This window comes from Apteryx mantelli, chromosome 10 (genome assembly GCF_036417845.1).
Source record: "Apteryx mantelli isolate bAptMan1 chromosome 10, bAptMan1.hap1, whole genome shotgun sequence".
Taxonomy (NCBI): Eukaryota; Metazoa; Chordata; class Aves; order Apterygiformes; family Apterygidae; genus Apteryx; species Apteryx mantelli.
The window spans coordinates 20,355,119-20,406,275 of NC_089987.1; the positions used below are offsets into that span (position 1 = coordinate 20,355,119).

The 51,157-nt window shown below is 42.0% G+C and overlaps 2 protein-coding genes across 2 annotated transcripts; both read left to right on the forward strand.

Annotated features, from left to right (window-relative positions):
• The first annotated feature begins 15,250 nt into the window (after positions 1 to 15,250).
• On the forward strand, positions 15,251 to 50,929 carry LPCAT2 (lysophosphatidylcholine acyltransferase 2). Its single transcript, XM_067302910.1, has 14 exons — positions 15,251 to 15,364; positions 22,233 to 22,372; positions 23,476 to 23,693; positions 25,039 to 25,151; positions 27,808 to 27,868; positions 28,781 to 28,839; positions 30,146 to 30,180; positions 32,767 to 32,821; positions 37,910 to 37,992; positions 38,555 to 38,680; positions 39,809 to 39,962; positions 47,006 to 47,104; positions 48,881 to 49,022; positions 49,295 to 50,929. The coding sequence occupies exons 1-14, from the start codon at positions 15,251 to 15,253 to the stop codon at positions 49,540 to 49,542; spliced, it is 1,647 nt and encodes a 548-aa protein (XP_067159011.1). The 3' UTR covers positions 49,543 to 50,929.
• Positions 41,469 to 42,647, forward strand: CAPNS2 (calpain small subunit 2). The gene has a single exon (XM_013941056.2). The coding sequence runs from the start codon at positions 41,516 to 41,518 to the stop codon at positions 42,260 to 42,262; it is 747 nt and encodes a 248-aa protein (XP_013796510.2). The 5' UTR covers positions 41,469 to 41,515; the 3' UTR covers positions 42,263 to 42,647.
• Positions 50,930 to 51,157: the final 228 nt, after the last annotated feature.

The following is a 51,157-nucleotide window of genomic DNA, read 5'->3' on the forward strand; positions in this document are numbered from 1 at the left end:
TAACTTCACTTTTTCAGCTTTGCAGGAAAAATGAACCCTCCTCCCCCAGATTATTAACTGACAGAAATTCATAAGTAACTTCTTCAAACAGGGACCCTGCAAGTGTGCACACAAGGATCCCTTCTCTTACAAGGGGAAGCGTTTCTCTGACACCTTCCAAACCATGATGTTCCTCCTCCCCTTTTCCTGCCCTCTGAGATCTACCAGTTGATCTGTGCTCTCAGACCCCAGAGGCAGTTGTGTTTGGTGTATTACCCCTATAGCTTTGGGGGGGGGGGGGTGTTAGCACAGCACACTGCTCTGTTTATGACCCTACATTACCTGTTACTCAAGTTAAATTAGAATGAATTAAATACAACCATTGATACGTAAAAGGGAAAAAAGCTCTTCCACCATACAGCACCTCTGCAGGCAACGACATGTCTGAGGTCTGGACCTACAAACCTTCAGTGAGGCACAAACTCAAGGAAATGATTCCTCATTAGAGGAAGTAGTAAATGAAGCTCTTGCTTTCATCAACTTGCAATATTGCATATGATTGACTGGCAGTGGAATAAGTAACTTCAAAACAGAGGGACTGTCAAATATTCCATATTAATCCCTGTTCATTTTATTTATCAGTTACATCATCTGTCCATAGCAAAGCCTACTTTAACTTCTCCTGGGCTCCTGATGTGATGAATCAGAAGGAACTACAAAACAACATGGCTCACATACAAATTGATGTACACTTTTTTTCTTATTATTTTGGAAGTCAGTAGCATTTTCTTTCCAAAGTCTTCTACACTGGATTTACTCTAAAAAGTTGTTTTCATTAAGTGCACTATAGCTAAGTAACAAAAACAGACAAGCAACTTCCTGAAGAGCTGAGCACAAATACAGTTACAGGGTTTTCTCAGTCTAAATATTTTCAATCAAAGCAGCTCTGTATGCAATTAAAAATAAAATCAAAATAAATCTAAATATTTTAACATCAGGCAATAACCGTTCTAAAAAAAAAACAAAACAAAACAAAAAAACCCCCATGTTCTTAAGAGTCAACTGGACAGCAACAGGAAACCGCACAGAAAAACTCACTGGAATTCTGACAATGGGATTGTGTTTCCCAAAAAGCATATTTTTTGTAATTAAAACCTATTAGTCTTGCATCTCTATATGAGGTAGTAGTTCAAGAGCTTTAAGTAGTAACAACAACACTTTCTACTTCAAGGCACATTATAAACATGAACTAATTAATCCAAGGGGCACTTCTGAGAACTGAGGAGTTTGTGGAGATGAAGAGCTGGAGGCACAGAGCAAAATGCCTGTTGCTGCCAGAGCAACGGGCCCGGGATCCAGAACGCCATGTTCCCTGAAGGACTGAAGAGGAACCACCGGGATCGGTGTTCATCCCTCCCCATCGACGGCTCGCGTGGCAGAGAACAGGCAGGTCGGCCTGGGGAGAAGGCATGACCGCACTCCTCGCAATTATGGAGATTCCTAGGTGTGGTGCAATTCGAGGCAGCTGGTGGCAAACTACCATAAATCAGAAGAGCCCTAAAGCCGGTGGCTCTCAGACCCAGCAGCACCAGAGAGCCTAACCAGGGCCAGGCCCTGCCTTTGCAGAATATGAACAGGCACAGCAGAATATCGCCTCCTTCTCAGAAGGACAAGGTCAGTGCACCCAACCCTCACAGTTACTGACAGAAGTTATAGTTATTTACTGGACTTCTCTCCAGATCATGCGATAGGAACATCAGCCTCTGCAGCTATACGCTCTGGCTTATTCCACAAGGCATTTCATTCCCAAATGGGTAAGACGGACAATCCACTGTGCCACTGCATGGCCTAAAATTGCAATTAGCCTTTTCTCTATTTCAATAAGATTTCCACCTTTGCTGTACCATGGATCTGCTCAGGGGCATTTTATCAGTCCTCTGCATCACAGGACATCAGCAGTCCTTCACATGGCTTTTTCTCTTTAATGAAACACAACAAACTAGAATACTGTTGCATGACCATGCATGAACAAGAATAAACACGTGCAGCTCTTGAGATTATCCCAGATCACATAAACTCAAGTTTCCCATATATAAAAAAGTTAAAATTCTTGGCCTTTCATCTCAAAGTTCCTTCAACACAGTTATTTTCCCCCCCTCAGAAGCATTTAAACTCAGCTACAAACTTTGTGATAAACAACACTACGACAGAGGAGTCTCCTTTTCCCCCAGGAAAACCTCTTCATTTTAGGCTATCCAAGCATATTTAGAGCTCTTTACACCCTCACAAATTCTTCTTGTTATACTACATCCTTTTTACCTTTTATCCTTTGCTCTCTTCCCTAAACAAAAATCCACTCACTCAGTTCCTAAATTGGCCCTCCACAGGTGTAAACGAAACATGCTGAAATGGCTCCCAAGGAAAACCAGGTATATTTGCAAACATTTGTAAAACCGTTGCAGATGTATTTTCAAAGTTCCAAAGTTGCAAGTCTGATTTCTTGGGAAACTAAAAATAATGACTGAGAGAGTAACTGAGGGAGATTTCAGACAAGGACAACGCTGGCTTGCATTTAGCAAAGGAAATCCTTTGACACCCAAGATAGCCAGTACCGAAACGCAACTGGCAGCAAAGCATTAACACCTCTGGTATCCAACTTTAATGCATTAATGGTTGCACTAACCCTTGCCAACCCCCGAGAAGCGTTCTAAGTGATACTTCAGGGTAAAGTAAGTGGATAAAAATGCTATCAAGGAAAAGGTGAATAGAAAGCATTCTTATGGAAAAACTTAAATGCTTTCTACTAAGGTGCGATAAGCACTCAGAAATAAATCTTGTGACATTCCGTGGCTGCTAAAAGTGTCGCTATAAAATCTGAAGCAAGACATAAACCAAAGAAGGCAAAATGAGCTTATTAGTGCCCTTTTGAAGGTTTTGGCTTCCTCCTTTCTCTCTTATTTTCAAAACTTGAGGGTATGTAAAAACATTGGGAAGATCAGTTCTCCGTGGCATTTTTGCTCTCCTGCCATTAATGGCAATCCAACAAGCACAGACAGCAGTTGCGGAGATTTTATTCCATCTCTCCTGGCCTAAACTGTGTTTTAGTCTGCTTGTAGGATTTACTACTGTGGCAAGAATACGTTTTTAAAGAAAAGACAAACACTGCTATTTACATAGAAAACACATTTCCCTGCCTACTGAAACACAAACTCTTAAGAAAAGTGTTTATTGAAATTTAAGTATAATAAAGCAGCGGTTCAGTAGATCTCAGATATTGATGGCAGCACATTTTCCTTGAGAGGCTCTTTGTTTTGCTTTATCATTCTTGACATTTCATATAGCATGTTATGAGCTTTTGCAGAGGAACACCACTTTTACCAGAGCAGCACAAAGTGCTGGGGAAGGGAAGGTTCACACTAAAGATTATTAAAAGATCTTCCTTTCCAAAATAAGAGATGAATCCAAAGGCATAAAATCATCTGGAAGCACAAATCCTTCATAAAAACATCAGAAATGAATGAGGCATACTCTGAATTTTAATAAGAAAGTCACCTGTGCACCTGTCTGTTAGTTCTACTTATTATATGTGCCTTGAACGGTCAGCTGAAACATTGCAGCATGATTTAACAAGACAGTACATGTAGTTTAGAAAATTTTCCAGATTTCTGCCTGTCATTTATATGTCTAAAAACTCTGGCTGGCATAGTTGGAACATGGCTTCCCAAAACCAATTCCAAGGAGTTCTAAGCCCCCATGCCAAAATTAAAGTCAGATTTTATTTTAAAAATATATATTAATATTCTCTTTTGTAGCAACACTGAGATTAACTCTACCATTACTTGCAAATCCAGATAACAGCAGCTTCTGGAAATGATTTGTTGCTCTGCCTCTCTAGCCCATTTGGTGACTGCTTTGATATACAAATTGTTAGCAGATCTATATTCTGACATTCTTCAGAGCAAGAGCCGTCCTTCTTGCTTGACTCAATAATTGTCAAAGACATCTCCCAAACATGAATGCACATTAAACTACACTTATCCTGGGGTATATCTCATCAAGTGCCCCCCCACTGGTTCCTCCCTATCTGCCTTCACTTTCCCATTTCCACAGCAGTGGTGCTCTCCACCCATTTGTAACTTCTGTCACAAATCATACAATCCATTTCTAGCTACCTTCCTGTACCTTCGGTTCACTTTCTGCCCAGATCCCTAGGCTATTCAAGTGTTCTTCACTCTGGATGCTTTGTCTGCAGACAACAGTGAAACCAACGGTTTCCTTAAAATTGTCATTTAATAAATCACTAAGTAAATTTATTGACATATACTGCACCAATTGGCTACTTGGGTAGGGACTGGCACTGCACAATTTAGCCTTTCAAAAATCCCAGACTCCTGGTTTTGGAAGCTTTGGTATTTACCTAATGCTTCCTGACCAAATCGCCCGATCCTCCTCCTGCTGAAATCGGTGACAGATTTGCCACTGGCCTCAATAAGAACAAGGTCCCAACACCACTGACCCAAGGCTTTATTATTTCCAATCATTTCAGTACAAATCACAGGAATTAAGAAATGTGTCTTCACCTCAAAATTAAATCCTTTGGGTGTGCAGCAGCAGATAAAACCACTTTGCACTGAGATAGCACTTTCTATCTCAGTGCATTTTACAATTGATTGTGCCTTTCAATCCCTCCTCTAAGATAACCGCGTGCTACTGCGGACCAGAGAAACAGCAGAGAGAGTTGCTCCCATTTGCCCAGCGCAGCAAGGTGGATACCAGCAGCCTGCCCCGGCCCCTCTGCTGCTGGGGTTAAATACACTCGCAAGCCTCGCTAACTCACCACCCTTTTGCTTAATGACAACTGAGCTATGGCTCCATAATTCTTCATTAACTTTCGCATTTGTGATCTGATTCTACTGGAGAAAAAGAGGCACAGGTTACTGCTTTACTATTCAAGGCCCAATACCAGTCTGTTGCACCTGCCTCTCAGGGTCCAAAACACTGTCCAAGCCAGCTGGGCAGAGCCGAGGCAGTACTTATAACCCTAAAGCACATTTCCAGGCTCAAAACTGCTTTGAAATAAGGAGTTCCAACTCTTGGGCAAAGCACCCATAATTGGTACCTGAAATTTCCTTGTCACCTGCATGCTCCTCCTCAGAGCTTCCCTTGCCTTTTTTGCGTGCCACCTACTTTGGCTACAATTGGCAGAAAAGCAGAATATTTATTCTTAATGCCTAAATAGCAACAACTCCTTGAAAACCACCAAGCTCTATCAAGCCTTTTCCCTAGTCTTCACTCCTTTTTTCTTGCAAGGCATCCAGCATCTTATGAGAGCAAGGCAGCTATATGCAACGCTGCGGAATAGACTGTTGTTGGTCATGTCCAGACTTCTATCAACACACAGGATAAAATGGAGTTCACAGTTTGACACAAACTGCACTGTGTCCTAGGGCTTCCATCTGGTTTTGTTTAGTCAGGGACACTGCTGAATCTTCATCTTTCTACTGCTAAAACAAGTTTGTTATGACTTTCTCATCATACCCACTGTAAGGAGTCTATGGACTTCAACAAAATTCACTGAAGCTGGAGGAGTTCTTCCTACAGTTGCTAGGTAGAAAATGCTTATTGCATGTCTTGCCCCCTTAATTACAGTTACAATATTTTACTTTCCTCAGATACCTCCAGCTGAGTCACAGTTAGTAAGCTGGTGGGAAACAGTTCACTCGCTCTTGCTTTTTCTTTCTCAGCTCCTCTTGATTTCTTGCAAACATATAAAGACTTGGGCCATCAGCATACTTGCTCTCCTACTGTTGCAGGATACTTACAGCTTTAAATACTAAGACAAAACATGACTCTAGAGTAACTTTCTGACATATGGATGGAGTTCTGGAGGGCACATAGTTTGTGGTAAGATGGGTTTGTTCTCCTTAACTGGATACGCATGAGTTATACATTAAAGTGAGGCACATCATATTTACAATTGAATTTGCCCTATTAAGACTTTCATACCCTTGGACGCATAGCAGAACTGTGGCTGCATCTGCCAAAGAAGTTACGAGATGTTAATGAAGCACACAGGACTCCACTGCTGTCTGGAGGAAAGCTGATGGTAAACCAACATACAGAGTCACATGTGTTTGTTCTATAATTTTGGTCTTAACTAAAATAGCCAAAATGCCTGACTGTGCTGAGAGAACCTCTCTGAAGGGACTTGGGTTTGAAGCAAAGCTCCTAGCCTAGCAACTGCTGGCTGTGGCAAGACAGTCATCAAAACCCTTGGGCTCTGGAGCTGAGAAAACACAGCAAAGCAGCCAGAGGCCTTGCCTGGCGATTAGGAAAGGAATGGGAGAGACTCCCATTTCCCGGACACAGAGGGAGTGAGACGAGGGTTTCCCCTGCCCCCTCTCAAGCGCGGTTCGCCTGCCGTGCAGCCCCTCTCCTGCTTGCCAGAAGAAGCGCAGCAGAAGTGGCGCTAAGCTCCAGGGCAGCTCAGCCCCGGCAGGAACCAGCAGCGAGGAGGGCGACGGAGGTGAATCACGAAGGTCGGTACAGGGGCGGCACGGTAACAGCGGAAGAAATAAGGCGAGGGTGGCCCCGCTTTCTAACAGCTCCCGGCTACCACGGCCCCGGGGTAACGAGAGCCCGGGCAAGGGGCCAGGCAAGGCTCGGAAGCTCTGCAACCAAAGACCGCCAGAAGTTGTTGAAAGACAATGTAAAGGTGTTTTTGTCTCAGCCATGCGAGACAGCCCTAGGACTCCATTCAGACTGTAGAAAGAGCCTCAGGAGTCATGGATTTTTCTTACTATTTCAAAGATAAATTGGAAGTCACATCATTTGCGGCACTTCAACTCAGCTGGACACAGTACTAATGCCTTGAGCAAATGCCTCAGTGCTTTGCTAGAGACTTTGGACATTTATTTATTTTTCATACTGAGACAGTGAAAATATTCTTCAGAGGCCATACTATGCCATAAATTATTAAGAATTTGTTCTAATACTGACAGCTTAAAAATTGCACGGGCTGGGTCCTTGGAACATAAGAGCTGGAAGGAGTCCAGCTCCTTCAAACTCAGGAGCTGGAATGAACTCATGTAACAGCGATAGAGACACAAAAGAATTCAGTATAGTGACCCAGCTGTTCTTTTGCTTTCCCCTACTCCTTAAAGATATTCTACATAAAACCACTGAAAGTATTCTTGCTATAAGAACAATGCAAAACAGAAATCACTGCAGAGAGAGAATGGATGTGAAAGTGAATAAATCTAAATATTTAAAAGGATGATACATAGCTAAAAATGACAAAATTGTCTATACTAACAGGGAAATCACAGCACCAATGACAGCTGCCCATATTATTATTATCAACACAAAATGGCTTAAAGTTGTGGTGTGTGTATTTAGATGAAATAACATTGCAGTTAAGAGAGGAGGTGCAACAGAAGAGTCACTGTAATTGAAGCAAAGGATTAAAGTTAAGAAATGGAAAATTCTGATGACTACAAAAATAGTTTCATTATGAGATAAAAATAAACATAAACAACAACTTTTAGGGTGTGGGAAACTCTCCTGAAGAGTATGCTGGAAATCACATTATTTGAGCCACTTGAAATTCATCTGAATGGAATACTAGCAAATGTATACCACAAAGAAAACACTTGCAATAGTGGAGGGAATATTATAAATATCTTTAGTATGAAACGAGCAAAGCCTAGCCTAAACTTCCCATAAAACAAAAGAAAAAGTCACAATATGTTACACAGTTATATCAGTTAACTGACAGCAAGCTGCTTTTTATGACATTTTACAGTAACATGCTAATCACTAATACAGAGGCTGAATAAAGATGACTAGGGATTTATCGCCCTCTTGCGAATACAAAAAATGCTGCAACCTTCCAGAAAATGAACATAAGCACTTGTTGCTACTAAAGAATCTTGTAAATTGTGGTAAAAATGTACCTGTATGGTTAATAAACATAAATTCCGATTAGTAAAGGTAGAACCACTGTTTTCTATAAGCAGCTGTAAGAACTTTATCTGAAAGAAGTCAGTGGCAACATTAAAATAATTCAAATTCAAATCAGAGGTGGAAGAAGAACTGGACCAGACAAGATACCTTTTCCATTTAAGCAGGAAGACAGCAAACTAAATTCCCCAAATTACTGCCTACAGCAACAATCTCAAACGGCACAGACTAGCTCCAAGATGTGCTAACCCTCCCTGAATGCAGCTACAGGGCATTCTGCAATTTGAAAAGGAGCAAGAGGATCTGACTTTGGAGGTGAAGATACCTATTTTTTTGTCATGCAGGAGAACAGTGGCCTTTTAGCTGCATCAAATAACGCCAGGTCTGCATCCAGCCTTGTTCGCAGCCCCCAGGGGAGCCCCCCCGGTCAGGACGAGGTGTCTCTCAGCCCAGCGCTCCACGGCAGCTCCTGCAGAAGACAAGCTAAGGCAACGCTGGGAAGCCACCAGCCCTCTCCCGAGCGATTCTGAAGGACCTTCCTCCTGTGGCACTTCTTCCTTCCCTGCTGCTTTGCTTCTCCCGTGCCCTCCACTGCCCCCTCCTTTCCCAATAGACCACTGAAACCACTGTCGAAGCCATAAAATGGGCCGACATTGCCACAGCCCCTCATCCCACAAAACTCCAAAGAGGGGAGAGAGCAAGGGCCAGCTCTAGGTGCCGGACAGCCAGAGTCCCGTTTCACACCTTGCCCTAAGGCTCTGGCCAGCTGCGTCACCCCTCCCTCTGCTTTGCCCTTCCTCCCGCACCCTCTGCTACCATTTCTTACTGCCACCCTTGTCCCCTCCTAAAATAAAGTGGCCACTACACCCTACCAGCTTCCTCTTAGGCTCAGTCTGGGCCCGTAACTCTAATCTCTTCCAGGCGGGCACAGCACAGTCCCCTCCTGGGTGCACCCACAGCACATGCACCCAGGGGCACCTTCCAGCCCCTGCGCTAATGCAAAGTGATTTTATTCTTCCATCAACACATCTAATAACAAGACGGCTTTCTTCTGTAGTTCTTCAACAAAGAAACCTTACCAAAACTCTCCCATGAGATTATTACCAAGGCAAAATATCAATAAGCCAAGTGCCATTTGATCATGAATAACAGAGGACTCATTATGAGCAGCAAGAATTACAATGCTGTTTTACAGGAATCCAAGAGCTTCTGCTGGCTATGTTGCCTCCCCTACTTTATAATAAACAAAGCATAAATCCTATCCAAATGAAGGCATCACCAAGTCCTACTAGCACAATATAATAACCACTTCCACAAAAAGCAGTGTATTAATACCACTTAGCATAATAAATATTTAAAATGATACTGCAGTAAACAATACAAATTCACCTATGTGCCTTTCCTGTTCTTAGTAGTGACACTTAATAAACGCAGCTTTATAGCTACTATATTTAAATGCAATTAGTTCCATACATTAATAAGAAATAATACATATTCATTTCTGCTCATTAACAGTCAGTATATAACTCTTAGCTAATGAACATTCAATTATGTTCCATGAATACATTGTGGGATAAATTCTCTTTTTGTTGCTCATATCAGTTCACTTCAATTCAGTTGCTTCTAATTAAAATTCTTTTGCTTCATGTAGACAAAACTGGGTTTTTTGGAGTCCCTGGAGACTTCGGTAAGAGTTCTGTTTTATCTTTATGTACAGTCAGCTCCCTAATTAATGCTTTAAATAGGGTAAACTTTACTGAGACTCCAGGGTCCAGTTCAAAGGAAAAAAAAAACAGTTAATTTTATATCTCATTCTCACACAATTCACTGGAGTCTCTCTTTTTCTTGTAAATCTACTTTTTTCTTTTGTTTTCAAGCAAATTCAATAATCAGGGAAGATATCAGTTTGCGAGCACTGGGAGTTGGAGATCCTCCATCATCAATTTGAAGCTTTTCTTACCCAGAGAAATAGAAGAGAAATTCTTGTCAAGTTGTCCAGTCCTGCAGACACTTCAGGTGAGGAACTTTAGATGAGTAGTCTCCAGAGAGACAGCCCCAGTGGATTCCCAGAGTTAATATTACCTTTATTTTCAGTCAGCATCAGCAAGACCAAATGCTAATATATTTTTTCTAACTTGTTAACAGAGCTAGCTCAGCAATCTTTTCCCTGTCTAGGCCCCAAACTCTAACACAAGTCCTACTTACTTCAGTGGGAGCAAAAACATGCAAGTTAAGCATTTATTTACTTAAGTGCCTGCCTTTGAGGAGGTCGTTATCAGGCATGACTCGCAAACTTAATCACTAGATTCTTGCCTCTGCTTTTACCTGCCTTCTGTCAGCTCAGCAGAGCAAAGAGAAAGGAATTCAGTAGAAGCAGCTTCAGGGACCTCTCCCAGCATGACGTTTCCCTCTTTGGTGTACCACGCAAGGCATATTCTCAGACTATTTTACCTATGCCAGAGATTGGGCTGAACTCTCAAATTTCAACAGAGTGGGGACAACAACTTCCCCCTAATAACAATAGCTAGAAACAACACTCAAATGTAGTGAATCCTTTGCAAAATGTCCAGGCAAACATTGTGTGAAGCCTACATGCATCAACACAGAGGATATAAGACTGGCATAGAAAGTAAACGTATTGGGAACAAGGGAAACGGGCAGAGAAAGGAATTTTTGCAAGAGGAAATATCTAGGAACACCCAGGAGAAAGCTTACCTTTAGATGTGTTTTGGTTTTATTTAACACAAAAGGAAAATGCCAAGATACATGTATCTCTGCAACAGATTCAAAGGAAAAGAGAAGAAGAAAGTGTGTGTGGCTGTGTATACATGCATGCACGTGCATGCATATGCATTCATACGTGTGCGCCTGCTTGGATGGACACATGTATGCCTGTCAGCACATCCTCAGGCCTGCAGTTCCCTGAGCACTGTGAAAGGAACAGGCCAGAACTGCTCTTCTCTTGTTTTAAGTTGCATTAAAACATTAAATTCTACTGAGACATGCAGATCTAGACTGCCAGCAAACTCAAACTGATTGATAGAGCCCTAATGACTTAGAGCATGCATTATCCAGCCCATTGAACATTCCAATGAACGGCACTTTTTACTCAGTGCTAAATAGATACTAGTTCTAGATATTGTTAAGTAAAGTTTCTTTCAGTTACCTTCTGCAATCAGATCTCTTTTTTTCCTCAAGGTCTGCCATTTAATTTGTCCTTTTTGAGTACCTATCTTGGAACAATACAGGGTGATTCCAATTCCTCTTCCTTAGTATTTTATTCACAGTCGCAACTAATATTGTCTGCACAACAGACTGTGTTTACCCCTCTGGACTATAATCAGGCAAACAAGTATGTTCACACTGCTTAGCACTAAACTAGAATCTCCTTGGAGCCTCACACAATGCCCTTCTGATCCTGGGATATAATTACCAAAAATGTTTGAGGCTTTTTAGTTCAGAATATGTGTGGCAGCCTGCCACAACGGTATATACGTAGCTTGATCCTGAGGTTGTATATTGCGAGGCCAAGGCATGAAGACCTGTGAGGGTACATGGCTTACCAGAATAGCACTGGAAGACTGTCCCAGGCGGAGAGAGTCTAACTCGAGGTGACTTGCATTACAGCATTTGGCTGTACTGCTCCCTGGAGAGAACATGCCATCAGCTGCACCCAGATTTCCTCTTGGAAGGAATTAGTTGGCTTTGGTCCAGGAGGGAAGTGGAGAGTGAACTGCCATTAGGGGACCATGGCCTGGAAAGCAAGAAAGGGCAAGTTGAATTGACAGTGGAAACACAGTGAGAATCTATTTCTGTTCTCATAACCATTTGGCACAAGTAGCTCACATTTAATGTCACAGAAATTAAGAGGAAAATGAGAACCAGTACACTTAATCACGGTGGCCCTTTGCATAAGGAAGTTTTGCAGGCAGTCCTTGAGGAAGGGCTGAGCCTTCCTCTCAAGCAGTTAACAGCTGCTGCCCTAAATTTCCCGTGCAGCAGAGCAGCCTTTCTTACACCACTGTGGCCGCAAGATGGGGCATTTTTGTCAAATGCAAGCAGGGAGCAATTCAAATATGAAGTGAATTTTCAATTTCTATATCAAAATGCCTTTGTGAGTGTGTTTTACAAAGCTAGGCCAGTAGAGATAATCAGGAGAATTAATCAGGGAAATGATAAAAAGGGCAACTTCTTTTAGTTTAGGGTTCAGACTAGGAATTTCTGAAAGATTTAAAAAATGTTTGCAAGGATTTCATATTCTGTGATATGTAATTTTGTCTATCTCACGCTTCAGACAACCCATAAATACTGAAATTACTTTAGCCTTATTTAACATCATTACGATAGAAAGATATGTTGGAGTACACTCTAAAGATGCCAGAAAGAGAGAATAAACTGTCCCAAAAGCAGCTATGAGGGAACAATCTTAATCCAATTCAAACTATATATATATATAATTTACACTACAAACTATAAATCTCCATCGACTTTAGAAAAGCTGTGTCAGTTTATCTGAGACAAGAATCCCTGTCTTATGCTATGGAAACGTTTACTGGGCTGTCAGGTACCACTAATACGATTCACCTTGATTGAATACAGACATTACAGCTTCTCTGGGGCCACTATTGTAATGGCAACAGATTTCTGGGCAGAATCAAGACAATATTGGGTAAAGATCTTCAGAGGGAAAGTACATCTTCCTAGAGGCCTGCAGAATTAAGGCTACTCCTTCGATCTAAAAAAGTAATTAGTAGCAAGGTACTGCTACTGCTCTCACAGTGCCCATCCCTAGCACCATAGGCACCTTTTGGTGAAGGAAAATTATCATGATTAAAGACATCAATTTCACAACGGCTTGGTGGAGCTTTATGTTAGTGGACCATTAATCAAGGTTTATTTTACCATAGACTCACAGGCTAAAAAGTAATTATTATCCAAAAGAGACACTGCTATCAATTCAGACTAATGAATTACATGTGGTTGCATGTAAAACCTTTCTTCCTTTTGACCTTCTCACATATTCTGAGCATTAAAACATTTTTATTACACTGTATGTGTATCTTGGTGCCTGCAAAGTTAAGCCTTTTTGATGATATTATGGTTAAATAGCATCAGCCTCAAGAGAGCAAAGTATTTATAATCAATATCATTGTTTTTTCCACAAAGGTACACATCACCAAAACCAGATTTTTCTACATAGTAAAAGCATCGTGTCTGTAAAACCAGATGTTTTAGTATCTCCCAGTTCTAGAAGTAAAATCAGTATCGCCATTTGATAAGGATAAATGCAGTGTATTATTCTGAGGACTATGGACTGTAAACAACAAATACTTGTCCAGAAATGGATCTAGGCATTATAATGAATCATAGTGTGAGTCACAGTGTCAGGCTGGTGAGAAAAAAAACAGACACTATATAGGGATAGACAAATATTATGTGTTGGACACAAATTAATGCTCCCTGCCCACTAAATAACACTGGTCGGTTCTCCTCAGGAGTAGTATTTCCAGTTGGGGTACTCCAAGAAAGGCGTGGACCCATTAGGGAAAGGCCAGAGGAAAGCATTAAGAATGATCAGATAGCTAGAATCTATGACTTGGGAGGAAAAAAAAAAGGGTTGTTTAGTCTAGCGAAGACTTAAAAGAATCACAAAAACACCATTCAAGCGTGCAAAAAGCAGCTGCAAAGAGAGAAGTAAACAGTTTTCTCCTCCACAGAGAATGGACTTAAATTGCAATGAGAAAGATTCTAGTTAGGTATTCGAAAAAAATTGTCTCATGATACTACCAGCAAAATGCTGGAACAGATCAGCTAGGGAAGTTTCAGGCTTTTTAGCAGAGCTCGAATTATCATCTGTCAAGAGTGATGGATGTAGAATTGATCCTTCTTCTCTCGAGTTCCCCTCTAGCCTTACTTTCTGTGAAAATTATGCTGAACTGGTTCATACACAGCTCTTTGTTCTTCTCTGATGACAGTACTAGACTAGCAGCCACTGGGTGACCCTGAAAACCAGCCAAGGGAGACCCTGCACTTATCCAGCTTCCATTTTAAGCAGGCGTCAGCGTGCCCAAATCTATTGCTATGGTCACTCCTTAAGCACTTGCAATTGCAAAACACAAATAATAATTTAATAATAATTAATATACATAAATCCTGGTGATATCTTTGTGGAAGCAGCTATATCAAACCGGGAACTGAACCATGAGACTTACATGACTATTTTTGTTAAGGAACACAAACAGTACAGCAAAGAACAGAGTAAGGTTATACTAAAGGAAGGACTAAAACCTCCCCTTGAAGGACAGACACGAGAAAGGAAGGAGTGCCACCGCCAAAGTGTCTGAACCGGTGTTGTTCAAGAGGCCAGGAGGCAGAGACGGCACAACAGGGCTCTGACCTCCACTGTTGTAACAGAGCGGCGTGAAAATCTAAAAGGACATTTTCTAAAGGCGATCAGGCTGAAACTTCCTTGAGGTTGAAAACAGAAGCAGCCGCAGTTGAGTCTGAAGGCGCTTGACTGACGGGAAGGAGCTGGGCAACGGGGAATATTACAGCACTCCCCAATGGAAATGAACTCCCTGCATTTGCTCTGCGGCCGGCCCCAGCCCTCCCCGCAGGTGCAGTTTGTGGTGCACCAGTACAGAGCAAAAACGTGAGCAGACTTCCATGGATCTCTAGAGCGCACCTCCTCAAGGCCTGAACGTCTGGCCTGCGCCTTCCGTTCCCTAGCAAGGGCTGCTTTCGCAAGCCGCGGTGTTTGCCCTCTTCATCCACCGCGCAGCAGACCGCCGTGACGCCGAGCGCTGCCAGCGCTTGCGAGCAGCCAGTGCTGGTCACCCACCTGGGAGGCTGCACAGCGGCGGGGCCTCACGGCCGGGGCCGTAGCCGTTACGGGACGCGGACCCTGGAAGCGTTACACTTTTGCGGCGGGTCAGCCGGCGCTGCCGCTGCCGCTGCGGGGGGGGAGGGGGAGCTGGGGAAGCCCCTGGAGCTGCCCCCGTGCAGGGCCTGCCCCGGCCCGCCCGGGCTCGCCCGCGCGCCTCGACCCCCCGCGGCAGCGCGCGGGGCGGGGGCGCCGCTGCCCGAAGCCCCTCGCCTCGGGGGGGGGGAGGGGGGGCGGGGCGAGGCGAGGCTCAGGGCCACAACGGGCCCGCTCGCCCTCCACCTGCCGCCCTGAGGGCACCTGCGGCGGGGTGGGGCGGGGCGGGGCAGGGCAGGGCAGGGCAGGCCGGACCCCCCCCCCCCGGGCCCCCCCCGCGGCTCATGCGCACTGGCGGCGGCAGGTGGCGCGGCGGCAGGTGGCGGGAGCATGGCGCAGCGGGTGCGGGTGCTGCCGCTGCCCAGGCAGCAGTCCTTCTACCCGCCCACCGTCCGCAACCCCTTCGTCCACCCGCGGCGCCTCAGCGCCGGGGACAAGCTGCGGGTAAGAAGGCGGCGGGGCGGCGGCGCGGGGGCGGCGGGGGCACCCGGCCAGCGGGGCAGCGCCCTGGCGCTGCGCGGGAGGAAGCTGTGCGCTCCTCAACGGTGCCCGCGGGGCTTGCTCGCTTCTTATAATCCTTCTCTGTCACCTGGTCTGCGCCAGCATTAGTGTTTCCCCTCAAATCAAAGGGTTATCAGCGGTATGCTCTCAAGCCGAATGCTCATTTAGAAATACCGCTTTCCGGGGGCTGGATGTGGCTGTGTAAATAAATGCTGTTTAAAGCTGCCGCGGGGTGCTTTGAAATGGCTCTGCTTCGTGCCGCGCGCCTGCTCGGCGGGAGCGCTGCGCTCTGAGCCCAGGCCCGTAGGGAGATCCAGCTGCAGCACCAGAGTTTACATTCATGTTTAAAGTAATAAAAACACACTGGAAGGCTTTACAGCAAGTACACCTATAGCTCTGTCTTTTCCAGGAAAAGGAATCTGGTAAGACTGTTTCCTTCCCAAGTACTGCCTAGTTTAGCGATAGAGAAGTGAGAACAGGTTATTTATATGGTCAAAGCAAAGATGCAAAAGCTGTTTGGTATAAAAAGTCACGATGTTTTGAAGTGGAGTTCTTCCAGCCCTCTCCTGGCAGAGTCTGCAAAGGGCACGCCTGCAATTCGTGCACGCAGGCCTGGCCACCTCGCGCCTCAGCTTTTATCTCAAGTTTTGCAACAAGCCTTTTAACAAGGGTTGCGCTGTTGTTTCAAATAGCGTGTTATTTCTGGAGAAAACAGAATTCCTGCCCGCTATTTTAATCTCAAGAATGCAATGCCAGCCGCTGTGTCAGAGGCCTCGGCTCGAGAGGAGGATGATAACGTCCCTCTGATACAATAAGCTAAAAATAGAAAATAACTTTTTTTTCTCCTTTTTACAACAATCCTATTTAAGACAGTTAACTCACTTTAGGCTGATTTTAAGTCTCTTTTCTTGGGGGGCAGGCTGTTTACTTTTTGGGAGGGGGTTTTACTCTCTTGGTCCCAAACTGCAGTGTGGACAACAGAAGGGGTATCAGCGGTTCCGCTGTCGGGTGTCCCGGAGTCGGGCGAGTTAGCGCGCTGTGGAGACGAAGGCAGGGCCAGCGCAGCGCTGGAACGCACAAGGCTGCGTGGGTACCTGCACCAGCGAGAAAGCAAACATCGTATCCCTGGGCTTTGGTTTTTTGTTTTTTTTAATTTCTCTGTAAAAACTGAGCTGATGAACCAAATATGAACTGAGATCACAAGGACAATACGCATTTCAGTATGTGGACTAACTTGCAGCTTTTTCTGCTGATCTTTTTAAATATCTGAGGCTGATGTGCAACTAAATATTTTCTGTTTTATATAGTGCTTCCTCAAGTTACAAACAGTGCTTGCCCTGGAGGTAGCTGGGTAGAGGAAATATGAGGGATGTGGAAAACAATTTTAGATTGTCCTTTCCCTTATGTTTTACTAGCAGCCTTAAACACCCCTCAGGTACATCGGATTCAGTATCTGTAGGCACAAGCCCCAAGGTAAAGGGTACCAGTTTCTTAGTGTGATTCCAGAAACGGGCAGCTTTCTGGGCTGGTGGCTTTTTGTAGAGGATGCACAAACTGCTTTTAGAAGCTTGCAGCTTTAACCTTCAATCTCCACTTTATCTATGAGGAATACATCCTAATTTTTTTTCTTCAGGAGAAAGGGATAAAAAACAGATGGTATGTTTTAAAGCAATATGCACTCCATACATAACTCCACAATGCACCTGGAAAGAAAAGCACCCAGCTGGGATAGGGCCCAGCGCCACTGAGCTTTGAAGCACATTGCGATAGAGCTATGTGCAGAAAGACACAACCTTTTTGTAGGGTGTCTCACTGTTGCTCCTTTCTATTCTTTTTCCCCTATAGCTGTGAAGACTGTAGGACGCTTCCGACTGTCTCCTTTATCCTATAAATGCCTGCTCCTCTTCTGCCCTGCAGTGTGTACCAGGCTAGTTGGGAATTGGAGCCTTACCAGAGTGTTACTTTAAACCTGAACGAAGGGAAATGTCCCTTCTCTTTCCATTTAAATCAAGTGTAGTAGGTCTTCATTCTTGCTTGTTTTGTTACAGTCCCCCAAGCTAGATTACTCCTTTAACAAACATTGATAAAAACAGGTACTTTCAAAACGCTCTCTGGAGGTCAAAGCTGGATTTTCATAGGCTGGTGAACTCCTTGAATGTAAAGACTGCAATCCTCTACCGAATGGAGCGGGAAAATGAAACAGGTTAGCTGTTTGCATTTGACTGAGCTTCAACTATAAAAACAGGTTGTAGCCAGACTAAAAAGCGAAGTAGATTTTACAAGTTTTTGCAAATCCCTAAGTTGCTAATAGTTTACCAGCCAGTGGGATTTTCTTTGGTGCATGCAAAACACGGATCAACTGTCCTATGCTAAACATCTGCATGCACAAAACAAGATTTTAAAAGAGTTATTAAAATCTTTCAGGTTTCCATCCGCTGACTTAAATGGATGGCAATTTGTTATTGGGATATTTTTGTTTTAGATCTGTTCATCCTGATTGCCGACTTGTCTTCCTAAGGTCAGAATTGCATTGCAATGCACAAATAGTATTTAAATCATTATTAGTAATGATTCAGATTTATTCAGAAAAGGTGCTTTGTGGATTTATGTAATGGTCAAGTATGTAGTGGAAAAAAACAGCATGTTAAAAGCAGGAATATTCTTAACATTGAAGTAAAGAGGCAGATTGGCAGCCGGGAGCGAGGGCGTACCGCAGACGCACCTGGAAGGCTCTGCCGTGCTATGCGTGTGCTGCTTTGGACAGCAGCACATCTGCTCACGGTGTTTCAGGTGTCGGGGCGTTCTGCTGCGGTTGGGCTGCGTCCAGGCTCCCAGCCTGTTCTTGTGCCGCTTCCTCGATAACCTGCCAGCAACTGAAGTTGATCAAAAATGCAAACCGGACGCTGTGGCTTTCTGATAAACCTGCTTTCCTCCTTCCCTGGCTCCTGGCATCCCTGGCACTGTAACCCCATGTGTCACTCGAGGGGCAGTCTGCAGCGGAACTGGGACCTACACTGCAAGAACTGCTAGCTGCAGCAGTGACAGGTTATGCACTCAGTGCAGACACCTTAAATAAAAAGTATACAGGTGACTCCAAACTTGGGGAAGGGTTCTTCAGATGACTCAAAATAATTCTCTCTGTAATTACTGTATACAGAAACTGGAATGGGTCTGATCCTATTTAGTAGCTCCTAAACTTTAAACTTGTATTTTTTTCTCCTGCATTTTTTCTTTCCTAACCTACCTTGACCTTTCTCTTGTCTGTCCTTTTCTTACCCTGCTCTGCAGCTGATGGAGCAGAAATCAGCTCTGCTTCATTACACAGTGACCCAGAAAGCCAATAGCCTGCATCAGCACATCAGTACCACCTGTGCATCTGCCTAAAATAGATTAATGAATTTATCAAAGTTTTGAGGGAGGGGTTGTTTTGTTTTTGCTATTGCACCCTTTATTTTCATTGTAGGTCAGTGCATATATATTCCCTCCCTTTTTTCATAAAGAAAAAAGGTAGTTTAAACCAAAACATACTGACTTATGCTGATGTTGCCTATTCTGCATTATTGAATTGAGATGAAGTGTTGAGCTGTGGCTGTAGATCACCTACAAGAGGACACATATGGAGGAAAGAATATTCATTGGGTTTTGGGAGACAAGCAAGACATCTTGGCTGGTTGAAGTTGTTACCTGACTTTTTCACATTCTCCATGATAGGCACCAAAAGAGGGTGAGAACAATAAATCCTCAAGGCTGAATCTCTCAGACCCAGCTACTGAATCCCCTTCTGTGATCCAGAGCAGCCCCTTTCCTGTTGTCCATGAAGTTTATGGTTCACAGGATCACAGAATGGTGGAGGTTGGAAGGGACCTCTGGAGATCAGCTAGTCCAACTCCTCTACTCAAGCAGGGTCACCTAGAGCACGTTGCCCAGGACTCTGTCCAGATGGCTTTTGAATATCTCCAAGGAAGGAGACACCACAACCTCTCTGGGCAACCTGTTCCAGTGCTCTGTCACCCTCACAGTAAAAAAAAAAAACCCTTTTTCTTACATTCAGACGGACCTTCCTGTTTTTCAGTTTGTGCCTGTTGCCTCTCATCCTGGTTAAACATCCATAGCTAGTTATAGCAAAAACATTGTATGCTTCAAGAACAGAATTAACATTCGCAATTCTCCATTGCATGAAACCCCATGGGGGATGCTCACCTCTCTCCTGGAAACTTGCTACGCTGCAGTGCTTACAGAACATACGTAGCACTACAGCATACGCACTTCTCATTTAGTTACACTGAGCATCCACTTTTGTGTCTGGCATGTTGTCACTGTGCTTTTTGGAGCACAGACCGCAGTACTGAAGGGCCACAGTTCCTGTTTAGTCCTTGCTGGTACTGCAGGCTTTAGAGACCAAGGCCAGAAGCTCTCTTGAATGCTGAGCTGCAGTAAGACAATATTATGACAAGAATGAAGGAATTTGGGTGAAGGGAAAGGACTATGTCTGGGAAAGGAAAATTAGACCCAACCCAGTACATCAAAGAATTGGGTAAGTAATACTCAAAAATGCTTATCTCCCAAATGTACCACAAACACTTATTCCTTTTAAAGGGGCGAGGTAAACTAAAATCCACTGTATTGCTTAATAATCATAGTTCAGGTATATAAGTTGCAAACTATTTTTAAAACTCATCTATTATTCATAGGCTTGCTTTTCCTGAACAGTTAAGTAGTCATTTCTAAAGAGCAGACTAGAAAGGCTGGTTTTGAGAGAGGAATGCTGTTGCTCAGTTGTAGCTTTTTTTAAGAAAAGTGTAAAGCTCACAGGTTGGCTGGTCCAAACTCATTACCTGATCTGGCACTGCATACTCACAAAAACTTGCCCATTCCTTCACCATATTAAAATCCACTTGACAATTGCTGGCATTTTGTGACTACAGAGCATTCAGATTTAACTTCCAAAATGGGTACTTAGCAGATCTCTTACAACTATTTATTTGATTAAACACTGTGTAAAACTTTAGATTAAAAGTAATGAATCAAATTCTTATTGTAGATGTAGTTAGGCTGATACCTCCCCAAAAGACACGCAGTATCATGCAAGCTTTTTAGATGAATTCACCATGTCTGCTACGTATCATCAGAAGATCTGTAGAACAAAGGATGTTACTACAGCATTGCGGGGTAAATGTTTACCAAAATAGTTGAACTAGTGTAATTCTCCTTGAATAACTTTCACAATAGTTCTGAAATGGCGGAGCTGGCAGTCTGTGTTTACCAATGCACCTGTATACTCAGTTTGAGGGAGGTTTAGAAACATAGTCCAAACAGAATTGTCATAGTGAATAACTTTTGTTTTGGGTGCGTATTGTGTTGTGCGCTATGTATAAATACTGAGCCAGTCCTCATCAACGTGTAGTAACTTAGCCAAAAGGAGTTTAACCATTTACCGGCTTGCCTTGAGCGTGACGCTGTGCCTTCCTCCCGAGATGCGGTACGCTGCCACGGCTCAGCTACCTCCCGGGACCAGGGCTTGCTCAATCGGCCCAGTGCTGTGTTGCGCCATAAAGGCCAACCTCCAGGATATGGTTTCTAAGCTAATTTACTAGGGTAAAGCAATTAAGAATTTCTTCCTGCCCTGCCCTGTACCACAGCTAGCTGTTAGCACTGTGCCAATACACCTGCTTCGTGGAGCTGTGCAGGCGTCATGCAGGTGGAAAATCCCTTCCGGCGTGGGGGCTGAGGGTGATATTTAGGGATTATTCACAACAAGGGCATGTTAGTGATTCTGCCCCGCTCCCCTGACAGTTGTACCTGAAGAACTGAGGAAGCAGTAACTGCAGGTGAGCTTGCATCTGCTTCAGGCTGACTTTGCTACCAAAGCCCGTGTGGCCATGCCTTGGCTGGCTGTGACCAGAGCAGATCTGTCCCGACAGTTTGCCTGCTTCCGTTAAAGTATACTTCATCTGCCGCAAGCTAATAACAGTGTTCTGACTGGGGGGAGGAAGGGGAACTAAGCTTTCTCAATTTATTCTGAAAATTTCAAGGAGGTCCTAGCAAAGAGCTTAATAGCCAAGATCCTTCAAAGAGACAGAGACAAGAAGCTAATCTTCATAGTCAGAAGGCTCCTGCCATACGTGTACGGTGAGTAGTGAGCAAACCCCTGCCAGGCAGTGGCAAACAGCCAAGAGCGGCTCCTGCAGCCTCCCGAGGCCCTGCGCAGCCTGAACCCAGGCCTTAAACCACAGTCTCAGTTTTACTGAAAACTTCCTTCTGCATGAGTCCTAAGTCACAGCTAGGGAAGCTGAAGCTGTTTTGCCCATGCGCTGCTCCAGGCAGTAGTAGTGAGAAGCAATTACAGCATTAGTGTGACTCAACACAAGATTTGTCATTTTAGAAAGACGAAAGTACGTTGTCATCCTTTTAGCAGTCCCACTTGGCTTACAGACAGGTCGCACTTTGTGGCAGAAGGCTCGATAGTAGGTACACATATCAGCTGGGCAGACTGATCTGAGCTGGTTGGATGCTAGTGACCGAGTGTAAGTGTGAACTAAAGCCAAAGAACTGTGCGTGCCGTCGCAGTTCAACAGTATCCGAGCCCCAAACCCCAGTGGTTCCAGTCCTGACTTGTGAAAGGCTGTGCACGACTGACTTCCCCCTTTCGCGTAGGTGATACACGGGCATATGAACACTGGAATCATTAATGCTTTTCTTATTAAATCAGGTAGCAGTAACGTAAGTATTTTAAAGTCCATGTTATATAACAAAATAGATATCAAAGTCCTGTTGATACCATTTCTTAGGTTTTTCCCTTCTTTTTTTCCAGACCGTTCTTCTAGGGATTATTTTGCTACCACTCCGTGCCGCATGCATTGCTTTCGTTTTAATGCTAGCATGGGTATTTGCAGCCATTGCAACTTTTCGTCACCCTGGAAAAGGATCTGTGCCACTTAAAGGATGGAGAAGGTAAAAAGTGACTGAAGCTTGTGGAAAACCCTATGCTTGCCTTTTTTTTTTTTTTTTAACACAAAACTAGGGTCTGAAACTTTTGTTTCCACCCCCTTTCTCCTTTTGATTAAAGAGGGAATCCTCAATCAAATCTTAGTTTATGTACGAACATACTTTACCCATTTAGATAAAGCAACTTTTTGATGAGTATGTTTTATAATAATAGTGAAGCTTCTCTAATCTCCCATAAATATCAGATCATTTTAAATGCTTTTTTAATGTTCTGAGACTAAATCAAAATCTTTAAAAAAATCTTTATAAAAAAGACTATCTGTAAGCCAGGACTGGTTTTAGTAATAATGCAGCTAGGAATATTTGAGAAAAGAAACTAAGTAAGAAAACTTATGTTGCATAGGAGACTGAGGTTCAGTGTAGCCGTTGCCATTTCTGCTATGCTCTCACTGGTGACAAAATTAGCTTTGACAGCTCCTTTCTTAGCTACGTTCCCCTCGAAGGGCTATTTTACAGCTGCATGTGTGGATTTGAGGTTTTAGTCACTTGACTTTTGGCCTCAGAGTAACTTGGTTCCCTTCTAGATGTGATTCGTTGCAACTACATGCAGAAGAAGGAAAAATGGGAAGTGAATTCTAGCAAGACCAAGAGATTATGGAGAGCCCTGTTAGGGAACATGTCCCCCAGTAAGGGAACACTGTCATTTAATCTCACTTGCTTAAAAGTGATAGTAAAAGAAGAGTATCAGAATTAATGAGAGGTACTTTTGATTCAGACATGTAGTTCTTACAAGAAGGATGCTGAACCTGGTAATTCCCCCCCCCCCATGGTGTCATGCTACAATGCTATAAAATATGGCAAGAGAAACAGCACACCTGGGAGGGTGTTTTTGGAAGGTGCTGTGTGTTGCCTTATCTTTAAAATTGTAATCTGCTTCCATCATGAATAGCTGATGTTCCCTTCCCTTCCCCTGCTGTCTCTCTCTGACTAGGATTGCTACCCCATGCCTGGCACACTGAGAAAGCTTACTTTTATAGGCTTCTGTTTTAAAGTATGAAAGAAATACTAACTATAAGATGGGTGATACTATTGTGTTTCTATTTTTACAGAAGGATGATCCAGACAGCTCTTTCATGCCTAACTCGTACCATGTTCTTCGTAATGGGTTTCCGAGTTAAAGTGAAAGGGAAAATAGCAAGTGCACTGGAAGCCCCGATCTTTGTTGCAGCTCCTCATTCAAGCTTTTTCGATGCCATCGTTTCTGCCCTAACTGGGATGCCGTCGATGGTGTCTAGGGCAGAAAACCTGTCAGTTCCGCTATTTGGCAGTAAGTATTTATGAAAAAACAAAATATTCAAAGTCAGCAAGCTGACATGAACCCAAAATCTTAACTTTGAAAGTGATTTAGGGGCAGACTTTCATAGGCCCTTAGGTTCTAAAGATACAGGCACTACTGAGATTTTTCAAAGCAAATAATTTCCAGTGAAATCTTTCTGTATTGGTCAGGACATCTGAAAGTATGCTGTTTCCTTTCAGAAATGAGATATCATATCACTTTAAATTTGCTTCAGACTGAAAGCCTGTTTCATAACTGCTCACGCTAGAAATGTTCTCTGAAAATTCTCACCCTAGGTAGCTTGAAAAATCTGTTCGACTGCCATCTATTAACAGTCTGGTCCACAATTGAAAAACACGGATTGCTGAAGGTTGTTTCAAAACAGACCTGAACTACAGCAGTCTGGAAAATACCATGTTCATAAGTTGAAACTTGCAGGCACTGTTACAGATTTTTTTTAATGGGAGTAAAATGGAAGGAATTAATGCAGAGAATGGAGAAGATCAGATGAGTCATGCTTCTATTATTTTCTCCTCCTTCTGGCACAAAAAGAACTCCCGTTTGTATTATTACTAGAATCAGCTGTAGACTTCTGCTGGCTGTACATCTTTTCTCTCTATAAGACTCTTAAAAGAAAAAGCCACCACTGACTCAAAACTAAACTCAGGAAGCTACACAGAAAATTGACTCTGTGGGCAATAAACTAAGTGGTAACATACTGATCTTCTCTTAAAAGCACAGGAGTGGGACATGGGAGATAATTCTTCCCCAAGTTTTTGTCACCTCTCTGGTATGTCCACACGTTCAGGTGTGGGCTCTAGACCAACTGAGTTTTGTTCTCTGCAGTTTACACACAAGCGCGTACGCAGCCGTGTACGCGCTGTATCGCGAAAGGCGCGTCTCACTCACCTCTTCAGCACGGGCTCAAACTCCTGTTTATTGCAGCCTGGGTGGGTTACGCCCCAGGGTGGCCAAACAGGCTACAACTTAATCCCTGAGCAGATACCTGAGCATGTCTCTTCCTTAGACCTGTGTGGAAACGCTCAGTGAAAGATAATGGCAATATAAGCAGAATGTGTTTGGCTGCCCGAATTTGGCATGCTTCTACCCACTGCCAGGCCTCTCGCCTGGCAGTGTCGCTCTGTCTGTGTGTCTGCTTCCCCTTTTGCAGAACAAAGACAACAATGATTTTCTTCCTACCTAATTAGTCTGAAACTTTTTTGTGCAGTCTGCCTCCTAGTGTGAGAATACGAAGCTTTTGTAACAAGAGCGCCTTGAACCCATGTTTAGTCTGGACACTAGTGTGAGATGAATAAAATTTGGATCTCTTTCACAGCAATTTTAAGTTCCCTTCAGCCTGTATCAGTGTCACGCCAAGATCCTGATTCACGGAAGAACACAGTCACTGAGATAACTAAGCGGGCGGTATCAGGAGGCCAGTGGCCACAGGTAATAAATATACTACTATTTTTCTATAATGCATTAATTTTCCATATACACCGTGAATCCCAGTAGCAGGCAGTGCCCAGGTGAATGGGAGTCTGTTGATGTATGAAGATGAGGCCAGCTCTCAGGTATATGACAGGTTTAGAAAGGCAAGAAAAGAGGCTGCTGCCCAGAAGGAGTTTTGTTGACAATAAATCAGTTAAAATCTAGCCAGTACCGATTGCTGTTCTAAAATGCAGGTGCTCTGGACTTTCTCTTTTCCGTATTTAACTCTTAATATGCTGTCTTCAGTGTAGTAGATGACTTGCATTTTTATATATGAATCACTTTTCTCAAGCTAGCTCGTGGGCGAGAAGCTGTTGCAGAGCTGTGCTCACAACAGTTGGGGGATGAGATGAGTAACTCAGGTGGTCTGAGTTGCCCCATGAGCAGTACTTCAGCTGCAAACACTGATTTTGTTTGTGGGTGATAGTTAAAGGTGAAGCTCAGTTTGCTTTTCTGCAGAGATACCCTGTGTGGATTTATATAGTCTCATGCTTTGTGTTTTAAATTAGTTCTTGATTTCTTTCTGCAGTGGTTTGTTTTGCTTAAAATAAAAAAAAGCTCAAAGAAGTGATTGGTTTAGTAGCAAAAATAATGAGATCTGTTTAGTCATAGTTGGCTACTTCCTAAATGTTTGAGAAAAGTTAACTTTTGCTTCACTTTTGTTCCAATAAACAGTTCTTGAGGAAAATTAAAACAAGCTAGGGAAAAAACAGACTCCAGTGGCAGGGATCTCTACTGCAGGACCTGAATGCACTGCTCTGATTTATATGGATTCTCTAGAAACAGAGAATGCCCAAGTGTCCCTGCTTGCCAGTCTGAGGGGGGACTGACACTCACCATTTCTCCTGGAATGGCTTTATTTATTTATTTATTTCATGCATCATTTTCACTTACAAGAAGCTCTAGTTTTTGGGCTACTTTAATTTGATTAGTAAATGCCTTTTTCTAAGCTGCCTTAAACATTTTTAGCGCCTCCATTTTTTTTTTTCCCCCAAATTTTCAAGGGTATGGAGGATTTTAAATATGCACACGTCAAAGCTAGGAAGGCTTTTTTTTGTACTACTGTGCTTAGAAACTATGCTGATGCTTATGATTTGCTAAGCAGTTATGGATGAAATGGTTCCAGCAGAGCTCTGGTAAACTTAAATCTCTGCTGAGAACAGCATGGGGAGGTAAGGGGAACTGGCTTTACACCCATTCTACTCTTGGTATAATCTATATTATGGCATAAATAAACTTGGAAATTCTCAGATTACTTGACTCACAGATTGAGTCAGCAGGAGAACTGGGGGTGTCACCGATTGATTCCTAGTCCTGTGCTCTGGCCACATCTTCCTACTCTTTTTTTTTTGAGAAACTGGATCACAAGATGCTGCCTGTCACATGCCCTTCAGAGGACCTGGGCTGCATTCTCTTGGTACAATAAAAAAGAAAGGGCAGATGGATTCCCAATTCCTTCTTCCTAAAACCACAACACAACAGGCTGGACAATGCTGGTGCTTATTAATAACATGAGGACCTGATTGTTGCTTCTCCCAACCCTCTACCAGCACAAAGGGGAAGGCAGGAATGATTTCTTAACCCTTGGTCAGCCACTAATATGTTTTCTGTGGCTTACAACATATGCCAAGCAGAAACATGTCCATTTTTGTATCCACAGCATCAGCAAACCATTTCTGATTACGGAACTCCTAATGCAGACCTAACTGTAAACAGATATGTTGTTCTAGGCATCCCTGCACTTCCAGCTGTCTCTATGATACCTTAAAACAGTGTGTGGCTCTCAGGTATGACCTAGTGATGCCCTCTTTCGTCCAGCCTTGACCTGTCCGTTTGGACTGAAGTGAGAGCACGCCCTGAGCACCCTTTTGATCCAGACCAGTTCTGGTGCGGAGATTTTGTAGATCCTGTAGTGCTATGAGAAACGTACAGCTGCTTTGTGTTCCAGAGGGGGCTGGATTCAGTGTGTCGCATTGCAGCTCATTGCACACCTAGTATTTTTCAGAAGCTAATTCAGAAAGCTTCCGGGTGTTCGGTGTGCGGGAGTCATTCGGGGGCTGAGGCTACGCAGAAGTGCGTAATGCCTTCGGGTGCAGAGGCACCTCCTCTCTCTGCCTTTGGCTGCTGCCCTTAAGCTGTGATCGTCTGGTGGCAGCTGGCAGCTCGACTCGTGCTGTTAGCATCTGCGCCCGGAAGCGCTCACGTACCTCGTGCACTTCGGGGCAGCCCTCGCTCCTTGATGTGCCCTGCACCCTGCGGTTCGGTAAGAAGCTGCTGGCAGGGAAACAATTTTCATAATATTACCAACACTAAAAACTTCAAATGAAACGGTGAAAGCCTTTTGTATCATATTTCTGAATTGGTAAAGGTCTTTCCCCAAAATTCCTCTCTTTCAAAGCATTTGTTTCCGAATCAAGGTGAATCAGATGACTGTTGCTGTGGGCATCTTTCACTAATGCATCCAGTTCCCGTTGACACAGTGATAATATTCTTGTGATGCAGTGTAACATGTCGCAGAGCTTGCGTAAGAAGTCAGCCTTCATGTAACTGATGCTAAAGTATAACCCTTATATGAAATAAATATGTATTTATTTTGTTTCTCTTTAAATCCAAGATACTGATTTTCCCAGAAGGCACCTGTACAAACCGATCATGTTTGATCACCTTTAAACAAGGTGAGAGATTTTGCTGATTCTTTGTTGGAAAATAATGTGTAAAATACAACAGCGTTGTAGCAATGTCTTGCATCACTAACATTTCAAGTTCATTATTTTATACTATTCAGTTTACTTTTCTGATTTTTGGTATTTTGTAGGTTGTAAAATGTCTGTGATGTATACTGGTTAGTTGGTTGAGTTTCTTTCTGCGTACAGTTTTCCTCTAATGTTTGCTGTAATTTTAGTTACCCAAACACTTGACTGACTATTATGAGATAAACTACCCAAATGCCTGCTGCTTATGATTTTCTTTGAGCTCAACTTAGTCATGCTATCTTAAATTCCTGTAAATCTTTGCTATGCAAGACTTAGCAACCAAATTATGAAATCTGTTCTGTGTAGTGTTTAGCAACATAGGCAGACTATTTTAAACACAGAAAGATACTTGATAGTATCGCTGACCATTAGGCTGTCGTGCTGCACTTCAGCTAAAGTGCTGTCCCTTCTTACTGTTGTGCCGTGTCCTAGGTAGCAAAGTTACAAAACCAGTACTACGTGCTCAGATCCCCTTCACTTATCAAGATAATCAGAACAGAGAAGGGTTCAGGAAATGCTCAGCAGCCTTGTGAAAATCTAAGCCTCTGAAATGAGTGGCAATTGGTGGGGAGATAATGCACAGAAAAGGAGTTTGGACAGCCTGGGAACCTGAGGCAGCTTTCTCCTTGAGGCTGGGACGAGCACTTTTCTGTCTGTTCTGACATCTTGCTTGTTACCTTGCTGATTCAAAGCAAAGCAACTAAAAACTAACTCTCCACTCTTCTGGCATTTTAAAAAATTTCTCCTGCCAGATACCATGTCTTACATGAATTACTTAAAATTTCCAACTGCTATATTAAGCTCAGTCTCACTAGCACACATCTGTGGTTGTAGGTGCCTTCATTCCACGAGTTCCTGTGCAACCTGTGCTGCTCCGATACCCCAACAGGCTGGTACGTAGAGCTTTCTTCTATCACTAACTGGTTATCTGGAAGGCAAAATCCTGACTTAAAATCTATCTAAGATGATATTTTGCTTTGTCAGCAAGGAATCTATTGCCCTAAGCTTCAGCATTGGAGTGCTGCTGTAAGCAGCCAGGCCTCCCGAGTGCCGGCACGGTGCAGCTGCTCTTCTGATTGTGAAGAGGTAGCGCCGGCTCCTCCGCTCTTAGCTAGAGCTGAAGTAAGCGCGAGTGGCGGCGGGGGGAAGTATTGTGGCGGAAGTTAGAAACTTCCTGCAAAGCCGCAGAGTCTGTTTCTGGAACTCTAACATCCACACAACAACTTCCCTGCTAGACATCATTTTTTGTTTAAGTGCAAAATACTTTTTCTGCAAAGGGGCTTGCGAGCAGTTCCAGAACGAAAGCAAAGCTGCAGTCCGCAGCACCTCCGGCCCCGCTCCCCCAGGCAGCTCGGCCGGGCGCCTCTGCAGATGGATCTTTCCATGCCCCCTTCCCTTGTTTCGCACAGTAAATGCTTAACGGTCTCTCCCGGGACACAGGCACATGGCTCTGCTTCCCGGACAGGTGTAATGCTGGGACCCGAGGCCAGCAACTTGTTAGCTATTTTTTTTCTGGTCATCCAGCAAATACGGAAAAGACCAAACTTTTCATTCCAAGAAAGTATTATTATTGTTGTTGTTGTTATTATTATAAGGCTTTCGTGTGCAAACAGAGTACAGGCTCCTCCTTAAATCCTTCTGCAGCTCAATTTCAATGAGAGACATGAACCGCTGAAGGGGATTGGCGTTGCAGTCACTGATAGGATTTAAGGATCTGCAATATACATTGTAAAAGTGATATATAGGAAGTAATAAACAGAATAAGAAAAAAGAAAAGGCAAAGGAAAAAAGCAAAGAAAAAGCATGATAGATTACCCATGCTGCCATGCCCTTGAAAACTAAATCCAGCTTATTTATGAGGGTGCCTCTTTAAAGGGACCAGAGAAGCCTTCTGGAAGAGTCTTATTAGGGTTTTTTTTCCCCACTTCTGCTGTTTGGATTAGAACAAATAATTTAAAATATCTAAATAACTACATAAATTTAATTCCCAATTATTGATATTACCAAAGTCTGTCATGCTTATTTCCAATTTTTTAAGGCAAGGAATCCTAGTCATATTAACACCTTTATTTTCACTACAGAACTGTAAAACCATCATCTGTTTTTACTAAACTTGTGCACATTTTACATTGTAACTTACTGGTTCTCTAGCATTCATCTGATTTTGTCATACATTTCTGTGTTTTATTTTTTCCATAGGATACTGTGACCTGGACATGGCAGGGCTATTCATTGTGAGTTTCTTAATCCGACTGAAAATTACATATAGATTTTTTTATTTTTTTTCCGTTGCTAAACAATTTGCCAAATGGATTCAGCTAAGCCAAGACACATGTTCTTCTAGACCTGTTTTTATGAAGAGGAAAACTTGGGGATAATGCTGTTACGCAGCAGATTTCCAATCTGAATGTCTTAATGGCTATAGAAAGGGTCTGCAACAGAGCTATTTCCAGCTCTGCCTCTGTTTTGTTTCATTTTCTTCTATGTTTTGCTTTTATACATACATGTTACACTAGAGCAAGGAAAGGATTTGAAATCCTTTTTCTTTTGGGGACTAGCATAGTCATCAAAACCCATAGATGTTAACAATTTCCTGTATGGTATACAAACAGGAAAAAATAAATGTTATTTTATCCCTTCTGTTTATTCATTCCTCCACCTCCTTTGAGGAGTTACACAGGAGTAAATGAAGATATGCAAAACAAGTTATGACTATTCCCCCTCTTTCTAGTCTGATGTTCTAGGACCCTTCTTTAGGTTTTTAATCTTGCCTGACTAAACAAAAGCAATTGTTGTTTGGAGATCCCGGTGAAGAGTCTATGTATAGTGTTTGACATTGAAACAAGGAAAAATGTTTCAATAGACCCTGTAGGCTACGGATCTCTGTTTATTTCTAAACACAGGTGGCTCTCAAATATACTCAAGCATTTTATTAAATTACTAAAAAAAACCCACCTTTATAAACTGCACTGAAAACATTAAACTACTGTCTGGAAAATACTTTTTATATTATAAATATTCATTAAAACAATATGTGGATTTGCAGAATACATATGCCATATTTTCCTGGGGAATAGGTAGTGTATCTATGAAGTACAGCAGTACTGATTGACAAAGTGACTAAAATTTTTAAGGCAGCATTTGTTTTTTCAAGTGCAAATGTATTTAAGCCATAACTGAACTACTGGAGTAGATCATAAGTGCCTTTTAAGCTATTATTAGTTAATCCTAGTACTGACACACTTGCAGAATGGACATTATGAAAGCTGACCTAGTTGAAAATGTCAATCTCTTATTTAGTTTCCCAATAATTTTTTGCTTTTGCCATCCTGTTATCAACGTACTAATTATTATTATTACAATTATTATATTATTATTTATTTTATTAATCTTATTAAATTTTAATTTTATTGATTTTAATTTTTAATTTATTTTATTAATTAATAATTATCGATTGTTATGACTGTTATTAAAATATATTGCAAGTTCAATAGCATACTATAGATTTCCCCCCATGAAGAATTTATGCTGGAAGATTGCAAAGAATAGGAGGGGTTTCTTCAGACCTGAGAGACGGTGTAGAAATCAGTGAAGAAAGCAATGAAGTCGGAGGTATTCCTGTGGAAAGGAGGAGGTTGCCTGTTCACTAAAAATTGAGAACTGCTCTAAGCATGGTGGCTGGATAATGAGGGCTCAAACTGAAACCTGTGAGAAGGTCAAAAGGAAGAGCCTGGAAAGATCATGACAAGGGCTGGTTGGTGCAGAAGCTCAAGATTCTTAACAAAAATATCTGTATCTGGGAGCAGAAAGTGCCTTGCACAGAGCTGCTGATGACAACGTGCAGAACGGTCGCACGCTGGATGCTGCTTCTGGGATGGATGATATTAGTCTCCTCCTCAGAAACCTCCTGACCCGGATTCTGCTTTCACTTATTACTTCTTTCCTGCACTTGTGTCTTACTGGAAGGAATGCCTAAAATTACATGTTACAAAATCAAGCACTGAGAGTGGCTTCCTACATACAGCAGAAAGGATCGCTTGGTTCTTCCACTACATTTTGCCTTTCTTTTCTTTCCTATTCTTTTTCTTTTTAATCCAAAATGAGAACAGAAGAAAGATTGCTTCATAAACAATAATTTACAACATTTAAAGTGAAAAGCAAACGTATTTCTGCTTAAAAGTTGTAGTGAAATGAACAAGCCAGTCAGAAGTGAAAGTAATTACGCTTATCCTTTTTCCCAGCTTCTTCCTCCCCCTACTTGTTAATGTTAAAATTAGTGACTATTTCTTACAGCACAGAAGGACCCAGACATACTGACACTTCATTAAGAGACTTCTGTAAACACTACTATAATGTGCAAAATAGCCAGCAACTATAAACAAATCCTTGCTTCGCCTCTGAGAAGGAAGTTACTGGTCCCAGTTTGCAGACGAGAGAATAAAAGATACGGAAGTAGAGCTACTTGTCAGAGTCAAAGCTGTTAAAGCGTTAAAATCCAGTACCTCTTCACCTCTTAAAAAATAAAATAACATATGCATTTTGCTAGCTGAAGAGTTATATGGTACTGTCAATGTGCATGACAAGTGCAAAGGCAGCAAGCTGCCTGCCCAGTTAGAAAGCAGCAGGTATATGCAGAAGCCCAGTAGAAAAACATTCAGAAGCAACGCTTCAGGAAACTTCCCTGCAAGGTATTTAAAAACCTTGTCCAGTATCAGCTGTGTTTTGGTTGATGCTTTAAAAAGTTTCATCTACTGATGTGCAAAACCTTTGTTTAAAGTAAGTAAAATGTATTTTTCTTCCTCTTTCTTCCCTGCCTGCAGCAAAGAGCTGTGCCTAATGACGCTGTGTCAGCCCTTCACAAGAGTAGAAGTTGAGGTAAGAATTAGAAATATTTTTATACTAAGATCCAGTAACTGGGGAGCTTATACTTTAATAGACTGTATTACCTCATTTTATTGCGCTTTGTTTTATTGCGCTCCACAGATATTGTTTTTTTTACAAATTGAAGGTTTGTGGCAACCCTGCGTCGAGCAAGTCTGTCAGCACCATTTTTCCAACAGCATGTGCTCACTTCGTGTGTGTGTGTCACGTTTTGGTAATTCTCGCAATATTTCAACCTTTTTCATTATTATTATATCTGTTATGGTGAACTGTGATCAGTGATCTTTGATGTTACTATTGGAATTGTTTTGGGGTGCCACAAACCATGCCCGTATCAGACGGCGAACTTAATTGATAAATGTTGTGGGTGTTCTGACTGCTCCACCGACTGGCCGTTCCCCCGTCTCTCTCCCTCTCCTCGGGCTTCCCTGTTCCCTGAGACACAACAGTATGGAAATTAGGGCAATTAATAACCCTACAATGGCCTCTAAGTGTTCAAGTGAAAGGAAGAGTCACACGTCTCTCACTTTAAATCCAAAGCCAGAAATGATTCAGCTTGGCGAGGAAGGCATGTCGAAAGCCGAGAAAGGCCAAAAGCGAGGCCTCCTGCGCCAAACAGCCAAGTTGTGAATGCAAAGGAAAAGGTCTTGAGGGAAATTCAAAGTGCTACTCCAGGGAACACACGAATGATAAGAAAGCAAAACAGCCTTATTGCTGATGTGGAGAAGGTTTTAGTGGGCTGGCTAGAAGATCCAACCAGCCACAACATTCCCTTAAGCCAAAGGGAATGTTAAGCCTCATCCAAGGCAAGGCCCTAACTCTCTTCAATTCTATGAAGGCTGAGAGAGGTGAGGAAGCTGCAGAAGAAAAGTTTAAAACTAGCAGAGGTTGGTTCATGAGGTTTAAGGAAAGAAGCCATCTCCGCAACATAAAAGTGCAAGGTGAAGCAGCAAGTGCTGATGTAGAAGCTGCAGCAAGTTATCCAGAAGATCTAGCTAAGATAATTGATGAAGGTGGCTACACTAACAACAGATTCTCAGTGTAGACAAAACAGCCTTATATTCGAAGAAGATGCCATCTAGGACTTTCGTAGCTAGAGAGGAGATGTCAATGCCTGGCTTCAAAGCTTCAGAGGACAGGCTGCCAGCAAGAGAACTAGAACTGCCAGCAAGAGAACTAGAATTGGAAGTGGAGCCTGAAGATGTGACTGAATTGCTGCAATCTCATGATAAAACTTTAACGGATGAGGAGTGGCTTCTTATGGGTGAGCAAAGAAAGTGGTTTCCTGAGATGGAATCTACTCCTGGTGAAGATGCTGTGAACATTGTCGAAATGACAACAAAGGATTTAGAATATTACATAAACTTAGTTGATAAAGCAGTGGCAGGGTTGGAGAGGATTGACTCCAATTTTGAAAGAAGTTCTGTTGTGGGTAAAATGCTGTCAAACAGCATCACATGCAACAGAGAAGTCCTTCATGAAAGGAAGAGTCAATTGATGCAGCAAACTTCATTGCTGTCTTATTTTAAGAAATTGCCACAGCCACCCCATCCTTCAGCAACCACCCACCCCAACCTTCAGCAACCATCACCCTGATCAGCCAGCAGCCATCAACATCAAGGCAAGACCCTCCATCAGCAAAAAGATTAAAACTCACTGAAGGCTTAGATGATGGTTAGCGTTTTTTAGCAATAAAGTATTTTTTAATTAAGGTAAGTACTTTTTTTTGACATAATGCTATTGCACACTTAGACTACAGTATAGTGTAAACATAACTTTTATTATATGCACTGGGAAACCAAAAAATTCATGTGACTTGCTTTATTGCAATATTCACTTTATTGGGGTGGTCTGGAACCGAACCCGCAATATCTCCGAGCTATGCCTGTATTCATGTTATTAGTCACTGCTAATGAACAATAAACAAATATCTCAGCAACCAGAACAGAACGACAGTGAGTAATATATTTAGATTTGTCCTTATCTATGTATCTCTTAACCTGATGAGTTGCTAAATGAAAGCTGTCAGAAGTGCCTTTATTTTTAAAGCATTATGAATTCATTGCTATCACTATGTGCATTTTACAAATATTTCAACTAAGAATTGTTTTAATATATTATGTTAAAAGGTAACCTTTTTCTCTTTTTTCCTCACCTTCTCATTTTCCTGCTCCCTTCAGACTATCCTCTTCCTCGCCATCTTACCAGACTCAACTCTGAAAGGTTTCTGCAGCTAAGAGCTTACTTAAAGACTTTAGTTTTTCTGCTGGGAAGAAATCTGAGCCTTGTTTAATGAACCTGTTCTCTTGTTCATTAAAATCAGCTGCACAACACAAAAGACAACTAGAAGAACATACACACTGCATAAATTGTTACTAACAGCTCGCTCCTCATCCAAGAGTCAACATTCAAAACACAGAGTGAGGAGCCAGCTTACTGAGGCATGATCAGTCTGTCTGTGTGTCCTACTTCACGTTTCTTGATCGACCACAAAGGACTGTCAGTATGGACTAAGTTGATTTAGGGACCTGAGCAATGGGAGAAATTTGACGTGTTTTGCTGTTAATTTGCAAAATACAGAATTCCACAAAGCTGGAAAGCAGTGTTACTGCTACTAACAGTTAGCAATATGATCTTTGTTGTGCAACACTGAAATAAATCCATTTTTAAGGGAGCATCCTATATAGTATATAATGTGCAGTGGACACATCTTTATTTAGAGGATGTTTACAAAAGATCTGATTCTCCTAAGGCTTTTGTACAGAAGGATGTATCTGTATATAATTGCTATATGTGGGAGTAAGTAGTAGTTAATGTAGCCCTTCCACTAGAAGGTCTACTTCTCCCTACTTCAGAACAGAACTCAAATTTGCCTGTTAAAATAAATTTGAGTTCAAGTTCCAAAAGATAAAACCGAAACATGATGCATCTTTCACAGCAGCATATGGCCTGAAGTGGAATTAATTACTTAGTGTCAATGCAAAAGTACTTCCACATCTAAAAAGAGAAAGGGGCAGATTTATCTGGAGAGGGAGGGAACAAGATTACTCCTTTTAGCAGTGGCCACTTCATTTACTACCAAATACTGTGGACAAGCAGCCTCTCCGCTCCTCTCAGTGTTGCTCTGCCCCTTTAGCTGCTGTTATGAGCAGTGGTGTACTCCTGTAGTCCAATGGAGCGTGTTTGTGTCTGCGTAGTCATAGGCTAGCAACTTGTGTGTACTGGAGATTAAACTGTGAACCTGGCAGTGAGTTTTGTGGCTGCAGAAGATACAGCATTCAGCAAATTCCATAAGAAGAGAGACTAGGTTAAAAAATAGATCAGAGAAGTATTTTTGCTGTTGAAAGAGCTGTGAAGAATTTTTCTTACAGGGCTGGAATTTGACAGGGAAGGTATAACTTGGTAGTTATCACCAGAAAAGCAGCTGGGGCAGGGGGGTGGAACTCCTGCATGCCACCTCAGGAGGCCAAGATACCAAACTCTTAACCTCCAGCTGTGGTTCTTGGCAAACTGGTTTTCGGAGTAATTGTAGGGTTTTTTTGAAGGACACGAGATGTTGTTTCACCTACCAGAAATCTAAATTTGCTGTCTGGGCAGGACCTCAGCCTCAAATGAAGTAATGACCACCTTCCAGATCATGGACCAGGTTTGTGTAGATCAACTTTATCAGAGTTTTGACTTCATCTCACCCCATGACGACACAGATCCGTGTCTGTACAAAGTCTGCGCTTCCTCAACCTAACAGAGTTACGTGACATCTGCAGGGGAGTTGTGATAAGCAGGGACACGGGTCAGACTTGAACAAAGCAGGTGGCTGCTTGTAGAAGGAGTGAAATCTCAGCCCTTCATGTGGAAAGCTGGACCCCTCCATCCTTACAGGAGAAAAAGCTCTTAGCACTAAACAGAAAATTGTTACAGCTACTTGACAGATAACTGATTCCATAAACTTACTGTTCATGATCAAAGAGAGGCAGCATTCCTCAAAAACAAACAAAAAAGGCTGTTGAGGAGGGACTGTATTTATATAGGAAATAGCTACCAGTACATTATTGCACCACCAGCAACTAGAATATAACTGAGGAAACGCACTGACCATACTTAGTAACTGTGTCTCCAGCTAACAGTAAGCAACACCTTACACTTCTAGAATAGCTGTATTCTAGGATTTAAGGGCAGTATTGGAGGGTAGGGCATAGCAGTAGACAGAACTGAGAAAAAAGTATAGCGAACAGAGCTGTGAGCGAACACAAGATAGACTGAAGTCAAAATTACAGAATATTTGTCCACACACTGTGCTTTAAAAAGAGATGCTGTTTCACACCATGTCACATAGAATTCACCTGCAGTACATTGCTAGCATAACGTGACTCTACTAGCATCTGACTCCTTACATGTCAACATTTAATGAGTCCTCAACCATAAATGTGTCTTTGCATTTACATATCTATCTGGTGTGTTTTCTGTTTGGCATTTGGGGGGGGGGTTATTTTGTGGTTTTTTGGTTTGTTTGTTTTACTGTCTGCTGGGGGTTCTAAAATACTGACTTTTACAGTATTTGTATACATTTAGTGCTCTGCTCGTAATTCACAATTCAGATTCCTTATTGTTATCATGGAGGAAAAAAATTATAGGAAACTTATCTGTCACATTAAATTAACAGTTACCAACTTTGACTGCAGCACGTATTTAAAAATCTTACACACACTTTTCAGTATATAACATCCCTTATAAAGGGTCTTTTAAAAGGAGCGTACAGTATTTCAGACTCACATTCTTACTGATGTAGCATTTAATTTTCTAACTAACTATGCATTTACTATACTTTCCTTCTTTGGGGTTTTGATTTTTCATATTAAAGCAGCTCCTACCACTCTTACAGACAGGTGTGGACTAAATCCCATTTGCGTGGCTGGTGCAGAAGAGGCTGAGTGGTTTCTAAGGCTGTTGAGACCTCTAGTGTCCAGTTCCATCATTGCATGGCTGATTTGCTTTTCCCCCTACTTCCAACCAGTAACAAAAAATTGCCCATGCTGTTAACAAGGGGGTGACTATTGAATTGACTGGACACCTCATCTCTTTCAGTTTCTGCCTGTTCACGTTCCTACTGAGGAAGAAAAAAACGATCCCATTCTTTTTGCCAACAGAGTCCGACAAACCATGGCAACGTACGTACTCGGTCATGACTAAAGTCTTTGAGAACTTTTCTTTTATGTATCCAGCAGTTCCAAATATATCCTAGCCAGAAAGCACTTCAGGTACTGTTAGACTGTCCCACAACTCAATCAAGTTCTAGGTACTATATATAGGAATTTTTCTAGTGTCAAATTCCTATAACAAACCACCCTGATTGTTTTTCTATAGAATATAAAGATGTTATTATTATTAGATGTACTTATGTTGGAATGTAATTTTTGGAAAAGCGGGAATAAATTGCTCCCTCATTTGCCTGAGAAGAATACGTGGGAGGTTTGTTCTCTGAGGTTACTGGGCTACATTTACAAGACTAAATCTTAAGACATCTTGATATTACTGTAATGTAGCTTCACAGTATGGTTTCACAGAACAGTATGCAGCACCCAACCCTACCTGTAGCAGTGCAAGAATGAATTATCACTTGTTTTGTATGTTAGCATTAAGGCCAAACTAAGGAGGTGAGAAGGGAAGCAGTCAACTAAAAGCCATTTTAATATAAGAAGCTGATTTTCTTTTTCCATAATTTTGTTTCAGTGCTTTGAACGTGCCAGTGACTGATCATACTTTTGAAGATTGCAGACTGATGATCTCGGCAGGACAGCTGACTTTACCCATGGAGGCTGGGCTGGTGGAGTTCACCAAAATCAGCAAGAAACTCAAGTAAGGGAAGTTTAGCCATTGGTATTTTAATTATTGCAGTGCTACAGTTGTTGATGGCCATCTACAAAAGGATAAACTACCTGGCAGCTGACTTGACCCTCCATAATATAATGTGTTTACATGCATAACTTACATATATAAGCTATATGGAAATCAGAGGTGAGGAAATTCCAATAAAAACTAATCCCTAATAGTATTTATGGACAATGTTACAAGAGAAAAATGTGTTTTTCTGGCCTTTTACATATGTATCTCACCAAAGGGTGGGGAAGGTAGAGCAGTACATATGCTAGGCACTTGATGGAAATCTTTGTGCCTCATCTAAACTGCTCATGCAGAGGTGCACAGGCAATGTGTAGTAGGAAGTAAAAAACCCTTCTTTCCGGCCTGAGACTTCAGCCAGTAGCTTGCTGTTCTTAGTTGCACTGTGCAGTCACATTTCCCTAGTGGTGGTGACTTTTTCTCTCTGGAAACAGTCCATGGAATTTGAGGACTGACCCACTTAATTGTACTCCATCTAGTAACCTGGCACGGCCATGGTCACATCTGCAGTGTGCACAGTGACTCTAGACTTGTTACACATGTGCCACACATCCATTTATCCAGTGCTCTCTGGAAATATCTTCAGTAGTTCCATCCTACTTATTCTTACCAGGATGCAGTGCTGTATTCCTGCAAAGGGATCAGATATTTCCCAGGCTGAAGCAATATTGGTGTTTGGGTAGAGAGCTAGCTATGGCTTTAAGACACATTCCCTTCTTTTTAGGAAATATTCACAGTATGGCGTGATGCAGCAAAACGACACTGCATCTCAATTTATGGCAATGAAAAGCTCTTTGCTAGACTAGCCTAGTTACTGGAAAGAGGATTCTAGGTTTTGGAAGTAACTCTAAGGAGTTCTGATTTACCAAAGCATAGAACTGCCTGCTTTTAATATTAATAACCATGGGGGGGCAGTCCTTAATTGCTGATTTCATACAAAATACCAGCTTGGAAGTACCACATTTCTAACACACGTGCTCTCTTTGGCTATTTTTTGTCTTTGAACACTGTAATAACTCCTACTGAAATTCCATCTGTCCAAGATCTGGCATATAGAAATATCTCCTCTCCCTTGTGTTTGCATAGCCTAAAATGGAATCATGTCAGAGAGCAGCTGGATACCTTTGCTGCTATTGCAAGTGCCTCCAAAGGGGGAAGGATTGGAATTGAGGAGTTTGCAGAGTACTTGAAGCTGCCTATTTCTGATGTCCTCAAAGAGCTGTTTCTTCTCTTTGACAGGGTGAGTATTTAGCCTGTTAACTGAATGGAAATCTTGTTGGCAATGTTTTGTTAAGAATCACATCCCAAAAGGACATTTAGAGTCATGATGTCCAGCTTAGTAAATGCTTCTTGGTTAGTAATTCCTGTAGGCAAGATAGGTGACTTTTACAGTTACCTTTTTTATGTTTCGATGGGAAAAGGTCTGTCAGTTTGTTGTGAGATGACAGCCATCTCTCAGAACAAGTTGTTGCACCACCATCAGATTACAATCTCCATGCTGCTAGTTGCTGAATGTTTTCTTTTGCCTACCTGAATTTTGAGCTCATTTACACTCTGACAGCTTAATAATTAACTGTTGCTGTTGCAAGTATGTAAATTCAGGCAGATCGTACTAACCAGAGAATATGTTCCTGCTGTGTTTGTAAGGGTGCTATTAGATGCTATAAGCACTCATCTTGCCTGTCTCCAGCCATTAAAAAGGCATGTGCCTAGGCTAATCTGATCACTTAGGCTTTCCTCCATAGTCAGTGATGAACTCTCCCATTTTAGACCTCTCTCTGAAGACTGGATAAATTGCCCTGTGCACGAGCCCCTCTGACTGCACAAGAAGCCTCAAAGACTAGAGCATAGCCTGGAATCCATCTCACTCCTAGGCATTCAGCCTGGGCTACCATGCAAGCAGCATGTTGTACTGCAAGTGTTTATGAACTGGAGTTTGTTTCTTATCTTAAGAGCTCTCCCAGCTCAGCATCTTTGTGATCAAGCTTATTTTCACAGTGTATGTCCTCTTTGGAGGGCACTGTGGTGTACATGCTGATTAAAACTATTCCAGGATTTTTCCAGGTATAAAGGATAAGTTCTAAGATAAGTTCTAAAACCGAAATGGATCAAATGTATTTCCGTATTTGTTGAATGCACTGTGCAGACACGGTACTTGTCTTCATTCTTGTCTCTCCACATTGGACCATCAGCTCCTACAGACATGTAGTGCCAGTATGGATACAACAGAAATATAGTGTGGCAACCATAATAATAACCTTTCACTTCCTCTATCTGGCACAAATGCTTTGGTGACTAGAATTAGCAGTGTAATGCTCAAATCACTAAAAAGTTGAAGGCATAAAAGACTGCAAGAACAGACCGGACTCCAGTAAGCTTGCTCTGTATTCATCTTTGAGGAGAGCAGCTTAACTGAGGAATAGTCACACTACTGTGGCTGGGCTCTTTCCAAACTGCTTCAGTTATGAGCAGATATATTTTGAGACTTCTGCTCTGCAGCTTTGAGCCTCGTTGATTTTTATTTTTTTTTCTAAAAAGATTTATCAAATCATATAAAGCAGGGAAGAAGGAAGAAACAAAGGCACAGAGAGAAGTTCCTTTATAGTTCCTCAGCCATTGGTGGAAACTACCGAGATCTGAGAGACCTCTGACAGCTAGAGACATGCACAGACACGGTGAATTCGAGGCATGCAGATAAGCTGTGTTTTGCCCACACCCAGCTCAGACACAATACAGCTCTGGAGAGTTACAGAAGAATCGGATCTGCATAACTCCCTTCAAAAAATCTTCATTATGTTCCTTGCTAAAGCTTTGCTGAGCGGAGGAAGCGGCAGTGGTCGTGGAGGGGACCTTGTGCGTGGCCTCGGGGGGCTCCTAACAGGAGGCGGGCACGGAGTCAACGTTGGAGGACTTGTTGGAGGTCTCGTTAATCTCATAAGTGAAGCAGCAGCTCAGTATACTCCAGAGCCACCTCCACCTCCTCACAGCCATTTTACGAATGCAGAAGCTTATGAGAGCGAGGAGGTTAGACAGTTTCGTCGCCTTTTTGTCCAGCTGGCTGGAGATGACATGGAAGTGTGTGCCACAGAGCTAATGCACATCCTGAACAGAGTGGTTTCCAGACATCAAGACTTGAAGACAGATGGCTTCAGCTTAGATACATGCCGTAGCATGGTAGCCATCATGGACAGCGATACAACCGGCAAACTGGGCTTTGAAGAGTTTAAGTATCTGTGGAAGAACATCAAGAAATGGCAGTGCGTGTACAAGCAGTACGATGCTGATCAGTCAGGCGCTGTCGGGAGAGCACAGCTGCCCGAGGCCCTGAGGGCTGCCGGGTTCCACCTGAGCGAGGAGCTCTGCCAGATAGTCACTCGCAGGTATGCCGATGAGACCGGCAGCATGGATTTCAATAATTTCATTAGTTGCTTGGTGCGACTGGACGGCATGTTCCGTGCCTTCAAGTCCCTGGACCACGATGGCAACGGACAGATCAGCATGACCATCCAAGACTGGCTGCAGCTGACCATGTATTCATGAGAGCGTAGCAGAGAAGGATATGCTCCATCTGGAAGATTTACAGGGAAGAGTACAGTCCTATATTGCCGAACTGTAGCCTTTTCCTTGTTCTAAGGCAGATGTTGCTAGAGGTACCTGGCTTAGCTTAGAGTGCTGTGATTCCTGCTGTGTGTGTGTTAGTCTCCTTCACTGAAGGGTTTACATAGATTGTCTCAGTTGTACAGAGCGTAAGTTTGTATCAGAAAACTGTCTCTAGACTCTGAAATGAGAGAATGTTGAAGGATCAGAGCTTAGTTTTTTCTTTGAGTGGCTCATATGCAAGTGTAACTCTTTATAAAAAGTTCTAGGTTTGGGGTTCTGTGACATTATTGCTCCATTTTGTCAGCATTCACTAAGCTGGAATAAAGCTCTGCTTGCCTGGAAGGCAATCACTAGTAAAGAGAATTGAATGGATTCCTAAGTTGTGCGGTTATTTCTGACAAGGGGAAAAACATCCAAGTTGCAATGACTATAAGGATCAATTAATTTACATAATCATTTTCATTTCCTTCCTACTTCTGCTTTTTCATGCTTTTCTGCTAAAGCAAAATGTGAATGAGTAGTATCGTCAGTCCTACCTGCTGGCCAGGAGGACAAAATTGAAAACTTATATAAGGCTCCTTTCACAACCTTTTTCCCCCTTCCTACAACTCTATTAAATAGTCTTTCCTCTCTTTCCTGAAGCCTTAGAATAGTTATACTGAAAACAACTTAAAATACTAAATTTATATTTAGAGAAGCTTGCTGAAATAATGCAGTCACACAGCAGCCAGCCAGCCAAAATCAACCTCAGGCCATCAAAGTTGAATTTCAGCAGGGCGCAGCATCCCACTTGAGCTAGTTATTGCCGTTCTGTTTGTTAAATATGCCTATTTTTGAATAACAGAACAACAAGTAATGTGATCTCTCAAAGGTACGTGTTTTTTCAATTAAGGACTACATAGTTGATGATAAACAGCCCTCGCACCGCAGTGAAACAAGGAAAACTTCTCAGCAGGGTTCTGCTGCTTTAAAAGAAAATTGTCTTGGGTGTGCGCTAGCTCAATGGAATGTGAAGAGAGGAGTGGAGCAGCGTTGCCTGCGCTACGCGCGCGCACACACACACACGCCTGCTCCTCCCCACACGCGTGCACACACACACACACACACACGCACACGCCTGCTCCTCCCCAGGGAGACATCAGTGCCTAACTGAGAAATGCCAAGCAATACCTGCAGGGCATCTGAATACTAATGGACTACTGTGGTTACATTTTGCTTCTAAATTTCCATAGCTTTGATTTCTAAATCTTGCAGTTAGACTTGGTGAATAGCATTTTCCAAATTGCTGAAATCTTGCAGAAGCCTTTTACTTAGGAAAAAGTAACTTAAAACTTTTGCTCAGATTTTCTTCCTCCTGCACTATGTTTAATAAGAAGCTGAGTGACTGAAAAAAATACGCGTATTGGCTCAAACTGTGATGAAAGAGGTTAATTCCTCCCTAATGGCATTTGCCACCCATCCAAGTTCTGCAACTGAAAACCACACAGTTATCCACATGGGCCTTTTGGCTCTGTGGGTGCTAGAAAAGGGAGCATGAGGAACAGTGCAGTATCTGCAGGTAAGCCCCGTCCTACCAGGTCTGCTTCAGAATTTGCCCTTCTGACTAGTTACAACTTGCATGTAGCAACAGGCGGTTGTTTGAAAGAGTTACAGCAACACCCTTTTACCTGAGGAGCCCGGTTATGAAAATGAGAGGTGCGACTGAAGTCCCTCTGCAGATGGTCCAGCTTCTCTGTGTAGCCCTGCAAGTGGTTCAGGGTTTCTTTGGCTAACCAGAAACAGCTCTTCCGACTAGCGATCCCCACCTGGATTTCTACTCTTACCTTCATCCAATACATAGTGGGAATAAATTGGGGAGCAGTAGCACTTTAAACCTCACTGACTGTGTCTGTCTTGCTTAGGACTTTGCCAGCTGCAGAAAGCTGATTTTCTAGCCCTAATCTGCTTGTGCAGCTCTACATGGAGACTCTGATGGTGGAAAATTTCCTGTGCCCAAAGTGTAACATTTACTGTATTATACATAAAAACAACAACAAAACCCTAGTTATCATAACATACTATAGGGAAAATAGTAGCAGAAAGCTAGTTTCCTTTAAGAAAACAAAGACTGTTGATGTTACACTATGTTTTGGTTATTTTATTTAGCATAAATACAAATATGTAAATATTTATGTTCTCTTTTGCTATTTAGAGAATTGGAGTTCAGCTCACATGTTGCTTCCTTAAAATATCTTTGAGTGCGTGGGCTGCAAACACAGCTAGATATGTGTAGAGAGACTCTAGCGCATGCTCTTTCGCAGTGGTGCTACACAGTCGCTGTGTTTTCCTGCATTTTCAGTTTAACTCCCATCTTTTCTGCAGGCAACAACCCTATCATTTCTCCTTAACCAAAATGCCAGTGTATTTGGAAGTTAGCCAGCATCCTCGGGTTTACTATAGCTAGTCACAGCATGATCATGCAAGTATAGTAACTTTATTTCATAGTCAAATGTCTGTAGTCCTGTGCATCAGATTGCACTGAATTTTGATTATTGGGTGTTAACACTTTAATGGAAGTAATATGGCCCTTATTAACTTGTGTCATTTTTCCACATATAGCCAAGGCTGTGTTAACTGACTTTGGAAGTTGTTTCTGAATGAGACTGTTTTATTTAAAGTTTATGGCCCAATTCTCTTCCTGTGTATTCTTAACTTAAAAATTAAATTTAAAAAGTGATACTGCATTTCAAATCTCATTAGTATTCACGGATACAATGAAACTATAACAATGAAAATAGTAAATTCTAATGGAATCAAACAATCCTTTGCTAAGAATGTAGTCTGTACAACTCTCCAAAAATAATATTCCAAGGACCTTTGAACAATTGTTCACTCTCATTTCAGTTGTTTTAACAGTTAAAGTTTATAACGATACATTTCAAAGTTAGCTCTATTATTGTTATGAGAACTATGACATAGCCGAAATATTTAAGGCAAACCCTGCTGCACAATGAGAGCACAGACTTGTACATAGAACAGTATTTATGGGAGAAGATTGCCCTTTTCTTCTAATGGTTAAAAACCTGTCAGAAATCATATCCTGTTAGACAACCAGCAAAGTAATTTACCGATTATTCATATTTTTGCTAAAAAGTTTCCTTAAAATCCACAACTCTTTAAAATGTTGAAATGTTGCATGCTTTAAAAAAGATTGCTTGGATCATTAATACAAAGAAAAAGTTTTCTGTGCAAACCAGTACTGAATTGGCTTTGAAGGCTAAATAAACTTCAGTCTTAGGGGTTTCAAATCCTGCCCAGTGTATAGTTTGATGAAGAAAAGTAAGTACTGAATACACTGTTACACGTTTTGTTAATCAAGGACTTTCTTAAGATTTAAATTCAGTGACAGGAATCCCTACTCCACTGAACCCAGGGATTTCATTGCGCTCCACTGGGGAGCTGCACATTCCATAATTCAGCAGGAGAAGACCAGGGACAGAAAGGTTAAGCCTGGTATGCTCTAGTGAACATTGGAAGTTGGCAGCAGAGCCAGGAATAGACTCTAGCTCTGGCTGTTCCCTGCAGATTTACCCAGGAGACCACCCCTCTTTTGCTTGGCTGAAAATCTTTGGGGCTGTTCTCAGCCTTAGCGAGTCCAGCTTTCTAAAAATCTTTTTCCTCCTGCAATGTACAACACTTTATCCACAACCAGAACTCCACTTTACACATTTGTTTGCCTTAGAATGTTTTTCATGAATGCCCTTATTGTGAATGGTCCAGCCTATGAACTACTCAACATCTCAAGCTAGGCTTTCATTAACTGCTCTGTATCCTGTCACCAACACTTACGTATTGCTTCTTCCCTAGACTGGGTATTTCCCCAAACCCTCAAGAAACTTTCAGTATGGTCACAGGAACACTATTGTCTCAAACATACATTTTAACTGGTATCTGCCGTTTCCCCTGTCTGCCAATACAGTGCAGCTTGCATAGATTTAACCACGAATCTCATCAAAGAAAGCTTCACATGCTTTGTTGAAGTAGCTTTGTAGTTCATGCATTGAAATGTTCATTCAGATCAAAACTGCAATTATCAGACAGGCTGTTACAATGAATTCATAGCATTTCTGGCTTCTAAAGTATCTTATTTACTTTAATAGCGTTTAGGACAGTGTATTTGCTTCAAAGAAAGGCTTAAGATAGCCCGTGTAGACTTACTTCATCATCAGATTGTACTTTCTCAGACGTATTTATTGCTGAAGGTTCTCGGGAAGAATTAACTCAAGACAACAGCCTCGCTGTTGGCCCTTTTGTTCTAGGATGTTGCATTGGTCTGTGAACTTTAGCAAGTGCCAGTGCGACATGAACTGTTACATTTACCTTAAACACAGGTATTCCAGTTCTTCTTGTCAGTGGCCTCTTGAAGGTCCTATGCTAACATAAAACTTGTAAGTTGTTATAAATCTTTTTCGGGTGTTTGTAAGATAGAAATTCATTTCTCATTTTTATCTGTTAAAAATACATATTACTACTTCATCCCTAGTATTAAATATATTTAAAGAGCTGTTAGTATTTTTTCTTAGAAGAAGAAAACCTGTAGTGTTGTAAACTGTCTTAGTTATTGTATAGTTGATTTATACAACAGCTTTTAAAGTGATCTGCAGTATTAACTATTAACTATTGCCATATGTATTTTGGTTACAGAATGGAGATGGCACCATCGACTTCAGAGAGTATGTGATTGGTTTGTCTATTCTTTGTAACCCAGCCAACACAGAAGAGACTATTCAGATGGCATTTAAGGTAAGTTCAGTTTAGTATAAAACTACAAACTTGACAAATCAAGACTGACTATAAATCTGTTAGCTTTCAAATCATAAGTTTATAGCTTCAATCTGTTATGCAAATGTGAGTAATACTCTTAAACCAATTGACATTTAGAGTGTGAAGGGGAGGGGAGAATTAGAGGCATCAGCTTGATAGAAAAGGGTTTCAAAAGCCATGTGAAGGCACTAATGAATATGTAACTTGGCAGGCTAACTCCAAAAATGATTCAGCAGCACATGCAGGTTTTTCCCTGAGGTTTTTTTGTGCTGTGATTCTTCAGTGTGGCAAGCAGACAATAGATGGAGCAATATCCTCTGTGGTTCCAGTGCTCAGCAGAGTCACTCTTGTTAACAGCAAAGAGGGGGGAAAAATCAAGAAGGGCTTTTCAGGACAGGCACATCCAAAATTGGGCTGCACCTAAGATAATCTGTTGGGCTGTCCTATGGTGTCCTGATGATGCAGATGGAAAAGAAGCAATGGCACCTTCCAAATCCCAGGTGCGAAGGGGCAGTATGTGACAAGGCATGCCCAGGTTGTGAATCCCTGAGCAGGAAAATGCCCAAATGACTTTTTTTTTTTCTTTAGTGGATCTTTGACACAGATTCAGCTATTTTACCCACTGCTACTTTCTTATGCATTCCTTGAACAGTGTAATAAGATATGGATCATGTTTGTCTTTAACTGGATCCTTTTTAGTACTGATGCTCATTCAGGAAGTACCAGTATTTTTATGTGAATGCATTATATCCACTGCTTTACAGATAAGTGCTACAGCTATTCAGACAAAAGGTGATTTGTATTTTCCCAGGGATGTTTTATCACTGCAGATTCCTAGGAAGAAGCAAGCCTAGCAGCTATCTTTGCTGTTTCACTGTTCTGTTTTCTGGACTATACCCTTCAGTATCTTAACAGTTGCACTGACTGTGAGATGGGTAATTTGTCATAATTCCCAACCCCAGTGGGAAATGACTGGTTCAGCTGGTACAAGCCTATGCTCCTCTGAAATGGAACTAGGGGTTTTCTTCTGCAACTTTGATTTCTTTGCCACTAAATGTGCTTTCCCTCACAATGGACCCGTTTGCCTGTAGCAAGTACTTAAGGATTTCTGCCATCCATCCCTTGTGTTCCTCAAGGAGGTGACTCACAGCAGTTGCTCACTGTCCCTGTGCTGGGAAGGATGGGGTGATCAGTGTACATCTACTGCCCGCATTCCAGTCACCAAAATTCCTTCTTCATTACAGTAATGCTGTAGTAGGTGATAGATCACATAATAAAAGTTATATATTTTGTGTCAGAGTGCACAATATCATAGCATAAACCATGGCAAGTTTATCAGATGGCACAAGTGCTGTAACGTAGTGAAAATGAAGACTAGAACCTAAGATGTTCCAATAGAGAGAGGCTGAAGTAGACCCTCAGTATAGCTCATGGTGACAATTAACGTAAGCCTGTAGGCTTTATTTTATAGTGAGCTAATGTGATTTTCAAAAGGGTTGCTGCATACTTTTCACAGTACAGAATATCCTGATCCCAATTATATCACATAGATAACTGTTAGACTTCATTCCAGAGAAAATTCATAACATCTTTTACAAAAGAAAGCAGCTGAGATGGCACCAGTCTCTTCAAATCCCAGGTGTTGTTTGCAAATCCCCTCTTGAACAGCAGAAACCTAACGTGGGTGGCCAATTTGCACAGAAGGTTCACAGGCAAGCTGATACCAACATGTTTCTACACATACATCTTTTCCAGCTCTTTGACATGGACGATGATGGCACTATATCAGAAGATGAGTGTGCTTGTATCATTCAGTCAGCTCTAGGGGTGCCTGAGCTTGATGTTTCTAAACTCTTCAAAGAAATAGATGCAGATGAAACTGGGCAGCTCTCCTATGGTAAGTTATATCCCACTATTACCAACAGCACTCTGATAGCCATCTCGACAGTGACAGTTTCCTACCTCTTTTCTGCCTGAAAATGTCCCGTGGTTCTCATACCCTGTGGCTGGGGAAAACCGTTGAAGCGCAGACCTAGATACTTTGTGTGATCTGCCCAAGATGCTTCAGAAGAAAGTAGCTGGAGATTAGCTTCATTAAAAAGCAGGCACTGACATTTTCTTTGATTCTGTTGTTGCATTATAATATCTGTGGTTTTTTATGTTTTTCAGATGAGTTTAAGGACTTTGCGCTCAAGCATCCAGAGTATGCCAAGTTGTTTACCACATACCTAGAGCTACAGAGATACCAGTTACGTATGGCAGAGGAGGGTGACATTCAGTCACCTGAAGCCAAACACACTCCAGTTAGGAAGAGTACAGTCCCAGGCTCAGAAACACCACCAACTGCAAGAAATAAAGTCCATCCTGAAGGCAATGAAGAGGACAACTCTAGTACCTCGGACAAAAAGGATGACTGAGAACAGTCAAATAATTCAGTTCTTGAGTTCTGCAGGAATGTTTTTGCCCAGCTATTCATAAGCACAATTGATATAAAATTGAGGTGAAAGTTACAATTCAAAAAATTGGGGGTTTTTTTGTACTTTCCTATCAGGCTGAAGAGAAATTATTCCTGTATTAATCTAAGGAAAATAACACTGTAACTATTCTATCCCTGATGTCAGCATTGCACAACTGGGAATGTTGCTCATTGTCCTCCAGTTCATGCTTTCAAAAAAGTAACAGCTGTGATAAGAGGGGTGACAGGCTTCAGCACTCAAGTCATGTCTCAGAACAGAAACTGAGGAGTCCCCTTGGGTAAAAACAGGTGAAATTCTTGGTGCTGCTCAATTCCTCTTAAGTCCCTAACATGTCTTAAGGGAAAAAAAATGTCAGCGTGTTTTAATTTGCAAATACTGTGAGCCTTTCTGAAGCTTCAGAGAGACCGAAATGAATTTACAGGAAGCTGAGCATTGAAGCTGGTATTTTCTTTTAGCTGTCCTAAGATTTCCCCTAACTGCTTGTGAACTAAAAAGCCAAGGCTTCTGAACAGGAATGCGGATTCACTGATGTTAACAGAAACGGCTTTAGGCTCAAAGGACAGTTAAATATGGAAATGGCTCTATTTCTACCAACAAAAGCTAACTGGAATTCCAATGTAGCTCACAGTTTCTACAGGAAAATGCAGACAATAAGACCCAAGAATTAATGCAGCGTTTCAAAATAAATAGAAGGTTGTTTACAATAATAACTGTTTAGGATCATGTTAGGAGTAACATCACAAACTTCAGCAGATTTTTATTCTAGTAGTTATCAACAGAGGAATGCGACCTTGCTCTGGAAAACTTAAAAGTTATATACGCTGTCAAGCCATAGTTCTGGTAGTTAGTATCTACTCTAAAATGGTCTCCTAGGAACCATATTTGCATTACTGTGCCATTACTCAATGTGTTCTTAGGGTCTGATTCAAAAAAAGCTCATTTCAGTCAATGATTTGAGTGTGTTTTGCCTCAGTCCTCTCTAGTACACTGGATATTGACCTTTACCTTTCCCTGTCCTTCATCTGAATGCACTTTATACAGTATTTTTAAACATTAGGTATTTATGCAAATAACTTCTTAAATAAAGACTTGGGAGGGGTAGGATGACAGGATATTTTCAAATTAAAACCGAGATGAGCAAAGTCTAGAATGTCTGGTACCAGAAAGAACCAATTTTCAGCTGGTTTTCATATGTGACTCTGGCCTTTGAATTACTGCATTGTCTGGTTGCAAGCGCATTGCCATGTTTAATATATCCTGTGTTTATAGTTGTGCCTATCCTGATGTTTCATGTGCTTAAAATAAACATATACTTTTTAAAAACTTACTAGAACAACATAGTCTACTTAGTACAGCGGGAAGGGTACTCTGAGTACGTCAAGGTGCTGGGGAGATTTCCAGGAAATCGCCCTTCTGATGTGTTACCTGGATAAACACAATGCAACGTGGAGTGCGTATTCTTAGTTCTGAGTGTGAACGGTGCTTTTCTCAATGGTAAGGCTAGAGAAGCAGGACAGAGTCGATGCTCTTCCAAAAGTTCAGCACCAAAGAGTTA

Coding starts and splice junctions, on each gene's coding strand:
- LPCAT2 (XM_067302910.1), top strand. CDS start 15,251: ATGGCGCAGCGGGTGCGGGTGCTGCCGCTGCCCAGGCAGCAGTCCTTC. Junction 32,822..37,909: donor TCACAAGAGTAGAAGTTGAG/GTAAGAATTAGA, acceptor CATCTCTTTCAG/TTTCTGCCTGTTCACGTTCC. Junction 49,023..49,294: donor AACTGGGCAGCTCTCCTATG/GTAAGTTATATC, acceptor TATGTTTTTCAG/ATGAGTTTAAGGACTTTGCG.
- CAPNS2 (XM_013941056.2), top strand. CDS start 41,516: ATGTTCCTTGCTAAAGCTTTGCTGAGCGGAGGAAGCGGCAGTGGTCGT.